This window comes from Paramisgurnus dabryanus, chromosome 16 (assembly GCF_030506205.2).
Source record: "Paramisgurnus dabryanus chromosome 16, PD_genome_1.1, whole genome shotgun sequence".
Lineage (NCBI taxonomy): Eukaryota > Metazoa > Chordata > Actinopteri > Cypriniformes > Cobitidae > Paramisgurnus > Paramisgurnus dabryanus.
In genome coordinates, this window is record NC_133352.1 from 4,712,824 (window position 1) to 4,784,912 (window position 72,089).

Below are 72,089 nucleotides of genomic sequence, written 5' to 3' on the forward strand. Positions count from 1 at the left end.
GGTCTTGGCAGGGTCGGCTTTGAGGCCCTCCTTTGTAAATATGTGGCCTACATAACAGACCTGGTCCAGGCGGAACTTGCATTTGAGACGATTCAGCCTGAGGTTTATCTCCCGGGCTCGGTCAAGCACTCGTTTTAGGTTGGTGTCATGTTCAGTAGCATCACGACCTCCTACAATAATGTCGTCCACTATAATAGCACACGGATATCCTGCAAACAGCTGCTCCATTGAGCGCTGGAAAACTTTGCTTGCTGAACTTATGCCGAATGGCATACGAAGGAATCTGTAGCGCCCGAAGGGTGTGCTGAAAGTGGTCAGCATTCATGACTTATCATCGAGAGGTATCTGCCAGAAGGAGCTCTTTGCGTCTAATACAGAAAACACCGTTGCACCTGACATCTGGGTGGCAACTTCCTCAACGCTACGCATTGGATAATGGGGTCTCTTCAGAGCAGTGTTGAGGTCTTTTGGATTAATACACAGTCTGATTTCTTGTTTGTCTTTTTTGTGTGTTGCTACCATAGATGAGACCCAGTCTGTAGGGTCTGAAACTGTGGTTATGAAACCGTTATTCTGCATGTCGTCGAGCTCGGCTTTGACACGTGTCTGCATTGCCACTGGATTACGGTGTGCTGGACGAACTACTGGTTGTACAGTTGGATCCAGTGTCATAGAGTATATGATAGGAAGTTTCCCTAGCTCGCCACTGAACACATCTTTGTATTGTGCGAGTATCTGTTGGGTGAAATCGGCATTGTTCTCGGTGCTAACATGATGAACGTGGGGGCTCATTGTGACAATACCCATGCGCACACATGCACGAAATCCCAGTAGTGGCACTACGTCTCGGTCCACGAGAAAAAAAGGTAGTGTGTGTTGCTGTCCATCTAAACAGCAAGGCAGTGTGACTATACCAGTAGTTTCTATTTTGCTGCCTCCATAAGCCACTAAGTTGGTGTCTTTGCTGCATTTCACTGGTCGCTCGCCGTCAGCAAGCTTTTGGAAGGCATCTTTTGACATCACGTTGCACTTAGCACCTATATCTACTTTCATTTCAAAGGGCTTGTTATTTATGTGCAGTGTAACAAATCCTTCATCTGTTCTTTCTATTTGAGGAGTGATGGTGTTCACACACTTGTCATTGAGTTCAACACCGTCCACATAAAAAGTGTCATCACAGACGCTGTTTTCTGTCTTTTCCAGTTCCAACTGGTGAACAGATTTTCTATAGTCTTTGTGCTTTGCATAGCTTTTCTTTTCATAGCCTTGGCGGTGTGACATGGACTTACAGCATTTTTTGTAATGATTACATTTTTTACAGTTATGGCATTGCTGGCCAAAGGCAGGACACTTGTCTCTCTGTGCAGTATTGAGGGATCTCCAGACCATGGGAACATCGGTGGTTGAAAGCCGAATACACACTGGAAGGGGTGTGAGATTAGTAGAGGAATGTCTGAGTGAGTTTTGAGCATATTCTGCCCAGGGGGTAATTCGGACAAACTGTGTTGTTCTTGGCTGCAATATCTCAGATAACGGACGATTTCTTGATTCAGACACTCCACCTGTCCATTAGACTGAGGGTTTTCTCCAGAAGTTATACTGACATTAATATCAAGTTGTTTGCAAAAAGCTTCACAAACCTGGGAGGTGAATTGAGTTCCACTGTCAGAGACAATGTCTTCCGGGATACCAAAGTTCCTGAATACGTGGTGAAACATGGCCTCTGCGGTTTCCATGCCGGTAGGTAGTCTTATGAGGGGGGTCAAACGACAAGCCTTCGAGAAACGGTCAATGATGACAAGGATGGTAGCGTAATTGTGTTAGGGAGGAAGATCTGTAATAAAATCTATACTCAGATGTGACCAGGGACGTTGAGGTATGGGCAGAGAGGGCAGTTCCTTGGGGACTTGGACTGGGCACAGACTCGACAAGACTTAAAGTTAGTGACATCATTATTCATAGTGGGCCACCAAAATGACGTTTTTACAAGCGTTAGGATTCTGGAGATACCTGGGTGTTCGGAGCTGAGTGAACCATGGACCCATTGCAGGATACGTGGAGGGATAGAAAGGGGAACATAGGTGTTTTTTTCAGGTGGACATTCTGGTGGTATAGGGTCTTGTTGATATTCTTGTTGGATCTCCTGCATGATATCCCATGAGATAGGGGAGACAATCAGTGATGGTTGGATTATGGACGAGGGAGTGCAATCTGTGGAGGACAGTTCATGATAACAGGAGAGGGCGTCTGCTTTGCCATTCTTGCTACCAGGTCTGTAGGTGATAGAAAAATTAAACCATGTGAAGAATAAAGACCATCTTGCCTGTCGAGCGTTGAGTCATTTTGCTCCCTTGACATACTCCAGGTTTTTGTGATCGGTAAGGATGAGAAAGTGATGCTTGGCGCCTTATAGGCAGTGCCTCCATTCTTCTTCTTCAATCAGCAGCAGTGAGTTTTCATGAAAAGTAAGCACATGGGTACAATTTATTAGAGGGACCATGATGTTGGGAGAGGACAGCCCCTACCCCGGTATCAGAGGCATCTACTTCAAGTACAAACTGTTTTTCAGGATCAGGGTGTTTCAGAATAGGTGCAGTTGTGAAGCATACCTTAAGCCTGTTAAATGCGTCTTCAGCTTGTGGGTTCCAGTTTAATTTCTTGGGTTTGCCTTTAAGTAGAGAAGTGAGTGGGGCTGCAACCATGCTGCAGTTACGGATGAATCGTCTGTAGAAGTTGGCGAATCCTAGGAATCTTTGACAGTAAGAGGTGATGGCCATTCGGTGACTGCCTTGACTTTGGAGTCATCCATTTCGACACCCTGTGAACTTAAATTGTATCCCAGAAAGTTGGTTTTGGTCACATGTAACTCACATTTTTCCCCTTTGATGTAGAGCTGGTGTTACATCCCATGTTGTTATGAGTTTTGTCTCTCTATTTTTCTTTGCTGTAACCGCTTGTGATTACAGATATAATGATTGGATGCCATTTCTGTCCATCATGATTAAGCGCTGATGACGTCTGCCATCCAACCAATCAGGAGTCGGCATTCACCTTAAGAACACGGAAGGGGCAAAGGACGTGAGGGCTTGTCACTTCCTGTGTATGACGGCTCTCATTTGTGGTCGCGCTGCTCATTTTGCTTTCATTTTGCATTATAGTGTATTTTGTATTACTTACCACTCCTGTGCTCTATCTGTTGTGTTAGTTTGAGACCGAATTGAGTTTTGTAATTAACTACCAGTTCGCGTTGTGATTTGATTCTCTCTCTTTACGAGTTGTGACTATAGAGTTTACTCCTTTATCTCACGGTGTCGAGACGAGGTTAGTATATCACGTGATCTACATAAATGCAACATGTAGAACATCTTTGTATAGAAACATCAGGTAAGGAGCGGTTATGCTTATTTGTATTTTTGTTTTGTGAGTGAGCGTAGTTAGTTGGCGTTTACGCCGAAGATTTATTTCCTTGTTTTATTTTCTTTAGACTAGTTTTGGTAGGTAGGAGTTAGTAGGTGTTTTTTGTTTTATTAATTTTTTTGCTTTAAAGCGCCGCTCACGTCTCACACTGTTGAGATTATTTTTCTTTGTATTTCACATTGTATATAGTTTGAGTGTGATCACGATGTACATTGTTCTCTCCGTAAAAACTGAAGGAAACTATTACTGAGCAAATACAACTGAAAACTGAATTATTCACTAAAGTTTTCTAAAAAGTATTTTCTGTTTCTGTTTCATTCATTACTCCACACACACCAAAATCAAGTCCTATTCAAATGTCTTTATTTCTCTGTGTTCGTTACCTAATTCCCTAGACAATTACAACAGCCAAATAGGTAATCGTAACATAATTGGGGACTCATCCTAACACTTTTTGGTTATTGATTAAAGTGTGTGTGTAGATTTGGATTTAAACTTGATTTTGTAATGAGCAGCGTTGACTTTGATGATGGGTAGAATATCTGTTATTTTTTGTGAGGCATATTAATGATAACTGTGATATTAAGCTTACTCATGGCATTAAATTTGCAAAGTTTTTTGGAGAATCCCTCCTTGGAAGTGGTTAATAAGTGTAGAAAAGATGACCTATTTTTAATAGCTACCCACTTCAAGATTCCTATTTTAAAGCAATCCTTAAAAAAACAAGTAAAAAAGGAGCTGATAGATCTGCTTTGCGAATTAGGATTTTTTTTATATGCCTGACGTAGACAATAAGACCGATCCTTCTGGCGAAGGGCACGACGTACTGGAAGCAGGTAAAGGGAAGGTAGAGATGACCACGGCAGAAACGGAGGTTGATTCTGGGGTCGTTTTACCACCTTTTGAACCTTTCTCTTCAGGTACTCCCAGTCCGAGAAGGGATGTACAAACAAAAGTGCGGATCACGACTTCGAATGGAGGCTGAAGAAAGAGCAGAAGCCCGCAGGCTCGAAATTTAAGCCGAGAAGGAGGTTTAGCTGCGGCAGTTGGAGATTGAGGCAGCTAAGATTGCTTCGGTCCCCGCTGTTCAGCTGAGCTCCTTGTTGGTGAGTGGTAATTTGGCCAATTTGGGTTCCGCTACATTTGATGTAGGTAAACATATTGCTTTGGTACCAAATTTTAGAGAAACTGAAGTGGATAGTTATTTTAATGCCTTTGAAAGAATCGCAATTTCTTTGAGTTGGCCTAAAGATGTGTGGTCATTGCTATTACAATGCAAATTAGTTGGGAAAGCTTTAGAAGTATATTCTACCTTATCTTTGGAAGAAATATGACACAGTTAAACAGGCCATATTGAGATCATATGAGCTGGTTCCGGAAGCCTATAGACAGCAGTTTCGCAACCGTAAGAAAAACTCTACTCAAACTTATATGGAATTTGCACGAGATAAGACTATTCTGTTTGATAAATGGTGCACCTCTAATAAAGCTGATGACTTTGTCTCACTTAAGGAACTTATGTTGTTAGAGGATTTTAAGCAATGTCTGCCAGAGAAGAACAGAATGAACAGAAAGTAGCAACACTATCCCAAGCTGCTGTTTTAGCAGATGAGTTTGTACTTACCCATAAAAATGTTTTCCAGTCAATAGGTGCTGAAAAGAGTTTTGTACCAAGATTTCCAGCAAATATTCAACAGTCCAAACAGAATGATGAAAAGCATAAAGAGACTCGTGATTGATTTTATTGCCATAAGAAAGGTCATGTGATCGCTGATTGTCTAACTTTGAAACGTAAACAGAACACTCCAAAAAAAGAGGTGGCGTTTGTTAATTCTGTTTGTCCAAGTTTAATGTCAGAGGTACCTGATCCCAGTTATTTGCCTTTCTTGTTTAAAGGTTTTGTCTCATTAACAGGCAATAAGGAGGACCAAGACACAGGAGCTGCGCAGTCTTTCATAAGTGCTGATGTTTTGCCGTTTTCAGACCTATCCTCTGTGGGATCTAGTAGGTTGGTACAGGGTTTTAGTATGGAGGTTATGAAGGTGCCCATACATCGCATTCATTTTCAGTCTGAATTGATTACAGATTTTGTGGAGGTAGGAGTACGACCTGTATTACCTGTGAAAGGGGTGGCTTTCATTTTAGGCAATGATTTAGCGGGTGGGAAAATAATACCTTCACTAGAAGTTATGGATACTCCATTAACTCAGCTTAGGACAGATGAATTATTTCAGAAATACCACAGTACATTTCCTGCTTGTGCTGTGACACGTGCCCAAGCCAAGAAAGGGAATGATATATCTATAGCTGACTCTTTCTTATGTACAGATGGTGAATTGGAAGAGGTTGCAGTGACAGAGTATGAAGACAGTAAGGAAACTAAGGAATTGGTAGTGAGTAATCCGTTGTTGTCAGTAATAACCCGAGAAAAGCTCATCGAAGCCCAAACCGATGATCCTTCATTAGCAAAGTGTTTTAAATTGACTGAGAATGATGAATCTAGTAATGTTTCATTCCTTATCAAAGATGGTCTACTTATGCGCAGATGGCGTAAGAGTAATTCTGCAGAGAATGAGTGGAACATAATTTATCAAGTGGTAGTTCCTACTATCTTTCGTCAGCAGGTTCTGTCACTAGCACATGATCACATTTTGTCAGGGCATTTGGGGATAACCAAAACCTATAACCGTATCCTTCAACATTTTTTTTGGCATGGACTTAAGCGTGATGTGATACGACACTGTAAAACTTGTCATGTCTGTCAGTATGTAGTTAAACCTAACCAGGTGATTCCTCCAGCTCCTTTGATCCTAATTCCTGTAGTGGGGGAGCCTTTCGAGCATGTCGTAGTGGATTGTGTAGGGCCATTGCCGAAAGCTAAGTCTGGTAACCAGTTTTTACTCACAATAATGTGTGCTGCTACGAGGTTTCCAGAGGCTATCCCACTGCATAAAATTACAGCTAAAGTACAGCTAAAGTAGTCATAAAGGTATGTAAAGTAGTTAATTAAGTTTTTCACTACGTTTGGTTTACCAAAGGTCATACAGACGGACCAAGGATCCAATTTTCTATCTAAACTGTGCTCGCAAGTTTTTAAAACTCTGAACATTACCCATCGTATATCTAGTGCTTACGATCCTGAAAGTCAAGGAATGTTGGAAAGGTTCCATCAAACCTTAAAAAACATGTTGAGAAAGTACTGTTTTGACTCGCGATAAATGAGTGGGATGAGGGGGTGCCATTACTTTTATTTGCAATTCGAGAAACAGTGCAGGAACCCCTCAAATTCAGTCCATCAGAGTTGGTCTTCGGGCACACAGTGAGGGGACCTTTGAAAGTGCTGAAAGAGAGAATCTTAGGCATTGAGACTAGGGAGAAAACCAAAGTGTTATAGTACGTAAGTAAGTTTTGTGAAAGGCTACATGAATCTTGTACTTTGGCTCGAGAAGCTTTGTCTAAAGTTCAAGGGGAAATGAAAGCACGTTACGATAAAAGCACTGTGCGTAGATCTTTTGCGGTAGGTAATCAAGTCTTAGTCTTACTCCCAGTTCTTGGATCTGCCTTATCCGCACGATTTTCAGGGCCATATAAGATACTGGAGAAGAAGACTGATACAGATTATGTTGTGAACACTCCTGACAGAAAGCGACAAAAACGACTCTGTCACATTAACATGTTGAAAACTTACTATGTTAGGGAAGCAGCAGAATCTCTTATTACAGAGAATAAACGTGATCCTATCTCACCAGTAGGGGTTGTCTGTGAGTTGAGTCCAACTACTGAGTCAGTGAGTGTGGATCTGGATGAATTATGGGATTCTGATACACCATTGTTGTCTGCCAAGTTGTCAAATTCTGAAACTCTTGCAAATTTGTCAAATATCTTAGGTCATCTGGACGATAATCAAAAGCAAGAGATGGTTGAACTATTTAAAAATTTCCTTCTATTACAGGTGACGTTCCTACATTAACAAATGTACTGCAGCATGATATTATAGTCTGTAATGCTCAGCCTGTTAAACAACACCCATATAGAGTGAACACCATTAAGAGGGATATTATGAAGCAGGAGACTCAATACTTGTTGGAGAAGGGGTTGGCTAAGCCAAGTAGTAGTCCTTGGATTTCTCCATGTTTATTAGTACAGAAACCAGACGGCTCGATGCGTTTCTGTACAGATTATCGACGTGTTAATGCGGTTACGATACCTGATTGTTTTCCCATGCCAAGGATGGAAGATTGTGTCGATAGTGTAGGTTCAGCCAAATTTGTGAGTAAACTTGACTTACTTAAAGGGTACTGGCAAGTTCCTTTAACCGCTAGGGCCTCTGAGATTTCAGCTTTTGTGACCCCAGATTGTTTTTTACAATATAACGTGATGGCATTTGGTTTGAGAAACGCTGCTGCTACTTTTCAAAGATTGGTCAATATTGTACTTGCTGATGTTCCCAACTGTAATGCCTATCTTGACGATCTGATTGTGTAATCGCAGAGTTGGTCCGAACATGTATTCTTATTGGAGACTGTCTTTCAACGACTGGAAAAAGCATTCCTGACATTGAACCTTTCCAAATGTGAGATTGGTAAAGCAACTGTGACCTATTTAGGTAAACAAGTTGGACAGGGAGAAGTACGCCCGTTACTAGCAAAAATAACCGCTATTAGTGAATTCCCTGTGCCAAAGACCAGACGTGAGTTGTGTAGGTTTTTGGGCATGGCCGGATATTATCGGTGCTTTTGCCGGAACTTTTCTTCTGTGGCAGTTCCTCTAACAGCTCTACTTAGTCCTTCTAAATCTTTTGTTTGGTCACCTGAATGCCAGATAGCTTTCAACAACATTAAAGCTTTGTTGTGTAGTGAACCTGTGTTGTCTGCCCCAAATTTTGACCACACCTTTTAAGTTGGAAGTTGATGCTAGTGAGGTAGGAGCCGGCGCAGTACTTTTACAGGAAGATTGTGATGGAATTGACCACCCAGTTTGCTACTTTTCTAAAAAGTTTAGTAAGTGTCAATGTAACTTTTCAACAATAGAAAAGGAGGCTTTGGCATTATTATTAGCTCTCCAACATTTTGAGGTATATGTTGGGTCTTCTATTCTTCCTGTTGTTGTCTTCACCGACCATAACCCACTAACATTCATTTCACGTACTGTATGTTTAACCAGAATCAGAGGTTAATGAGATGGTCCCTAATTTTTCAGAGCTACAACCTTGGGATCAAGTATAAAAGAGGTGTGGATAATATTGTGGCAGACGCCCTGTCTCGAGCGTAAAGACTGGTATGTTTACTTTGCTTTGTTTCTTAAAAAAACATGTATTTTTTTCTTAAGGGTGAGGGTGTTACATCCCATGTTGTTATGAGTTTTGTCTCTCTATTTTTCTTTGCTGTAACCGCTTGTGATTACAGATATAATGATTGGATGCCATTTCTGTCCATCATGATTAAGCGCTGATGACGTCTGCCATCCAACCAATCAGGAGTCGGCATTCACCTTAAGAACACGGAAGGGGCAAAGGACGTGAGGGCTTGTCACTTCCTGTGTGTGACGGCTCTCATTTGTGGTCGCGCTGCTCATTTTGCTTTCATTTTGCATTATAGTGTATTTTGTATTACTTACCACTCCTGTGCTCTATCTGTTGTGTTAGTTTGAGACCGAATTGAGTTTTGTTAACTCAATTAACTACCAGTTCGCGTTGTGATTTGATTCTCTCTCTTTACGAGTTGTGACTATAGAGTTTACTCCTTTATCTCACGGTGTCGAGACGAGGTTAGTATATCACGTGATCTACATAAATGCAACATGTAGAACATCTTTGTATAGAAACATCAGGTAAGGAGCGGTTATGCTTATTTGTATTTTTGTTTTGTGAGTGAGCGTAGTTAGTTGGCGTGTACGCCGAAGATTTATTTCCTTCTTTTATTTTCTTTAGACTAGTTTTGGTAGGTAGGAGTTAGTAGGTGTTTTTGTTTTATTAATTTCTTTGCTTTAAAGCGCCGCTCACGTCTCACACTGTTCAGTTTATTTTTCCTTGTATTTCACATTGTATATAGTTTGAGTGTGATCTCGATGTACATTGTTCTCTCCGTAAAAACGGAAGCAAAATATTACTGAGCAAATACAACTGAAAACTGAATTCTTCACTAAAGTTTTCTAAAAAGTATTTTCTGTTTCTGTTTCATTCATTACTCCACACACACCAAAATCAAGTCCTATTCAAATGTCTTTATTTCTCTGTGTTCGTTACCTAATTCCCTAGACAATTACAACAGCCAAATAGGTAATCGTAACAGCTGGTTTTGGAGGAGACGAGAAAGAACTTCTTTGATATGATTGACATGGTCCTCCATATGTTGGAATAAATCAAGATATCATCAATGTAAGCTATTACACATTTATGAAGAAGGTCCCTGAACAACTTATTTATGAAAGATTGGAATATAGCTGGTGAGTTGGATTAGAGCCCGAAGCCATTTGTTTTGAGAATAATGTCAGGCTGATCAAGTTATTGGCTGGCTAGCCAGCTCAGCCAAAACCTAAATGGCCAAACTTTTCATAGCTGCAAATGGCTGAAGCTGCCACTACATGTCTACAGATGTCTATGTTATACTGATTAACCAGTGGTGGATGAAGTACACAATTCATGTACTTGAATAAAAGTAAAGATACCCAGAGTAAAATATTACTCAAGTTAAAGTAGAAGTACTTGCTTAAAAATTTTACTTGAGTAAAACTATAAAAGTATTTTCCTCAAAATGTACTTAAGTACAAAAGTACTGTGATTTACAGAGGTGTAAAGTACTTGAGTAATTTAACTTGATTACTGTACTTAAGTATTATTTTTTGGGATTTTTACTTTACTTGAGTACAATTTAAAATCAGTACTTTTACTTTTACTTAATTACATTTTTTAAGAAAAAAAGTACTTTTTACTCCTTACAATTTTATTTACAGTCAAAAAGTACTTATTTTTTAAAAATCACTTTATTCTATTTTCCCTTACTCTTACCAAACCAATTGAATTGTGCTGACGGCCAGTTTAACACTCTGGGGTCGACGCTTTATTTTTCAATCACTCCGCAAAGAGACTTAAATTACTCTGCTGATTTTTGACATACAGATATGATTTATACATCATTTAAAACGTTGAAGTGTCTAGTTTTTTTCTGTCCACTCCCAATAAAAACAGAATGTTGTGCATTATGCTTGGAATGTCTCCTTTTAAATGATGTAAGTGATATTGAAAACAGATATTGTCATTCGGTGTAAACTCTATGAGAAGGAGGAAAAGTACCATATTTCTCCAGTTACCTCATTATCTGTAATGAGATGAGATCGCCACACCCCCGCACCATTGAAGTGAACAAGCAGACCCAGCTAACACAAATACGTAACTGTTACGTAACGTCGACGTAATATGATGACCAAACTTACGTCGTGGCGACGAACTGAGTTACGTCGTGGCGACTGGAAAAGTGAAATTCCTGGATCCGTCGCCTGCACGTAACTTCGCAACGTAATCTGTCTGTCGTGGGCACGTCGTGACAACGTAATGGATTGAAAGTTTTATGTTGGTAACCAGATAGTAATTTAAATCTTTTATTTAATATTATTTGGGCGGACATCTGCAGTAGGCTACAACTAATTTAACTTGTCCTTATTTGCCCATAACTAAAAGACTTACCATAACAATGACCAACCCCGAGATGGAATACTTCAATTTATTGAACATGGACATTACATTACAAACATTTAAAAAAACGTATGTTGAAATAAACATTTAAATGCATTCTCCATATAATTTAAAATGTAATTTCTGAATTGTGCAGGCGTAGTTTTGTCAGACGGAGAAAGTGAGAGAGTGTCCTCTTCATGTTCCGGTTGCCAGGATAACGCTGCTCTAACCTTCACCAGTCCAAAACACCAAACATGTCGTACAAAACTTTAAAATAAAAACAATAAAATAAATAAAGGCTAAATAACATCTACACGTTTTCATAAATATCGTTTTATTTGTTGAATTTGTGAAGTAGTGTCTTACCTGAAAAAACGAAATTTCCTGTCAGACAAACATCATGTCAGTGCAGCATAAAACGCGGTTTATACTGTCGGGCGAGATTCTGTGAGCCTTAATAAGTATGTTAAAATGTTGTTTATAACTCTTAAGCAACTATAATAAGTTCTTGTGAAATTTAAACGGGTCTCAGTTCAGAGAAACGACCGGTCCTGACTCCTGTCACGCCGTTCTGCTGTGCACGCGGTCGCGCGTTCTGGTCAAGTTCAGCTGGCTGGGAGGCGCGTGCTGTTTCATGTTTCCCATGTAAATGGCAGTTCGTGTCTATTTAATCTATTTTGACTTATTTAAGGGATACTTTGAGACTGAAAAGTTTTAATAAGCTAACCTAAATAGAAAAGGAAATGAATGTTTATATAATTGTAAAGGTAATGAAATTACCTCCCTGGGACGTAACAGTTACGTTGCCAGTAAGTTATGAAATGTATACCAAAATAGTACGAATTTATTACGTAACTGGGACGTACTTGGTTATCTTGCGACATAAGGAGTCCGTACTGGCGACGTGGTGATTTGGTACTGTAATGGTAATGAAATTACCTCCCTGGGACGTAACAGTTACGTTGCCAGTAAGTCATGAAATTACCAAAATATTACCAATTTATTACGTAACTGGGACGTACTTGGTTATCTTACAACGTAAGGAGTCCGTACTGGCAACGTGGTGATTTGGTTCTGTAATGGTAATGAAATTACCTCCCTAGGACGTAACAGTTACGTTGCCAGCTGGTAAGTCATGAAATTACCAAAAATGACCAATAAATTACGTAACTAGTACGTCGTGTGTTAGCTGGGGAAATATCCATATGCATGACTCGTGCCTCCTGCGGTCAATGGATATGCAATCCACAATTCAGTCTCTCCATTCCTTGTATTTCCATCCGATTGCACCAAACATGACATCTAAATCCTTATTTACTTGCGTATGTGTGTCAGTATCTCCAGACCCGAGTGTTGTCTTTGTTCTTCCGTCAAACAGTTCACACGATTGGAACTCACATACACAAACACGCGAGTCAGGAAACTCGACGCGCTTTTTGGTATTCTTATAAAATACGCGATTGCAAACAGTACAATCCTTATTTAGTTGCGTCTTAGCGCATATCTCCGCACAGCAAGTTTATTAAACACAGGATCACTCGCGTGTGCACACGTTCACTGCATTCATGATCAACACGTGAGGTAATGGCGGCGGCTGTAAACAAACATTGATAGGTTTATCACGTGTCCCTTGTTGTGTTTCTACTATGGCCCTGTCCCAAATGGCACACTCCGGACTTGTGGTTTTTTTATTTTTTATTTTTTTATTATGATAAACATATTTATAAAACATAGGTGAAAACAATAATGCAACATTGAAGAGAAATAAAACAGAAAGCCAATGAAAAGACAAAAAAAATCCAGGGGTTCAAAGAAAGCTAATCAAAACAAGATTATATAAAAACATCAAAAAGTGTGCATACATTTAGAGTTTTTATAGCCTTTTTGTTACTAGATAATGATAATAATTTAGTGTAAATTGAGACATCTTCTTTAAAGAGACAAAAAAGGCGGGGAATGTTCATAGTCTTGCATTTGTGTATAAAATACTTTGCAAGCAAAATAATTAAATTACATAGATAGTAAGTATTTTCAAATTGCTTCTCAAAACTTGTCACACCACGGTCTGTCCAGCAGAGGGAGACAGATAACACAAGGCCTTCCACCACTTACCTCTGATCATGATCACCTTATTGATTTCACCTGTGCCTGTTAGTAATTGTGAGTTTATAAAAGACCAAGCTTTTGTGTTTGTCTTTGCTCAGTCTTGAAATCCTTTTGTTTGATGTAAACTCTGGTCTAAGATTTATTGAGAGACTTTTGCCCAGATACTTTGTGATCTACTTGTTTGGAAACTCTTTGTTATTGGAATACTTACCTGTTTACCAGTTGTGAGGAACTACTTAATTTTGTTACCTTTTGAGAACTGTATTTTGAGTTTGTGTTTCAAGATTTACCACAAGTAAAGACTGTCTATTCCCTTCAAGTCCTGCCTCCTGTGAGTCTCTGCAACTTGGGTTCATACTGTTCCCATAGGCTAGTGGTTAGTGTTGTTGAACCTTCAATGACACATCTTGGGTTCAAGGCCCACCGCTGACAGCAAGACTGAGCCAATAAAAGATGGACCCAGCGGAGACTGAGCAGATTCATGGAGCCATTTCCAAACAAGGAGCCTTGCTTGGGACACATGAGGCTCAGCTTCAGAGGCTGACAGATGCTGTGCATCAAATTGCTGAGACATTACAACAACTTCGAGTACACTTGCCTCAAGAACCTGTCACTTTACCTACTTCCTGGGAACCTAATATCCCAGCCCCCCAGCGTTATGATGGTAAGCCTGGAACCTGCAAGGGTTTCCTGACTCAAGTTTCCCTCATCTTTGAACTTCCACTTTTGCTTCTGATAAAGCCAAGATTGCCTACATAATTTCTTTGTTGAGTGATCGTGCCCTGGATTGGGCTTCAGCTCTTTGGAGACAACAGTCCCCCATCTGCTCGGATGTGAAAGTGTTCACTGACACTCTTCAACAAGTCTTTGACCATCCAGTCACTGGCCGTGAAGCGGCAAGAAGGTTATTAGATCTACATCAGGGACATCATGCTGTGGCTGACTATGCAATTGAATTTCGTACCCTAGCATCTGAGAGCAAGTGGGATTCTGAGACTCTTCTTTCAACCTTCTATCGTGGTCTTTCAGAGGAGGTAAAGGATGAACTAGCCAGTAGAGATTGGGGTTCAAGTTTGGAGGATCTTATAACCTTGGCTATCCGCATCGACAACCGTGTTCGTGAGAGAAGAAGGGAACGTCACACTCCTCAAGTTATGCCTATGTTATCACACCCAAACGCTCAGGAATCTTCATCTCTCAGCCAGGCAACAGAGGAGGAACCTATGCAACTAGGAGGGACTCGTCTATCACCTAAGGAGCGAGAAAGACGCATGAGAGAAGGCCGTTGTTTCTACTGTGGAGTTTCTGGTCATATGCGCTCCTCATGTCCTCAACTAGCTTTAAAAAACAAAGCTCGCTAGGGGGTGAGGGGACCTTAGCGAGTGGAACTGCCCAGATTGACTCTCCTCACTCCCGTTTACTGTTGTCCGCTGCCCTTACTTGGTGGGATACCAAAGAGAGGGTAATTTCGTTGAAGGCATTTGTGGATTCAGTTGCAGCAGATAACTTTTTGGATATTGACTTGGCAAAGAAAATGTGTATTCCCTATGAGACTTGCCCTTCTTCCTGGAAAGTAGAAGCCTTGGATGGCAGGCCAATTGGATCTGGAATAATCAGCTTTAAAACTGTTCCACTGCGTCTAACCATTGAATCTAACCACCACGAACTAATCTCTTTTTATCTTATTGAGTCCTCTAGAGAACCCCTGATCCTTGGTTATCCTTGGCTCCGGCTTCATAACCCCCAGTTTTCGTGGGCCTCAGGAACTCTTCTCAACTGGGGGGTTCCATGTAAAGACTCTTGCACCTCTACTGCTTTGGCCATACCTGAGAGCAAGGGGATCCTTGCTGCGGTTGAAGAGGTGAGTGACTATGTTTTGAATAATCCACTAGACCTGACTCTCATGCCGCCTGAATATCATGATTTGAAGGAAGTAGCAAGCAAACAACAAGCTACCAAGCTACCACCTCATAGGCGCTACGACTGTGCAATTGACCTTCTTCCTGGCACATTCCCTCCTAGAGGTCATTTATTTTCCCTCTCGGCCCCAGAAACTAAGGCAATGAGTGAATATGTTAAGGATGCTTTCAAGACTGGTTTCATTCGACCCTCAGTTTCACCAGCTAGCGCTGGCTTTTTCGTGGCTAAGAAAGATGGTGGCCTTAGGCCATGCATAGATTACCGGGGACTCAATAAGATAACTGTTAAGAATCGTTACCCCCTTCCTCTCATGGCATCTGCTTTTGAACTGCTTCAGAAAGCTAAAATCTTTTCAAAATTAGACCTGCGGAATGCATATAACTTGATACGTGTAAGGGAGGGAGACGAGTGGAAGACAGCCTTCAGTACCCCAACTGGCCACTGGGAATACCAAGTCATGCCCTTTGGATTAGCAAATGCTCCAGCTGTATTTCAGGCCTTCATCAATGATGTCTTAAGGGAGATGTTGAACCGTTTTGTGTTTGTATATTTGGATGACATTCTAATCTTCTCCAATTCTCTACAGGAACATGTTTACCATGTCAGACAAGTTCTAAAGAAGCTGCTTGAGAACCACCTTTTCGTAAAACTTGAAAAGTGTGAGTTTCATGTGTCCCAAGTCTCCTTTCTAGGTTATGTTATCTCCCAAAAAGGCATCCAGATGGAACCAAGGAAGGTATCTGCCATTACTGACTGGCCCCAGCCTAAAACCCTCAAGCAGGTACAAAGGTTCCTTGGCTTTGCTAATTTTTATAGGAAGTTTATCCGAAACTTTAGCACAATTGCAGCTCCTATATGTGCACTCACTAAAGGCTCACCCACTCACATTCACTGGACAACTGAGGCTATGAGTTCATTTCACAGACTAAAGAGGCTATTCTCTTCCGCCCCAATCTTAGTACACCCAGACCCTGAAATACCATTTATTGTAGAGGTGGATGCGTCTGAAGTGGGCGTAGGAGCAGTGCTCTCCCAGAGATCTGTTGCTGATAATAGGGTTCATCCATGTTCCTTCTTTTCCAGAAGATTGTCTGCAGCTGAGAGAAATTATGATGTGGGAAACCGAGAGCTCCTAGCCGTCAAACTTGCACTGGAGGAGTGGCGCCACTGGCTTGAGGGGTCTAAGCACCCTTTTGTTGTATGGACAGATCACAAGAACCTGTCCTACCTACAGCAAGCAAAGCGACTTAACCCCCGCCAGGCAAGATGGTCTCTCTTTTTTACCCGTTTCAATTTTGTGATCTCCTATAAACCTGGATCAAAGAATGTTAAGGCTGACGCCTTGTCACGTCAGTATGATTGTTCCCAGATTGACCGTCCCCCTGAGTTTGTCATCCCCAGAGACCACATTCTTGCACCTGTTTGCCGGTCCATTGAGGATACAGTACGAGAGGCACTTCACGGTACACAGATTCCTGATGATGTTCCAACAGGTTGTTTGTTTGTTCCCAAGGAAACTAGGTCTGAGGTCCTGCAGTGGGGGCATGCCTCTGCCCTCGCTGGACATTCAGGAGCAGAGAGTACATTGGACTTTATTCAGCGACGTTTTTGGTGGCCAGAAATATCAAAAGAGGTCCGATCTTTTGTTCAAGCCTGTCCGGTCTGTGCACAACAAAAATCATCTAACCAGCGACCTTCCAGTCTTCTACACCCATTACCCATCCCAAAACGCCCCTGGTCCCATATATCCATGGATTTTATCACCGGTTTGCCAGTGTCAGAAGGTAACACTGTTGTTTTAGTGGTGGTGGATCGCTTCTCTAAGGCAGCACACTTCATTCCTTTACCTAAACTTCCCTCTGCTAAAGAGACAGCACTCATAGTCCTTCAGAATGTCGTAAGGATCCATGGAATTCCAGTGGACATTGTTAGTGACCGTGGTCCCCAGTTTATGTCTCGTTATTGGAAAGCATTCTGGTCACTATTTGGCTCTTCTGTTAGTCTTTCATCAGGTTTCCACCCCCAATCTAATGGCCAGACCGAACGAGTAAACCAGCAACTGGAGAAGTACCTTCGCTGCTTCACATCCCATCAACCATCCTCCTGGAGTCGGTTCCTGGTCTGGGCAGAACTGGCACACAATACATTGCGCAGCTCCTCCACTGGTTTATCTCCATTTAAGTGTCAATTCGGTTTTGAACCACCATTGTTCTTCAGCCAAGAAACGGAGGTAGGAGTCCCTAGTGCTGAAAAGTTTGTCAAGCGGTGTAAAAGGACATGGGATAGGGCTTATCTAGCCTTGAAGCATGCTTCAACCCTGTATAAGAGTCACGCAGACAAGAAAAGGAGGGCTGCTCCCCACTACCGAATTGGACAAAGGGTCTGGTTGTCAGCTAAAGATTTGCCCTTAAAAGTGGAATCTAAAAAACTTGCACCAAGATTTGTTGGCCCATTCAGAATTGTCAGACGAATCAACCCAGTCACATTCCAGCTTGCCCTACCCAGATCAATGAGAGTAAGACCTACCTTTCATGTGTCTCAATTGAAACCCCTAATAACCTCTCCTTTGTCTCCTCCAGTGCCTGCTCCTCCCCCCCTCGCATCATAGAAGGTGGGCCCACATATACAGTGAGGAGGTTGTTAGATTCAAGACGTCGTGGTCGTGGTTTTCAATACCTTGTTGATTGGGAGGGATATGGGCCTGAAGAGCGCACTTGGATACCAGCCCGACACATCTTGGACTCAGATCTGATCCAAACTTTTCATCACCTGCATCCAGACCGTCCTGGGCCGTCAGGAGCCGGCCGTAAAAGGGGAGGCCCTGTCACACCACGGTCTGTACAGCAGAGGGAGACTGATAACACAAGGCCTTCCACCACTTACCTCTGATCATGATCACCTTATTGATTTCACCTGTGCCTGTTAGTAATTGTGAGTTTATAAAAGACCAAGCTTTTGTGTTTGTCTTTGCTCAGTCTTGAAATCCTTTTGTTTGATGTAAACTCTGGTCTAAGATTTATTGAGAGACTTTTGCCCAGATACTTTGTGATCTACTTGTTTGGAAACTCTTTGTTATTGGAATACTTACCTGTTTACCAGTTGTGAGGAACTACTTAATTTTGTTACCTTTTGAGAACTGTATTTTGAGTTTGTGTTTCAAGATTTACCACAAGTAAAGACTGTCTATTCCCTTCAAGTCCTGCCTCCTGTGAGTCTCTGCAACTTGGGTTCATACTGTTCCCATAGTCTAGTGGTTAGTGTTGTTGAACCTTCAATGACACATCTCGGGTTCAAGGCCCACTGCTGACAAAACTAACAAAACCAAACAAGACATCTTTAAAGCACAACTCAAAATCATTATATATGTGATGAGCAATGAATTTGCAAATGTCTAACCACAGTTTTTTTATAAGGTTACACTGCCAAAATAGATGTATGAGAGTTTCTGGTTGTGAATTACAGAATGTGCAGTTTGTATCTATATTTAGTTTGAATTTTGACACAATAAAGGTCTTTACAGGATAATACTGGTGAAGAACCTTAAAAGAAATCTTTTTGACCTTATTCGTCAATAAATACTTATTAGGAAGAGTCCATACCTTCTTCCACAAAATATTTTTCACTAATCTATTCCATTTTATGACAGCGTGAGGAGTGGAAACATAGTCATTAAGATAAAGAGAGCGAACATTTCTGTTATTTTTCATTGAGGAGTTAAAATATATTCTACCTACAAAAGTGTCAGTCAGGTCTGGAATAGGTATTACGGAACTTGTCAAATTACTATTGTTGCCCTTAAATAACATAACAACACCACTAGGGATAGCACCAAAAACAATGGCATACTGTTTTGGAGTAACAGGAATATTATAACAAGAGAGAAATCCTTGATAAGTAAATAACCATCTTGATTAAATAATTGACTGACCCGATTGATACCATTCTTGAACCAATTTTCAAAAAAAAAAAATGGATTTATGCTTATAACAGATATCCTTATTGTTCCATATGAAGTAATTGGTCGGAGAAAAATTGTGCTTGTAGATCATAGACCATGCTAATAAAGCTTGTTTATGAAAATTAGAAAGAGCAGCAGGGATTTTTTCAATGCTGAAATTGCAGAGTAAAAGAAAATTCAAACCACCCAATTGAGAAAAAACATGCTCGAGTATAATATTCCAAATACTGTATGGTTTTTTCAAGTAATTCCGGACCCAATTAATTTTGAAGGTGTTATTCAAAGTTGCAAAATCAACATAATTAAGTCCACCATTATTGTAGCTGTTGGATAAAACTGACCTTTTTATATAATGTGGCTTATTTTTCCATACAAAATTACACATTAATTGATCAACCTTTTACATATTGTTTTGTCAAGGTCTAATGAAATAGCTGCATAAGTCAGACGAGAAATGCCTTCAGCCTTAGAAAGCAGAATCCTTCCTTTCAAAGTTAAGTCTCTCTGAAGCCACTGATTAAATTTCTTTTTTGTTTTCTCTATGATTGGCAAGAAGTTTAGATCACATCTAAGTTTTGAATTTTTGGAGATCACAATTCCAAGGTAAGTAACTGTCTCTTTAACTGGAATGTTGCATATACTGGAAACAAGGCATTGCTTGATTGGCATTAAGTCACATTTGAGGACATTAAGATGGAGCCCAGAAGCATTAGAAAATGTTTTGATAATATTAAGAGCCAGGGGAATCTGATTTGAATTTTTAAGGAAAAGGGTAGTATCGTCAGCTAACTGACTAATGATGATCTCTTTACCCAAGATACTAACGCCTTGCAGAGCACTATTTTTGATGTAGGTGGCTAATAATTGAGTAGTCAATATGAACAAATATGGCGAAATGGGGCATCCCTGGCGTATTCCCCGATGTAGTTCAAATCTCGGGGAGGTACCATGTTTGAGCTTAATAGAGGAATTACCATGGGCATATAGAGTTTTAATCGCTTTGATGAAGAGGTCTCCAAAGCCAAATTTTTCCAAAGTTTTAAATATAAAGCCATGCTCGATAGAATCAAAGGCTTTGTAAAAGTCCAGAAAAAGCATATATCCATCATCCTTAACTAACTCTGAATAATCCAATAGATCAAAGACCAGCCGAATATTGTTCGAGATGTGCCGATTTTTTTAAAAGCCTGATTGTGTCTCATCGATAATGTCCTCTAAAGTTGTTTTTAAACGTTTTGAAAAGATTGTAGCAATAATTTTATAATCATAATTTAAAAGACTAATCGGGCGCTGTTCGATAGCAGGACTGAAAAAGGTTCTTCTCTATGTAAGGTGAAGTTTTAAATTAGCTTTCCTTTATGGGGTGTCGGTTAGAACACACTGAATTCCATTAGTTTCATGCAATAGGGTTTAATTTGTCATTCTTTAGTATTTCACAACACAGCAGTGCACAGAGTTACAGGTCACAAGCGTGTATAGGAGTTTAATGTGTGTTTATGTGTGGTCTACAAAGGAAAGAAATAAAGATATATATTAACAAATGTTTCTTAAATATGCACAGACATTACTTCACAACAGTTGTAAATCTCTCAATAAAACCTCTAAATGAGAATAATTTACAGAAATGAACTTACAGGCATTAAAACTATTACTCAATACTACCACCTGTTGGTCAGAAACGCCAAAACACTGAAACCGAAACTTATTTCTGAGGTAAATTAAACGAACTGAATATAAACCAGACATATTGCTTAGATAAAGATCAAATGGCAAGCATTTACATTATTAATGTGATAATCACACATATATACATACAAATCAAACGATGCTTACCAGAGATATGCAATAATGACTAATAATAATGAATAATAAGTAATACTGAACATAATTGGCACATTTAAATATTGTCAAAAGCCCGCGACAAACAGCTTAAATAACAACAAATACTTATATTTCAGATACAGAATAACATTGAATGAATACTTTACAAACCCCTGAACTAACATTGATTATCTACTGAAAAGACAGATAACTTACTTTGCGTATTCACGCACACTTTGCACACATACAGTCCCGCTCGCATCTGCTGCTGAATAAATCTCCCTGACGACCACTAATGGAAAAGTGCGCATGCGCACAGAACGCAGCCTTTCTAACAGGTGCCAATTGTCAAGGAATAGTAAATCTTTTTTAGGCTTAGGGATAAGTGTTATTAAGCTTTGAGTTAGAGGAGAGGGAAGAGAACCCAAATTAATACTTTCATAAATAACTTCTAATAAAAATGGGGCTAAATCTTTAGCAAATGTTTGATAAAACTCACAGGTAAGGCCGTCTACACCTGGAGATTTATTAACCTTCAAATATTTGATTGCTTCAAGAACCTCAGCTAATGCAATAGGACGATCACAAAAATCTTTATCTTGATCGCTAATGCATTTAGTGTTATTGACCGAGCACATAAAAGATGAAACACTGTTATAACAAAAATGGCTGCTATAAAGATTTCTATAAAATTCTGAACAGTGTTTGGCTATTTCTTTCGGATCATCAGAGATAAAGTTATTGATTTTTAACTGATGAATGTTGTTTGTAGTCATAGCTTTTTCCAGCCTAAACAAGTAAGCCGAGTTTTGTTCACCTTCTTCAAGCCAACGTCTTCTGGATCTTACAAAAGCACCTCCAGCTTTAATTTTATAAAGCTCATCCAATTTTTGCTGACATTCAAAAAGAGTTCTGTTTTCTTCCAAAGAAAGGCTATCAGGGCATCTAGAAGAAAGGTATGTTATAGTAGAAATAACATCCTCTTCTTGAGCTCTTTTTAATTTGGCAACTTTACTGCAGTAATTTCTGAAAAACTTGCCCAGTTCAAATTTGAGTAACTCCCAATGTTTACCACAAATCCGTTCTGTTTTGGCTATATGTTTAAATAACAATTAATTAATTTCTTTACCTCAAGAATTACAATCTCATGTTTTAATACTGAACTGTTAAGTTTCCAGTAAGAGTTACAAAATTTAGTAGAGGACACTGGACGTAAATCAATATTAATTTGGATTGCTTTGTGATCAGTTAATGGGGTAGCTAAAATATCTGTACTTATATTATCTTTAAGTGTTTGAGACACCAACCAAAAGTCAATTCTTGATTGCTTCGACCTTGAATTATTACACCAGGTAAAAACTGTTTCATGAGGGTGTTTAACTCTCCAGACATCGATTAGATCAAATTTTTGCATTAGCAGCTTTAGCTTTACATTTAAATTAGAATTGTGACCTGGAGGCCATCTATCAACCAGGTTATCTAATGTGATATTAAAATCAACACCTAAAAGTATATGTGCATTAGGAAACTTGGATAACCAGTGAACAATTTTTTCTTCTATCTTGTCTAAAAAAGTATCATTTTGTATCTTTGTATTATACCCGTAAATATTTATGATAATGAAATCATATACTGAATTTGAGCAACATGACACACAAAATGTCCATTACAATCGAAGTCTGTATGGGGAAGTTTACCAGTAAATACGTTTTTAAGTGTACAAACACCTGCAGACCGTTGAGAAGCATGAGAACAAAAAATGTCATTCCCCCATTGGGATTTCCAAAAAGGCACATCCTCAGAAATACTGTGAGTCTCTTGAAGAAAACAAAAATCTGTCTTCCGCTGTTTGGCAAATAAAAAAATTGCTTTCCGCTTTAAATTGTTTCTAAGTCCCCTGGCATTAAGTGAAGTTATAGATAAAGACATCAGAACAGCAAAAAAGTCAATATCAAGAACAATAAGTCACTTGAACGAAAAAAAGAGCTCAGAAACAGCTACTCGATGAGCTGAGAGCACAACGTCATATCAACACCGAACGCATAATCATAAACGGACAGAATACAGACGTAATATCAAAAAAAATATCTGGTCCAGAACAGGATGAATGTTCATCATTTTTAAATTGGACTTAACTAACGTGTAAACAGAATCTGCGTTTAGTTCAGAAAATTCAGCCTGTTGGGAAGATCTCTTTTTTATCAACAAAGGCACGGCCAGCTACAAAGTAGGCAATTTTTCCGGCTTTTCGTGCTTGCTCTACTAGTGGCCATAACTTCATCCTGCTTTCTCTGTCGGTCTTACACAGATCCTCTCTGAAGCGCAAACCGTTTTCCCGTAGATAAGTCGAATTTTGGCTGCAGCCCAAACTGCAGCTCTGTGTATCCGCGAAGAGAACTGAATGATCACCCCGCGAGTAGAATTTGTTCTCTTCGCACCAACACGATGCACAGTGTCAATCACATCTGGAAGGCGATCAGCGTGCTCTGGCAGTAATCTCTGACAAACACGAATCACTTCTTTCCTCACATTTTTCTCATCCACATTTTCTGGCATGCCGTGTAATTTCAAATTCCAGCGCCTAGAGTAGCGTTCCAGCTCAGAGATGCGTGATTCCAGTGTGGTAATTCAAGTACTCTCCTCCAACAACGATGATTCGACTTGTGACATTTTGGTCTTTACCTCATTTACTTCAGCACACACAGAATTCAGCTGTTCTTTCAATCCGGCAATGTGAGAAGTATTGACCGCAACCATCGACTCCAGCTTATCAGATCTCATGTTTATGAGTTCAGACAATTTCGTGACAATATCGTCAGCGGACTCATCACGGCCTTTCTTTAAAGGAGGTTTCACAGGAGTATTAGGAAGCGAGGGGAAATCTTCTTCTGTCATCATAGAAAATTCAATTTTCTCTTCAGGCCTAGAGTAAGTGTGACAACTGTCGACAAGGACATTGCGAACTGCAGAGCAAGCTGATGTCTCCATGTCAGCGGCTGTTTCTTTCTTCTTCGTCGCAGAATTCTTTCTTTTCTTATCTGTTGACATATTTCTTGAAAATAAACAAACTATAGTGCATAAGAAGTACTTAACGTCTCAACGAAGCAGGAATTAATATCAAAAGGTCCGTTTAAATGCTTAATATCAACTTTGTTGACTGACGTTAGAACTCAGCACGTCTGTTCACGGCGCCATCTTGTCTGCCCCCCACTCCGGACTTGTGGTCCTCCTCAGAGTCCACACTCTGATGACATCATAGAGTGCAGACTTTAGGGACCCTTGATGCGAGGCAGAGGGCGCACCGAAGTCGTATTTTGGGACAGACTTGAGCGTCACGCCGGAAATAGTTAGAGAGGTGCTTTTGTTGTGGTTTCGGATACGCGTTGCAATGGACTCTATGAACGGCGGTGCTTGACGTATTTCCGGTGAAATCTCAGGATGCTGGACTACTTCCGCCAGTTATAGAGCTCAATGATATTCAGGAATGTTGGTTGCCAAAATAGCCAAAATAACACTGCAAATTTTGTTGATGCTTGTTTAATTTACATAGAAATAACTTATACTTCACATTTAATGCCATAATGACATTTGAACATATGAAAGTATATTTTTATATACGGGAGAACCGAACTTCTAGCCACCACTGGTGTGTGTCATAGTGTTTACAGCATTAGACTCAAGCATGACAACTTCTACACTGCTACCCTGTATCTGCATTAACACTAGTTTTAGATAGAAATTGCACTGATAACAGTGATATTCATCTGTTGTTGATATACTTATGAATTTTGTATAATTGTTATCATCAGTACTAGTGAAGATAACATCTGTGGTTATACAAGCAAAATGTTAGAACAGTAAAAAACGTGTATTTTGCGCATTTATGTATGCTTTATTAATAACAAATGCAAAAGACAAATAGAAAATTCATATCAATGACAACAAGAATAACTTAAGAGAAAAATAAAACACACACACAACAAACTAAATACACGGAGTATTAAAAAAAACAAACAGCACAAGAAATAAACAAATAATGGAATAGATTTCTTAAATGGACTTTACCATAGTCAACAGTTCTTTTTGCGTTGTTATTTATATCTTATAAAGTTCCAAGATATAACTAAAAAATATCCAAGTAAAAATGTTTTGACAATCGACGTGAATATACAAAAAAAAAAGGTATTAAACGTCACATTTAATATCAGTCCTGCTGCAGTTCGTGTTGCTTTTTCCTCATATAGCAGTGAGATTTCATTTACGTCTTTTAATTTACCTGACACTTTAACCCTTAAGAGTTCCTAGGGACATTTTGTGCCATTTTGATTTTGATTTTTAAACCATCTTGACTGTGATGATTGAATATTGCCCAAACTTGCCAAAGGTTAATCATTTTTGATACATTTTAGAATTTTGGTTTCAGTTTTTTAAATTAGCTTAAAATGGCAAAGCTACGCAAAAACCGACTAATGTGTTCCTAAGGACAAAAACTGCCCCATTGAAAACCATTATAACTACCATTTTTGACCCCCCATTTATCTTAACATAAACTAATACATACCTTTATGTCAATATATCATTTTAAACTACTGGCCTTGAAGTTTTAATTTTTATACTTGTCCACCAGGTGGCGCTACTTTTTACCATTTCATGCATTCATCAAAATGTCACAATTTTTGCTGTTTTCTGCGGACCGCATAGCTGCTGAAAAGATAAACCTTTAATGTTGAAAATTGGTGTGTGTGTAAAAAAAGTGTGTCTGAGGGATAAGGGGGTGTTGGTGATGTCGGGGTGGGGTCGGTGTTGAGTGGGGCAGGGGGGCATATTCAACATATCCAAATTCTTCTCTCTTTGAAGGCCACATTCTGCGTTATAAACTAATTCAGTAATAAAAACGATAAGAGGCAAGAACCGAAACAAAATCAATCTTCATTTTGTTTCTCGCTCATGTTGTTTATGCAAGTACACTGCTATAAGTATGAACAGTATAGCAGAAGTAGTGAAAATGGCAAGGCATTACAGCACACATAAGGCTCTAGAAATAATCATGCACTTCAAGAGCGAGGATGGCTCTTCATCTTCCTCCGAGGATTCTGAGGTCGACACGGAGGCCTCAGAGGTGGAAGTAGACCAGCTGGAGTCTAATTCATTAGAGGGATCTTCAGAAGACTTGTCAGAAGGTGAGAGCAGAGAGGAGATGGATGAAGGGGCGACAGGATGGACGTCAAATATTGAAAAATCTTCTGGTCTCCCACAAACATGGAGACGCTCCGCTACTTCCCAGCAGCCAGAGATTTGATCCCAGGGCTCACACAGGCCACTGCCCAAATCAGTGCCCTGACTTGAAGGTTTTCATTGATGCTGATGCATGAAATCCTGCAGCATATTGGGGCCATGACAAATCTACATGGGAGACAGTCATAGACTGGAGAGATCTTGAGACAGAGAAACTGCAGGCTTATGTGGGCCTGCTCATTCTGACCGGTGTTTACAGATAAAAAATGAATCAGCCCTCAGTCTCTGGAGTGAGAAATCAGGACAGGTCACTATCTGGGCTACGATGTCCCACAAAAGGTTTCACGACATCAGCCGAACACTGTGGTTCGATTAATGTTAACATATTGGCATTTAAAGGGTTAAATTTTCCACAAATTTAATTAATATTTGACATATATGTTTCAGGAAGAAGTAGTGTTAAAACATTTAATAGTTTTAAGTGGAAAAAATTATTGATATATGATATTTTTAGAGCAGTTTTGGGGAAGGTGTCATTTTGGCCTTAGGATCATTTTGGCCTTAGGAAGTGTGAGTTTTGTATAAAATCTGACCCTGTTCAAAAAATAACAATGCATCAAAATCAATGTTGCTACCAATCTTTGACCCATCCTAGGGTCTAATAATAATTATAATCAAATGGTGGTTCAAATGTTTTTTGGGGGAAAATATTTAGTTTATTTGTTTTTTTCTGTTAAAAAACATGGGTTAATGTAAACAAACTGGCATGTAAAGGGTAAAAATTTCCACAAATTGAATTAATATTTCATATGTATGTTTCAGGCAGAAGTTGTTCTAAAAGACTGAATCGTTTAAAGTGGAAAAAAATATTGACATATGATATTTTTAGAGCAGTTTTGTGAAGGTGTCATTTTGTGGCCTTAGGAACACTTAAGGAAGTTTTTTATAAAATCTGACCTTGTTAAAAAAATAACAATGCATGAAAATCAATGTTGCTACCAATCTTTGACCCATCCTAGGGTATAATAATAATAATAATCACATGGTGGTTCAAATGTGTTTTTTGGAAAATATTTAGTTTTTTTGTTTTTTTTCTGTAAAAAAAACATGGGCTAATGTAAGCAAACATGCATATAAAGGGTTAAAATTTCCACAAATTTTATTAATATTTGATATCTATGTTTCAGGCAGAAGTAGTTCTAAAAGACTGCATTGTTTAAAATGAACAACAATATTGACGTATGATATTTTTAGAGCAATTTTTGGGAAGGTGTCATTTTGTGGCCTTAGGAACACTTAAGGAAGTTTTTTATAAAATCTGACCTTGTTCAAAAAATAACAATGCATGAAAATCAATGTTGCTACCAATCTTTGACCCATCCTAGGGTATAATAATAATAATAATCACATGGTGGTTCAAATGTGTTTTTTGGAAAATATTTAGTTTTTTTGTTTTTTCTGTTAAAAAAAACATGGGCTAATGTAAACAAACAGGCATATAAAGGGTTAAAATTTCCACAAATTTAATCAATATTTGATATGTATGTTTCAGGCAGAAGTAGTTCTAAAAGACTGCATCGTTTAAAATGAAAAAAAATATTGACGTATGATATTTTTAGAGCAATTTTTGGGAAGGTGTCATTTTGTGGCCTTAGGAACACTTAAGGAAGTTTTTTATAAAATCTGACCTTGTTCAAAAAATAACAATGCATGAAAATCAATGTTGCTACCAATCTTTGACCCATCTCAGGGTATAATAATAATAATAATAATCACATGGTGGTTCAAATGTGTTTTTTGGAAAATATTTAGTTTTTTTGTTTTTTTCTGTTAAAAAAAACATGGGCTAATGTAAACAAACAGGCATATAAATGGTTAAAATTTCCACAAATGTAATCAATATTTGATATCTATGTTTCAGGAAGAAGTAGTTCTAAAAGACTGCATCGTTTAAAATGAAAAAAAAATATTGACTTATGATATTTTTAGAGCAGTTTTGTGAAGGTGTCATTTTGTGGCCTTAGGAACACTTAAGGAAGTTTTTTAAAGGAACTCTTGAGGGTTAAGATAACATTACAAAGACATTAATCCTGAATCATAAAAACAGCACAAAGCTCTGCTAGTATGATGAACATATCATAATGATTACAGAGATAAGACGACTTGTAACCTTTCTCGAGTTTGCACATCTGGACAATTCTTCACACATCACAGGTTGTAAATTTGGGTAAATCCAGCAAACAACGAGTACATTTAGCGATTCTGCCGTCACTCCGCTTTAAATCTCCCGTACCGGAAACTGAAGAGCAGCCTTGAGTCAAACGCGGAAGTTAAGCATGCATAGAGTCCATTCTGGTGGGAGAAATATGTTGCCTGTAGTTAGGGGTCAAGCCCAGAATGGGCGAGACCCCTATTGGGATTGTTAGTTTTCTTATTATTATTATTATCTATTATTCTTCTTCTTCCGCCATTGCGTCTATGGCAGCCCATAGAACCGTACGTAGGAAAGTTATGAAATTTGGCACACTCAAAGAGGACATTCCAAATAGTCAAGACACCAAATTTGGAGTGTCTATGTCAAACCCAATAGCGCCACCAACAGTCCAAATTTTCACTTACATTTTTGGTTATAACTGCTGACCCGTACGTCATAGAAACGCAATTCTTGTTTCTTCTGATTCCTTGGCTCATGCCGATTCGATTGCACCATATGACGTCATTTCGGTTATGCTATTTATTTTGATATTTTGAATTGTTTATAAAACCTACTTTTTCGAACTTGTCCTAGAGCTTTTGTCCAATTTGCGTAAAGAAGTGTGTAGGTGTGTAGCATCTAGAGACACTCATTGCAAAAAGTTATGGAATTCGTGTCGATTCGCCAATCCGTTTCCGTATACCGCGTCAACGAATTTTACGTAGATTGCGTAAAAACGGATTTGAGGCTGTATCTTCGCCAAAGTTAAACGTATTCACACGACACTTGGTTGTTTTGATGGCAGTCATGACCTGAGGGTTCGTGCCCAGTTTCGTCACAGCGCCACCTAGTGTTCACGAGATTTGAAAAATGGCTATTTTTGCTTATAACTACTGCAAACTTGAGTCTAAAATTATACAAGTGCTATTGTTAGATTCCTTGAGGCATGCCGAGTCAAACGATACCAAATGGTTTTCAGTCGGCCATTTTGGGGGTCGGCCATTTTGATTTTTAACTTTTTTTGTCGGAAAGTTATGAATTTTGGCACACTCAAAGAGGACATTCCAAATAGTCCCCACACCAAATTTGGAGTGTCTTTGTCAAACCCTATAGCGCCACCAACAGTCCAAATTTTCACTTGCATTTTTGGTTATAACTGCTGACCCATACGTCATAGAAACGCAATTCTTGTTTCATCTGATTCCTTGGCTCATGCCAATTTGATTTCACCATATGACGTCATTTCGGTTATGCTAATTATTTTGATATTTTGAATTGTTTGTAAAACCTACTTTTTCGAACTTGTCCTAGAGCTTTTGTCCAATTTGCGTAAAGAATGGGTGTTTAGCATCTAGAGACACTCATGGCAAAAAGTTATGGAATTCGTGTCTATTCGCCGATCCGTTTCCGTATACCGCGTCATAACATTTTACGTAGAGCGCGAACAAACGGATTTGAGGCTGTATCTTTGCCAAAGTAGTTTTGATGGCAGTCATGACATGAGGGTGCGTGCACAGTTTCGTCACAGTGCCACATAGTGTTCACGAGATTTGAAAAATTGCTATTTTTGCTTATATCTAATGCTAGCTTGATATTAAAATTATGGATTTGTGGCTATATCTTCGCAAAAGTTTTGCACATTAATGTATGCATTGCCAGTGGTTCTGTGGTTAGTGTAGGTTGTCTACAAATCGGAAGGTTGGTGGTTCAAACCCCAGCTCCACCTTACCAAGTGTTGAGGTGTCCATGAGTGAGACATCTAACCCCAACTGTTATATGTCATGAACTGAGGGTGCATGGAACGGTTTGTCACAAGGCCACCTAGTGGTCACGAGATTTGAAAAGTGACGGTTTTTGTTTTTATACTGCAAAATTGAATCTAAAATCATGAAATTGCTATTGTTAGATTCCTTGAGGCATGCCGAGTCAAACGATACCAAAATGTTTTCGGATGGCCATTTTCAATTACAAAGCATACCAACTTTTTCAAACTCCTCCTACAGCGTTCATTTGATTGGCTTGGATTTGGTACACACAATCTAGACTCTAGACAAAAAGTCATAAAAAGATTTTGATAGACCAATCAGTTATTGTATAGCGCATCAACAAATATTATGGCAAGCACGCCGGAATGGATTTGAGGCTATATCTTTGCAAAAGTTTTGCATATTAATGTGCGTGTTTCCAGTGGTTCAGTGGTTAGTGTAGGATGTCTACAAATCGGAAGGTTGGTGGTTCAAACCCCAGCTCCACCTGACCAAGTGTTGAGGTATCATTGAGAACCCCAACTGCTCCTGATGAGCTGGATGGCTCTCGCATGGCTGACAGTGTATGAATAGGTGAATGTTTCACAACTTGTAAATGTCATGTACTGAGGGTGCATGAAATGTTTTGTCACAGAGCCACCTATTTCATCAGCATTTTTTTGAAAGCCCTTGTAAACTTTTCAGTGCCCCCTAGTGGTTAAGAGTTTTGAGGCTTTATCTCCAGATCGCTTTATTGTGTGTACACCATATTTGGTGGGTGTCATCACAATTATGACCTGAGGCACCATCAATTGTTTTGGTGCAGTGCCCCCAGTGGTCAAGTCATTTGAGGCTATATCTCAACATTGCTTAATCATATGTATATAAAATTTGGTGGGTGTCATCACAATCATGACCCGCGGCACCATCTATTGTTTCGGTGCAGCACCACCAAGATAAAGAAGATTTGAAAAATTGCAATTTTTGCCTTAATCTACTGAAAACTTAGATTTAAAATCAAGACAGTCATTATTGATACTTCATTCTGTGCCCTTTTTGGCTTGACCCCGGCATCGCTGCTTTGCAGCTATATTTGTTTTTACTTTTGTGCTTGCAGAATGGCTATCCATGCAGCCATATCGCCGTCGTCAGCTCCAACGTCGCAAAAGAGAGTGTTTTTTATTCGTTTATTCAAATGCTGGTGGCACACACAGAGCAAGAGGTAGACTAGGAAATATAATTATTGGTTACGTTAAATTTGTCAGAACTCACGAGTGCATTAAGTTGCTTATTTATTTATTGATTGATTGATTTTGCTTTACAGGTCAGCCGACTGTTTCGATATACGGGGTTAAATCGGTCCATGCCTGTGCTCCGAATTTATTTCGATGCCGAAAGAGATATGCGGCCAGACTTCTGTCTAAACAGAAAGTCAGTCAGCAGTCTTATTCAGATTCTTATGGACATGAACATGCATGACCATGGATGGGGAAAACACTTGGAAGTACTTATTTTTCTTTACTGGCTTGCACACGCACTGTCTTACAGAGTTACGGGGCGGACCTTTTCTATTCCCAAATCAACCATGTGCAGAGTTGTGCATAAAATCGCCAGGGAAATAAAGAATGCAGTGGCAGCAGGCTGGGTTATTTGTTATCCTCGTCCAGAACAACTTCATACCATTGGCCTTGGATTTGCGCAACTGGCACGGCGGTGGGAGCAATTGATGGATGCCACATAAGAATTAAACCACCTGGCCGAAATAAAGAGGAATACTTCAATTACAAACAGTATTATAGCATCCAAATGCAGGCAGTGTGTGACTCAGGTCGATTTCTTAAAATTTTTGTGGGCTACCCTGGATCTGTTCATGACACTCGTGTTTTTAAGAACAGTCCACTTTATTACAATGCTGAATATCCCCCAGCTGGTTACTTTCTTCTAGGTGACGGTGGGTATCCAAGTATTGATAGGCCAATCCGAGTTGTTACACCATATAAGCTGCCCTTACAAGGACCAGTGGAGGAAAGGTTCAATCGATGCCATTCACGAGGCCGAATAGTAATCGAGCGAGCTTTTGGGATGATGAAAGCAAGGTGGAGGAGAACATTGTTCTCTGCTTTAGAGGTAAAAGTCGGCTTCTGTACGCACGTGGTAATCGCATGTGCATTCCTGCATAATGTGTGTTTAACAAATGGTGATGTGCTTGAGCCGGACGATGCACAGGATGCTGAACCCCCCTGCCCACCACCACCACCTGATGCAGCGGACCCCGTTGATAGGTCTGCAGTCCAGTTCAGGGATAGACTGGCAGCACGGGTTTCTGCTCCTCTTGGTGTGCAGCATCCACTGATGGAACATGATTACACACTGTGATGTTAATGAATTTTGAAATTCGTTCCTGCCCCATTTACTGCACTTTTATTGTTAGCTCGTTTTATTTATAAGACTTAACGTATATGAACTTAATTTTGTGTTGTACTTGAGCATTTGATGTTATGCACTTAAAAAAAATAACAAAACAAACTCAGTATTACACTGCCTGACCTTATTTGTAAATTTACAAGTACTGTTTTGTTTTGGGGTTTGTTTACTTCGGAGTGATAATGCTGTAACATCTGGCTGGACGTCAACTAGAGGTCCTTTCAGTCTGGGTCGTTAACGGTTTCATGCTGTGACCCTAGATTGAGTTTTGTCACCAGGTCTGCTCGGACACTTTCATCAGAAGATCCTAATCTCCTGATAACACACATTTCCAGACCTATTGACTGTCTCTGGCTGTTTTATTGTCCCAATCTAAGCAAATTAACACCTCAAAGCAAACTTCAAACCGTGAGCAGAGACGAAGCAGCCATGACACAAAAATGATTCTGTCTAAGATATCAGCTAAGACCAAAATAAATTGGTTTAAATTGTATATATTATATATCCTTGTATTGCATGTTTGTATCTGTAATGAACCATTTTCTTGTAACACTATAGGGATGCTTTGTTCATTTTAGCATGTCTCATAATTCACATTCATGAGATTACTATTTGATGTGTGTTTCAAACCATACCTTGTTTACACTTTTAATAATCCCCTTTTCCTTTCCTGATCAATGATGTGCATCATCTGACCATGACTGATATCAAACTTGTTAAATATTAATCAAAATTATTATTTAACAAAAACTTTAGCATAGTCCATCTATGCAAATGAGTCTGGTAAAACAAAGACAAAGTTTTCCTACTCTATCAACACCCTTTTGGATTGGTCATCTGAACTTCAAGGGGTTGGTCTAAACTCAGGTTAAGAGGCCTGCACCCCAATTCATCAACGCTCATCAGCACACAGTTGGCCTACAGTTCTTCTCCCAGCTCAGCTCCCAGCTCAGCTTCCTGCTGTGGGACCCCTATCCTTCTATTTTCACGGGCACCCTGACACTTGGACAAACTTTAACAAATTGGACAAATTAATCGCCACAGATCAACCAGACCGACGGACTAACCCAAAAAGGAACAACTCCTACGGACACCTCCAAGGACTCCGTCACGTGACCACAAACTCAGGAACTCTCTTCCTCGCATACGCGCCCATACAGCTGGACGTACACACGTGCCTCACAAAAGCCAAACGCAAGTATCGCTTGTTCATTCGCTGTAAAAAGTTATTGCCCCTTTTAATTAAGGTGATTCTTAGAGTTCTGATGATTTGTGCAGAAGTTAAGTCTATAGTGATATTGCCCTTCCTTTACTCTCTCTCTCTCTTAATTTTCCATTCTTTCTCTTTCATATATGTTTCTTGTTTGTTGTTTGTATGTATAGTTAGTCTTGTATGTTTTTGTAGTGTAACGTAGTTTAATAAACCGGTTTTGCATTTCACAATTGAATTGTTTCTGTGTTCAATGCTCATGAAATAAATGTCACTTAATCTGCCGTTAAGATCTTAAAGCTACATGCTTAAACATACTTTATAGCAGTAAGAATGTTATTTTCTAAAGGCCACAGAATTAACTTCTTAAATGAACAATTATGAGTATTTGCTGGACAAATACATTAATTAATTGTTATTATTATTCTGCTAAATCAGTTTAAAATCTTAATAATTTGTATAATTAATTAGTTAATTGTACTTATTATTCCATTTGAGCTAAATATGGGAATTTCCCCAAATTCCCTTAAATTCCCGTAGTGTTTCGGTTGGAGGTTTATGGTGTTTTAAATAACGCCGTTCTCCTCCTCACGCTGAATCGCTACATATTAATGGTGGAGAAAGCGCGGGCAGATTTAAACATTATTTCTGAGCAAAAACAGTTAACAGGTCAAATGTGTTTTGCATTGTGTGAATGAAAAGAACTATCAGCTATAACTGTGTTCGTTCTTATATTGGTATGAATGAAAATGTAATTTCCTGTATCATTTTCAGGACATAACAGACTCGCGCCCCTGTTATGTATAGTTAACTGCAGTCTTTAAGGTAACCGCATTACCGTCTGATTCCGCCTAACAAAGAGTATAATTCCTTTATTTAGAGCGAAGCGGTGGTCGAGTGAGTACTCCCATCTGATAAGGCCTTTTTGTTATCTCCAGGAAATTATTTACAATTAGAGAAGCTGTCTATTGCATTTTTCCATTTTATTCACGTACGTGGATTTTTAAAATTGTAAGACTTTTCAATTTTAAAGGAGATAAACCTTGATCAAGTAACTTATGTCAACGTAGAAGAAAGCCCGTTAGACTTTTATTTATTGTGTGTCCCGGTAACGTAAGCCAAAACTGGCACCGGACGAACACAGCTCAAATTACATCCGTTGTCTTAGCAACGCAGCGGTCGCCGATGTAATTATTGTATGGAAGCGAATCTTTGTCAGTTTAAAGCGTACTACCTAGTTCTAACACTAGATGTCAGTCTTGAGTGTCTAACACTTCTCCTTCTCTCTCACTTTACGCCTGACTTCCGCTTTCTTTGTTTGTTGGGCGAAATATCGCCATCTGGTGGGGAAAGCTTGTTTGGTCCTCTCATAAACTCTTTTGGGAGTGTATGACAGGAGTCAAACTGGGATTTTTGATCTCACTTTGATAACTAGGTTATTCTACTACTTTGTAGTTTTATTTCCTACATATTGAATGTTATGGTCTTAAATTATAAATAATAATTAATATTGCTATGCCTTTATTAAGTTATTATTTCTTTATTTTATTTTTATTTTATTTTGATTTATTTTATTTCATTTTTGCTGTTCTCTCCCGCTCCCTACTTTCCTATTTTCTTTTCTATTGTAGAGATTGTATTTTAATTAAGTTTAAATTTAAATTTAATGCAGTTTGATTTATTTTAAATTTTAATTGAATTAATTCTTTACTGTGAATAGAATCTAGCCCCATAAGTCCCATTCTCAGTGAATTCATTTATGTTTTAACTGGTGCAATAGGATAAGCCCCCTGTCCCTCGCAAGTTGGGCCTAGCCCAGCCACTCTAGCTAAGCCACTCCCCTAGCTCGCATGACTTCATAGTGCCCTCTCCCTGTAAGGCCCTGTCATTAAATCTAGGGTAGAGAACCTGCTAAGCTAAAACAGGGATCCCCTTCTCATCCCTATTTTCCTCTCACATCCTTTTCATTTCTCAGCCTTCTGACTTTGTCTGTTTGGCTGTCTTATTTTCTTTTCAGTTTATTTTTATTTGAATCTCTTTTATTTTTATCCATTTTATTTTATTTGTTTTATTTTCAGCAATTTATCTTTCTCACCTTCTATTTGCTTTTTATTTTATTTTATCATTATAATTAATTAACTTTAATTATTTTGATCTTATTTTTATTTTTGGGCTGAAAGACCATATCTGCACAAACCATGAGAAAATGTATTAGTAATGCGACCGATTAACCAAATGTCTGAAGCGACCAATAGGTTAAAACACATCGTCCATTCACTAAACTTTTTCCCTTTTTACCCACACTAATTATCTGCGCCGCCGAAGCAAGGCCCCGATAATAGTTTTTATTTGTGCCACTAGCTGATCACGTCAGTTAGACCCACATAGACCATATTTTTATTTATTTATTTTAGCTCGTTAAAATTCTGCGGACTTGTATTGGCTCTTTGTGTTTTGTCACCCACCAGTGCACCAACGTGTCCAGATCACCCAGCCCTGCCAACCACTGTGAGCAGCTGGAGGCATGGCTCAACGATCCGACATCTGACCTCCTGCCCAATGTCGCCAACGATCTGCAGCGTCGAGACCGAGAGCAACGGGATGGCAACCTGGACGAGATCATAGCCCGTGATTCAACGCAGAGCTAAAGCCACAAGGAGATGGCAAGGATCACAGGTGCCATCGCTCACAACATCATCATCCAGCTAAAGTGGGACGAAAGGAACGTCACCCACCTGGAACAGGATGCAGCAACGCTAAAGCTTCAAGCAAAGGAAGCCTGGAGGAATCAGGAGGACGCGCAGACTCGTCTAGATCGGCTGACACAGGAATCCAAGGATCGGCAGCAGCTGATTGAGGAGGAACACAAGAGGATAAAGAATGAGGCGGGACAACTTCACAAGGCCATCTCACAACTCCACACAGACACCGAGCACAGAGAGCAGCAGGAAAAGACCGCCAAAGAGGAGCTGGGAAAGCTCCTGCAGGCCAAAAGTCTTCTGGTAAGAGCCAAGGCAGAACAGAAAAAACGTGATGCCAAGTCCAAGGCCTACGAAAACCACCTGCAAGCTGCTCAAGCTGAAATTCAAGTTCTTGTTCAGCAACATCACCAACCTAAGGACGAACGTGATTCCGTCCAAAAAGAACTTTTATATGGTTTCAGAATGCAAGCTGAACCATTGAGAGAGAAAGCATAATTCTCCTCTCATCCAATCAGTGTCTCTGCACTCCCCCACCAAAGTTTCCTGCTGAAAAGGAGGGGGGGTGAGAGCCCACTGTTAAGAACTTTGCCAGCCAGCGTCCACAACCCTTTCACAAGAACACAAAAGGGGTGGGGCCAACACCTTTCCCAACACTGTCTAAAGACACATGGCGTGGCCCAAAGACCTTGACAAGCTGGCTAGAAACAGTCCAACATTTAGTCCAAACACTGCAGGTGTCCATGACATCCACGCTTACCTGCAAAACATTGACTTTTATGTGCACACGCTGTCGAATGTAACCACGAGAGACCAGCTGTATCTGCTATGGATTACTTCCAGCCATTAGGTGAGGAGCTTCCTGGACCGGCAGTCAGAAAGTGTCAAGTTGGATTATAAGCAGCTGCAAATGGCCTTGATAGAAGAGTTTTCAGATCCAGAATCACGATGAGGACTAATAGCTGCAATGGACTTAAAACAAAGCAGAAATGAAACTCCACAGGCCTATAACTACAACTGACTTTCAGTCTACTCCAGCTCACAAAACGAGCCAAGAATGGAGGAAACATCAAGATCCTCCCCCTGCAAAGTTTTGTTTTACCGTAATGCAACACTTAGGATTTATGGCCTACCCTCACCTGACAGCTGCAGAACTTCGTCCATAAAGCCTACGGTAAGCAAAAGCCACCTCTGAAAAGACTGTCCTCCTTTCTTTCTCTGAAAATTACCCCAAAACGGCCACTGGAGGGCGAACAACAGCGCCACAGTGAAGGACATTTCATCAGAGAGCCAAGAGGACAGCGTCCACGGAAACCATCCTGCACCTGTCAGAATGAGAAGTCCAAACAGTCAACAGATGGACCAGGTTCGACACACAGTGAACAAAGCTAAGTCTGAACTGTCACAAAAGCAAAGCGACACATACACATCTGAGTCAGCAGAGATTTTGAAAATAGTGAAGATGTCAAATCCAAAAGGAGGCCTCACAAGGAGAACCGCGAGGATGAACCGAACTATTTATCACTAGCAGCAGCACTGGAATACAGCAAGAACTTTCCAGAAAACCCTCCTGCAAGCAACACTTAAATCTCTGCCACTCATCACGTTACCATCGATCCAGTCATCGCAAAAATCAGAGACTTTGGCACACAAACTGTATTTCAAACATAAACCAGTCAGATTCAGCAGGTACCAGAAAAGTGCTGTGTTGGACATCTGTTTCCCTACAGAATCACTGAAGACCAGCCTTAACTGCCTTCCAGTTACCACACAAAACCTGGTACTAAGGCCCTGGGAAACCTGAATGAGAGAGGAGTAGCTAAAAGACTCTATTTAGCAACCACCGTGAAACACAAGGTCAGATTGGAAACCCTCGCCAACACTGGAGCTGATCTAATGCTGATGTCATTCCAGCTTTTCACAAGACTCCAGAACAAAGATGAAGCACAAGATCTGACCCTCAACCCACAAAGGTGTATGCTGAATATGCAGTCTCACAGCCAAAATCCAACAGGTGCTTTCCATCCACCTGATCATCAGTCCTATGAGACTTCTGCATCCTGTGTAAATCTCACCAGTGGACACATATCCTCTTTTCATTGGCAAAGACTTTTTTAGATAGTTTTGAGCCTTTAACAGACTTTAAAAAGTAAAAATTTGGGCTCAGGTAAGAGAACTTCTACCTTTTCACTCAGAAAATCATCTGAAGTACATTGCCAAGTCACAAAGTTATGGATTACCCAGCAGCCAGTCGCGAGAACATCGTCTCAGACCAAAAGTTCAAGTTCACTGTTGTGCACATTACAAACAACCCACCCACCCGCCCAACTGTGATTGCACTGACCTGCGGCCAACACACGCCCACCACCACAGTGCCCATCACATAGCCACTTACACTGGCTCCACATATCTCAAACAGTGACATAGCTGCATTACATGCCTCCGACACCACCATACAAGCTATGTCAACCACCTCTCAGACCCCTCCACCTGCCCTATCATGAACTCTGACCTCATTGCTACACCAGCCTTTAAATGTCTTAATGACATGGAACACCTGCTGCATATACAACACAACATCCTCTTATATGTCCCTGACGACCGCACTTCACCTAAGCTTGTGGTTCTTCATTGACATAGGGGGGTCCTACAGATGTATGCGCATGACACAGCATGTGCCAGACACCAAGTTGCAAGAGCCACGTACAAACCACTGAAACAGGTGGCATACTGGCCCTGGATGCAGCAGGACTTAGCAGAATGCATCAAAGGATGCCTGGTTTGCTGCTAACTACAATCGGCTAACCCAAACCACAGAGCACCACTGCAAAGAACAGGTGCTAATTTTGGTCAGACTTTAAGACTTTTAGGCTGGGTAAACTGCTACCCAGGTCGACGAGGGGCAACAAACATTTACTCATGGTCATTTGCCAATTCACACAGTGGGTTGAGCCTCCCAGCACCCAATGACACTGTTCAAAACACAGCACCTCTACACATGATCCACATCTTCGCCAGGTTCGAACTGCCACTGAGAGTCAACTCAGATAGAGGTACCCATTTCACCGCTGAAATTATTAAAGATGTGTGGAAACCCCTAGGCGCACACGCCCAACTCCACATCAGCATCATCCCTCCTCATCGAACCAAGCAGACTGTGGCTAGCATGTCAAAGAAATGTGTCTCAGCAAATCAGATGGACTGGGATCGAAAACTCCCCTTTAGTGTTATGGCTATCAGATCGACCCCAAATTATTTTACTGGTATGTCTCCCTTCAAACCATTGACGGGATGGCAGATGACACTGCCAGTACACCTGTTGTACCAACCTTGAGATTCCAATCTCATCACAGCCAACACCACTCACCAGAATCCCAATGAACTTCACAGGCATCTGGGACCCTTCGCTTCCGCCCGGGAACAGCTACAGAAGATGGCTGAGGGCTAGAAGGCATACTACGACTGGAAGTCATCATGAGAGGAACTGGACGTGGATGACGATGTTTGGTACAACAGCTTTGCACAGCCACTTCACACAACTCACCAGTGACTGTCAAAGGAAGTTCTGCCACGCTGGACAGGACCCCATCAGATTGTGGACAAAATCTCTGCTGTTGCATACCAGACCAGGATGAACAGGGAGCAGAAAGAAACAATCTTCAGATGGGTCCATCATAACACAACCAACACACTAAACATTGAGGCATAACAGAAAAGGGGGGACTAGTTCCAACTAGACCAAATCGCCTCTTTACTGCCTCACCACCAAACAAGCAGCTGCATCTTGCATCAAACCCGCGCAGGTGCAGCCGCACTAAAGACATTCACTATCTCAGCCCAAACATTCCTTCTCCTCGGGACAACACTGATGACATCTGTGGGCTGCAGCCCATGAAGATCGACTCCCAGTGTTCAGCTTCGGTTAAACCACTAGCCGATGCCACTAACGCTCGTAGGTGACTGATGGCTGTTCAACACCCCAGCCTACACAAACACGTTAACCTACAAACCACCCACATCAGTCTGCACAACCAGACAAAGTGGGTTCAAACTCCAAAGGATGTGATTCTCCACATTGATGACCTGGCACTTGATCACCTTCCCAGTGAGTAGTACCACTTCAAACTGGAAATCTCAACTTTCTTCAGGGACCACCACTTCATCGTAAACCCTGAACTGGAAATCAGGATTGCGTAAGGGAGGACCCAAACTAATTGATGTCACAGACTTCAACACTGTCCTCCAGAGACTCGCTCGGATGCCCGCTACAGACAGCCTTTGTGTTGTCTGATCTTGGACCGCCACTGACACGGTACTGTGCCTCTCCGCAGGAATAGGATACGTCCTTACTCTCAGCCTAGCCTTCATCCCATAACGAAGATTTAACGGGATGCAAGAGTTCAGTGAACAGGTGCACAGCTGTCCTCCTGTTGGACATTCAAATGGAACCGTGGAAGGCAGCACACCCAGGCAGAGCCAGAGCCCAATCTCATTCAAATCACCCTTTGCCTGTTTGACAGAACGCTGCAGACAATTAAGATACACCTGCCATCCAGACTTCATGACCTGCCTGATCATCGCCCGCCAAAGTCTCCCTGGACTTTAACGGTCGTGAAGGGGGGAATATGTAACATCTGGCTGGACGTCAACTAGAGGTCCTTTCAGTCTGGGTCGTTAACGGTTTCATGCTGTGACCCTAGATTGAGTTTTGTCACCAGGTCTGCTCGGACACTTTCATCAGAAGATCCTAATCTCCTGATAACACACATTTCCAGACCTATTGACTGTCTCTGGCTGTTTTATTGTCCCAATCTAAGCAAATTAACACCTCAAAGCAAACTTCAAACCGTGAGCAGAGACGAAGCAGCCATGACACAAAAATGATTCTGTCTAAGATATCAGCTAAGACCAAAATAAATTGGTTTAAATTGTATATATTATATATCCTTGTATTGCATGTTTGTATCTGTAATGAACCATTTTCTTGTAACACTATAGGGATGCTTTGTTCATTTTAGCATGTCTCATAATTCACATTCATGAGATTACTATTTGATGTGTGTTTCAAACCATACCTTGTTTACACTTTTAATAATCCCCTTTTCCTTTCCTGATCAATGATGTGCATCATCTGACCATGACTGATATCAAACTTGTTAAATATTAATCAAAATTATTATTTAACAAAAACTTTAGCATAGTCCATCTATGCAAATGAGTCTGGTAAAACAAAGACAAAGTTTTCCTACTCTATCAACACCCTTTTGGATTGGTCATCTGAACTTCAAGGGGTTGGTCTAAACTCAGGTTAAGAGGCCTGCACCCCAATTCATCAACGCTCATCAGCACACAGTTGGCCTACAGTTCTCGACGACACGCCGTTCCCGGCGTGGAGCTGAGCTCCCAGCTCAGCTCCCAGCTCAGCTTCCTGCTGTGGGACCCCTATCCTTCTATTTTCACGGGCACCCTGACACTTGGACAAACTTTAACAAATTGGACAAATTAATCGCCACAGATCAACCAGACCGACGGACTAACCCAAAAAGGAACAACTCCTACGGACACCTCCAAGGACTCCGTCACGTGACCACAAACTCAGGAACTCTCTTCCTCGCATACGCGCCCATACAGCTGGACGTACACACGTGCCTCACAAAAGCCAAACGCAAGTATCGCTTGTTCATTCGCTGTAAAAAGTTATTGCCCCTTTTAATTAAGGTGATTCTTAGAGTTCTGATGATTTGTGCAGAAGTTAAGTCTATAGTGATATTGCCCTTCCTTTACTCTCTCTCTCTCTTAATTTTCCATTCTTTCTCTTTCATATATGTTTCTTGTTTGTTGTTTGTATGTATAGTTAGTCTTGTATGTTTTTGTAGTGTAACGTAGTTTAATAAACCGGTTTTGCATTTCACAATTGAATTGTTTCTGTGTTCAATGCTCATGAAATAAATGTCACTTAATCTGCCGTTAAGATCTTAAAGCTACATGCTTAAAAATACTTTATAGCAGTAAGAATGTTATTTTCTAAAGGCCACAGAATTAACTTCTTAAATGAACAATTATGAGTATTTGCTGGACAAATACATTAATTAATTGTTATTATTATTCTGCTAAATCAGTTTAAAATCTTAATAATTTGTATAATTAATTAGTTAATTGTACTTATTATTCCATTTGAGCTAAATATGGGAATTTCCCCAAATTCCCTTAAATTCCCGTAGTGTTTCGGTTGGAGGTTTATGGTGTTTTAAATAACGCCGTTCTCCTCCTCCCGCTGAATCGCTACAATGCTGCTGAAAAAAATTATTACCTCAGTTTGTATTGGACTTTAAAAACTGTTCACTGTACTGCACTGTACTGAAACTACAAAACATTGTTTTAGCAGGTGACACTGACTGATCAACAGATACTGTTTGTGCTACATTTATTTTACTATTTTGTTACCTTCAGGTGCAGTTTGGTGAAATCCTTTTGTTCTTCATAACAAAGTAAACTGTATAAACATTAATTTGTACTTATGTTACATACAAAAACTTTACTAATAAAGTGTATGTGGATTATATATTTTTTGTAAATTGTAAGACTTTTCAATAAATTTGTTTATTCAGTACCCTTTAGTGTTTATTTTTCATCTACATATCTTTTCATAGTGATTGGTGTATTACTTTAAGGGGCGGTTTCCCGGACAGGGATTAGACTAGTCCTAGACTAAAATAAATGTAAGAGCTGTCCAAACGGAAAACAACTTGCACTGACATATCTTAAAATACATCAGTGCCCTTTGTTTTGCCTCAAAATGCACACATGTAATGTTTTTAGTAATGCATGTTTGTTAAAATTAGTTATATTTCCTAATTAAACTAAGGCCTAGTCGTGGCTTAAGCTAATCCCTGTCCGGGAAACCACCCCTAAGTGTTATAAACTTACATTTTTACTCTTGTATTATCTTCATTGTGAAAATTTAAAGCAACTTCTTAATAAAATACTTATGTAAGGTATACACAAAGCCATTTCGAAGTATCAAGAACATTTATTAACTATATACACGTGTAAAAATATAAACACAAAACAGTAGAACAGCTGAATGAAAAATAACTTACAAAATGCAACATGAGGCTCTACCAAAATTCATTCCTGCAAAATGTGAAACAGGTGTGATATACATGTTGCTCAACTTATGTTTTTGTAACATGATCGACCAGTTTAGTTAAAACACTAAGCATCTGATCCATCTGCCTCTCTGCCCTCTGAAACCGCTCTTCCTCTTTGGCATCTGCCTCCATCTGACGCTGGGCTTGTTTCTCTGCCATTTCCTTAATGAGTTCCAGAGAACTCAAATCACTTTGCCTCTTTCTTTTTTTGGGCTTTTCCCCTTCCCTCACTTGCCCTGTTTGATGGCCTGGGAATTTCCTCTGCTGTTGAGGACGCTACACTGTCATGCGCCCCTGATGGCCATGGTCTGGCAACATCCTGCTCCTCTGTTTCAGCAGGACTACAGGCAGGGTGCACATCATCAGCAGCTATGGCACCAGAGGGACCTGACATGACTGCTGGTGAAAGCTGTGCACTGGGACCAGAAGAAAAGGTAGCCACAGGCATTACACTTGGTCTTTGGCCAATAGCTACATGCATGGCCTCAAAAAAAGGCCATGGTGCTGCAGTCACCTCCCCTTCATTGGTTCCAGATCCTGTCTTGGGCAGGCACAAATCCTACAACAGTATTATAAAAAATTAACATATATACAGTTGTATGAATTACAGCCTGCACTGGCTTATTTGGTGTAAAATGTATAATAGAATACTATTTGTAGGGACTGTATTTAAAATACTTTGAATTTTCTTTTAAGGTTTTCCCATTTTTTTTTTAGCTTGCTGTGGAGTGAGTCGCCCTCGCCCCCATGTCCTTAATGATCCCCCTAACAGACAGAACCTCGATGAATATAAACAGTTCAGTATATTAATTCCCAAAGCCAAGAGTACATTCTACACTTACTCAAACCCTTGAGCAGATGAATTCCTCATCCCTGTGAACACCTTATCCATCTCCATGCGCAGCCGAATAAACAGAAATGTCATATCATCTGTCCCTTGAATAGAATAGAAACATTTTTTCTCACTTTATGTAACAAAAAATTATTTTTACATTCTGTAAATTCCTATTTTAAGAGATTTATGCCATCATACCATTAAGCACAAACATCATCACATATTACAGTTTATAGCCTTCACTGTTACATTTGAACTTAAAATCCTACAAATTAAACAATGACAATGTGTGAGTGTTTGTAAGATTTTTTGGCACTTTGAAATGTTAATTTTATGCTCATTTATTGCTTGTATATCTTTATACAACTGTAATGCTCTCGTATTATTCAGCATGCTATTATTCTAATACAGTGTAACAACATGTTGGCCATAAGACTCAATTGTACAAACGATGGAATAGGGTTATTGACGTGTTACGTTACACAGTTACAAACTGTACATGTTACTTACACTTAAATATTTTCTGCTCTGACATGCTTGCTTGCTCATCAGCGTCAACTCCTCCCATCCGTCGTATGATTGGTCGTTCGCAAGGACTTCTGGGTTGGTAAAGTGCGCGAAGCCTGCTGCAGTGCGGGCTTCGCCGAAGACCGCATCAAGGGGGCAAAGGGGGCGCTGATGAGCACACTTCGAAGCGCAAAAATGACAGATGGGACACCCTACGGACTCGTAGACTAAGCGAGCACGCGCAATTTAAGGCCACGAGACCGAAAGTCCACATGAAGTGCGCCATTTGGGACAGGGCCTATAATGATTACAAAAACACAAATAAGAGTCCAGACAACGATAGGCAGTTGTTCTTTTGAGCTTTTTACTGCACAAAAGTAAACCTCTCACTGGCCAACAATCGCTTTCACAATCCAACCTGAAATGTTGAAATCGCTTTGAAAAATGCTTTCTGAGCTGGAAATGCCTTTAAACGACATTTCTCATCATAAGAATGCTCCTGAAGGCATTTTAGGCCGAATTGGGCACTTTTGCATGAAATGTTGAAATCGCTTGAAAATGCTTTTCTGAGCTGGAAATGCCTTTAAACGACATTTCTCATCATAAGAATGCTCCTGACTGCATTTTAGGCCGAATAGGGCACTTTTGCATGAAAAGTCACAATCCAACCTGAAATGTTGAAATCGCTTGAAAAATGCTTTTCTGAGCTGGAAATGCCTTTAAACTACATTTCTCATCATAAGAATGCTCCTGAAGGCATTTTAGGCCGAATTGGGCACTTTTGCATGAAAAGTCACAATCCAACCTGAAATGTTGAAATCGCTTGAAAAATGCTTTTCTGAGCTGGAAATGCCTTTAAACGACATTTCTCACCATAAGAATTGCTCCTGAAGGCATTTTAGGCCTAATTGGACACTCTGTGACGGACTTTTCATAGAAATCATATTCAGAGCGATCTTTAAAACAGACACGGACATGCAGCAGTTTGCCATAGGGCAATACTTCCGGGTTTAAAAAGTTGCGGAAGGGCATTTCCATCTCAGAAAAGCATTTTTCAAAGGGATTTCAACATTTCAGGTTGGATTGTGACTTTTCATGCAAAAGTGCCCAATTCGGCCTAAAATGCCTTCAGGAGCATTCTTATAGCGAGAAATGTCGTGTAGCCTCTTATGGAACGGCTGAAATTCCACAAGGGGGCGCATTTGTTCCTCAGACGTTGCACAATAAACATGACATCCGAATATATTCATTATAAATCATGAATGAAAAGTGAGATTCGAACGAATGTCTGTTAGTGAACTTATTGTATACACTATTTATATCGTAATTCGGTCAGAAACGTCAAGATTGTGAGATGAACAAATCGTTTTGGATTAAAAGGCTTGGATATTCCATTTCCTTGGACATTTGGGGATTTATGAACAATTTGTTTTGGACAATTTCACCGAAGCGGATAAATGAAAGATTTTGAAGGTAAGTAAATATCCTAAATCGGCGCCGCCCGGTTCAGGTAACTAACAACTAGATTACAGTTTTATGACTGCTAAAAATCATATTATGCTTTCTGTGTGCGCTTATTAAAATACCGAAAGTCTAAGCTTTACAACGATGTGCCGCATGACCGTATATTTTGAAGATTTAATGCTTCAAAGTTACAATGTCGTAATGCAGCCTCACGTGCAAGGGAGGGGGTGTGCCGTGTACGGCACAGTGTTCCTTATCAGGTTAAAGGCATTTCCAGCTCAGAAAAGCATTTTTCAAGCGATTTCAGGTTGGATTGTGACTTTTCATGCAAAAGTGCCCAATTCGGCCTAAAATGCTTTCAGGAGCATTCTTATGATGAGAAATGTCGTTTAAAGGCATTTCCAGCTCAGAAAAGCATTTTTCAAGCGATTTCAGGTTGGATTGTGACTTTTCATGCAAAAGTGCCCAATTCGGCCTAAAATGCCTTCAGGTGCATTCTTATGATGAGAAATGTCGTTTAAATGCATTTCCAGCTCAGAAAAGCATTTTTCAAGCGATTTCAACATTTCATGCAAAAGTGCCCAATTCGGCCTAAAATGCCTTCAGGAGCATTCTTATGATGAGAAATGTCGTTTAAAGCATTTCTAGCTCAGAAAAGCATTTTTCAAGCGATTTCAACATTTCAGGTTGGATTGTGACTTTTCATGCAAAAGTGCCCAATTCGTCGTAAAATGCCTTCAGGAGCATTCTTATGATGAGAAATGTCGTTTAAAGGCATTTCCAGCTCAGAAAAGCATTTTTCAAGCGATTTCAACATTTCATGCAAAAGTGCCCAATTCGGCCTAAAATGCCTTCAGGAGCATTCTTATGATGAGAAATGTCGTTTAAAGGCATTTCCAGCCCAGAAAAGCATTTTTCAAGCGATTTCAACATTTCAGGTTGGATTGTGACTTTTCATGCAAAAGTGTCCAATTCGGCCTAAAATGCCTTCAGGAGCATTCTTATGGTGAGAAATGTCGTTTAAAGGCATTTCCAGCTCAGAAAAGCATTTTTCAAGCGATTTCAACATTTCAGGTTGGATTGTGACTTTTCATGCAAAAGTGCCCAATTCGGCCTAAAATGCCTTCAGGAGCATTCTTATGATGAGAAATGTCTTTTCTGAGCTGGAAATGCCTTTAAAAGCATTTTTCAAGAGATTTCAACATTTCATGCAAAAGTGCCCAATTCGGCCTAAAATGCCTCCAGGAGCATTCTTATGATGAGAAATGTCGTTTAAAGGCATTTCCAGCTCAGAAAAGCATTTTTCAAAGCGATTTCAACATTTCAGGTTGGATTGTGACTTTTCATGCAAAAGTGCCCAATTCGGCCTAAAATGCCTTCAGGAGCATTCTTATGATGAGAAATGTCGTTTAAAGGCATTTCAAGCTCAGAAAAGCATTTTTCAAGCGATTTCAGGTTGGATTGTGACTTTTCATGCAAAAGTGCCCAATTCGGCCTAAAATGCCTTCAGGTGCATTCTTATGATGAGAAATGTCGTTTAAAGGCATTTCCAGCTCAGAAAAGCATTTTTCAAAGCGATTTCAACATTTCAGGTTGGATTGTGACTTTTCATGCAAAAGTGCCCAATTCGGCCTAAAATGCCTTCAGGAGCATTCTTATGACGAGAAATGTCGTATAAAGGCATTTCCAGCTCAGAAAAGCATTTTTCAAGCGATTTCAGGTTGGATTGTGACTTTTCATGCAAAAGTGCCCAATTCGGCCTAAAATGCCTTCAGGTGCATTCTTATGATGAGAAATGTCGTTTAAAGGCATTTCCAGCTCAGAAAAGCATTTTTCAAGCGATTTCAACATTTCATGCAAAAGTGACCAATTCAGCCTAAAATGCCTTCAGGAGCATTCTTATGATGAGAAATGTCGTTTAAAGGCATTTCCAGCTCAGAAAAGCATTTTTCAAGCGATTTCAACATTTCAGGTTGGATTGTGACTTTTCATGCAAAAGTGCCCAATTCGTCCTAAAATGCCTTCAGGAGCAATCTTATGATGAGAAATGTCGTTTAAAGGCATTTCCAGCTCAGAAAAGCATTTTTCAAGCGATTTCAACATTTCATGCAAAAGTGCCCAATTCGGCCTAAAATGCCTTCAGGAGCATTCTTATGATGAGAAATGTCGTTTAAAGGCATTTCCAGCTCAGAAAAGCATTTTTCAAGCGATTTCAACATTTCAGGTTGGATTGTGACTTTTCATGCAAAAGTGTCCAATTCGGCCTAAAATGCCTTCAGGAGCATTCTTATGGGGAGAAATGTCGTTTAAAGGCATTTCCAGCTCAGAAAAGCATTTTTCAAGCGATTTCAACATTTCATGCAAAAGTGCCCAATTCGGCCTAAAATGCCTTCAGGAGCATTCTTATGATGAGAAATGTCGTTTAAAAGGCATTTCCAGCTCAGAAAAGCATTTTTCAAGCGATTTCAACATTTCAGGTTGGATTGTGACTTTTCATGCAAAAGTGTCCAATTCGGCCTAAAATGCCTTCAGGAGCATTCTTATGGGGAGAAATGTCGTTTAAAGGCATTTCCAGCTCAGAAAAGCATTTTTCAAGCGATTTCAACATTTCAGGTTGGATTGTGACTTTTCATGCAAAAGTGCCCAATTCGGCCTAAAATGCCTTCAGGAGCATTCTTATGATGAGAAATGTCGTTTAAAGGCATTTCCAGCTCAGAAAAGCATTTTTCAAGCGATTTCAACATCTCAGGTTGGATTGTGACTTTTCATGCAAAAGTGTCCAATTCGGCCTAAAATGCCTTCAGGAGCATTCTTATGATGAGAAATGTCGTTTAAAGGCATTTCCAGCTCAGAAAAGCATTTTCAAGCGATTTCAACATTTCAGGTTGGATTTTGACTTTTCATGCAAAAGTGCCCAATTCGGCCTAAAATGCCTCCAGGAGCATTCTTATGATGAGAAATGTCATTTAAAGGCATTTCCAGCTCAGAAAAGCATTTTTCAAAGCGATTTCAACATTTCAGGTTGGATTGTGACATTTCATGCAAAAGTGCCCAAATCGGCCTAAAATGCCTTCAGGAGCATTCATATGGTGAGAAATGTCGTTTAAAGGCATTTCCAGCTCAGAAAAGCATTTTCAAGCGATTTCAACATTTCAGGTTGGATTTTGACTTTTCAAGCAAAAGTGCCCAAATCGGCCTAAAATGCCTTCAGGAGCATTCTTATGATGAGAAATGTCGTTTAAAGCCATTTCCAGCTCAGAAAAGCATTTTTCAAAGCGATTTCAACATTTCAGGTTGGATTGTGACTTTTCATGCAAAAGTGCCCAATTCGGCCTAAAATGCCTACAGGAGTATTCTTATGATGAGAAATGTCGTTTAAAGCCATTTCCAGCTCAGAAAAGCATTTTTCAAGCGATTTCAACATTTCAGGTTGGCTTGTGACTTTTCATGCAAAGTGCCCAATTCGGCCTAAATGCCTTCAGGAACATTCTTATGATGAGAAATGTCGTTTAAAGGCATTTCCAGCTCAGAAAAGCATTTTTCAAGTGATTTCAACATTTCAGGTTGGATTGTGACTTTTCATGCAAAAGTGCCCAATTCGGCCTAAAATGTCTTCAGGAGCATTCTTATGATGAGAAATGTCGTTTAAAGGCACTTCCAGCTCAGAAAAGCATTTTTCAAGCGATTTCAACATTTCAGGTTGGATTGTGACTTTTCATCCAAAAGTGCCCAATTCGGCCTAAAATGCCTTCAGGAGCATTCTTATGATGAGAAATGTCGTTTAAAGGCATTTCCAGCTCAGAAAAGCATTTTTCAAGCGATTTCAACATTTCAGGTTGGATTGTGACTTTTCATGCAAAGTGCCCAATTCGGCCAAAAATGCCTTCAGGAGCATTCTAATGATGAGAAATGTCGTTTAAAGGCATTTCCAGCTCAGAAAAGCATTTTTCAAGCGATTTTAACATTTCAGGTTGGATTGTGACTTTTCATGCAAAAGTGCCCAATTCGGCCTAAAATGCCTTCAGGAGCATTCTTATGATGCGAAATGTCGTTTATAGGCATTTCCAGCTCAGAAAAGCATTTTTCAAAGCGATTTCAACATTTAAGGTTGGATTGTGACTTTTCATGCAAAGTGCCCAATTCGGCCTAAAATGCCATCAGGAGCATTCTTATGATGAGAAATGTCGTTTAAAGGCATTTCCAGCTCAGAAATGCATTTTTCAAGCAATTTCAACATTTCAGGTTGGATTGTGACTTTTCATGCAAGTGCCCAATTCGGCCTAAAATGCCTTCAGGAGCATTCTTATGATGAGAAATGTCTTTTCTGAGCTGGAAATGCCTTTAACTCTTTCCCCGCCATTGACGAGATATCTCGTCAATTAAGAGAAAACGCTTCCTCGCCAATGACGAGATTTTCCGTATTTCCGCAATACCGCTATTATCCACCAGGTGGCGCCCTTCCGCAACTTTTTAAAACCGGAAGTATTGCCCTATGGCAAGCTGCTGCATGTCCGTGTCTGTTTTAAAGATCGCTCTGAATGGGATTTCTATGAAAAGTCCGTCATAAAAATGGAATTATCTCTGCTTTTTGCTCAAAATATGGTGTTTTTGCAAAAACCTACCCATATTCAAAAGCTGATTGCAAAAGAACCACTAAAGGTAGGATGAAACGTTTTTTTTTTGTTTGAAAGCAGAGGGTCTGTTCTTTCATTTGGTATATTGTATGTTTATATATTTAAAGAAGAACATTTTCTGGAAGGCATTAAACTTTGGTGAAAATCATGAAAAACGCTGGCGCTGACTGGCAACTTTTTTTTTTAAAACGCTGGCGGTGAAAGAGTTTAAAGCATTTTTCAAGCGATTTCAACATTTCATGCAAAAGTGCCCAATTCGGCCTAAAATGCCTCCAGGAGCATTCTTATGATGAGAAATGTCATTTAAAGGCATTTCCAGCTCAGAAAAGCATTTTTCAAAGCGATTTCAACATTTCAGGTTGGATTGTGACATTTCATGCAAAAGTGCCCAATTCGGCCTAAAATGCCTTCAGGAGCATTCTTATGGTGAGAAATGTCGTTTAAAGGCATTTCCAGCTCAGAAAAGCATTTTCACGCGATTTCAACATTTCAGGTTGGATTGTGACTTTTCATGCAAAAGTGCACAATTCGGCCTAAAATGCTTTCAGGAGCATTCTTATGATGAGAAATGTCGTTTAAAGGCACTTCCAGCTCAGAAAAGCATTTTTCAAGCGATTTCAACATTTCAGGTTGGATTGTGACTTTTCATGCAAAAGTGCCCAATTCGGCCTAAAATGCCTTCAGGAGCATTCTTATGATGAGAAATTTCGTTTAAAGGCATTTCCAGCTCAGAAAAGCATTTTTCAAGCGATTTCAACATTTCAGGTTGGATTGTGACTTTTCATGCAAAAGTGCCCAATTCGGCCTAAAATGCCTTCAGGAGCATTCTTATGGTGAGAAATGTCGTTTAAAGGCATTTCCAGCTCAGAAAAGCATTTTAAAGCGATTTCAACATTTCAGGTTGGATTATGACTTTTCATGCAAAAGTGCCCAATTCGGCCTAAAATGCCTTCAGGAGCATTCTTATGGTGAGAAATGTCGTTTAAAAGGCATTTCCAGCTCAGAAAAGCATTTTTCAAGCGATTTCAACATTTCAGGTTGGATTGTGACTTTTCATGCAAAAGTGCCCAATTCGGCCTAAAATGCCTTCAGGAGCATTCTTATGATGAGAAATGTGGTTTAAAGGCATTTCCAGCTCAGAAAAGCATTTTTCAAGCGATTTCAACATTTCAGGTTGGATTGTGACTTTTCATGCAAAAGTGCCCAATTCGGCCTAAAATGCCTTCAGGAGCATTCTTATGATGAGAAATGTCGTTTAAAGCCATTTCCAGCTCAGAAAAGCATTTTTCAAGCGATTTCAACATTTCAGGTTGGATTGTGACTTTTCATGCAAAAGTGCCCAATTCGGCCTAAAATGCCTTCAGGAGCATTCTTATGATGAGAAATGTCGTTTAAAGGCATTTCCAGCTCAGAAAAGCATTTTCAAGCGATTTCAACATTTCAGGTTGGATTTTGACTTTTCATGCAAAAGTGCCCAATTCGGCCTAAAATGCCTTCAGGAGCCTTCTTATGGTGAGAAATGTCGTTTAAAGGCATTTCCAGCTCAGAAAAGCATTTTTCAAGCGATTTCAACATTTCAGGTTGGATTGTGACTTTTCATGCAAAAGTGCCCAATTCGGCCTAAAATGCCTTCAGGGGCATTCTTATGATGAGAAATGTTGTTTAAAGGCATTTCCAGCTCAGAAAAGCATTTTTCAAAGCGATTTCAACATTTCAGGTTGGATTGTGACTTTTCATGCAAAAGTGCCCAATTCGGCCTTAAATGCCTTCAGGAGCATTCTTATGATGAGAAATGTCGTTTAAAGGCATTCCAGCTCAGAAAAGCATTTTTAAGCGATTTCAACATTTCAGGTTGGATTGTGACATTTCATGCAAAAGTGCCCAATTCGGCCTAAAATGCCTTCAGGAGCATTCTTATGGTGAGAAATGTCGTTTAAAGGCATTTCCAGCTCAGAAAAGCATTTTCAAGCGATTTCAACATTTCAAGTTGGATTTTGACTTTTCAAGCAAAAGTGCCCAAATCGGCCTAAAATGCCTTCAGGAGCATTCTTATGATGAGAAATGTCGTTTAAAAGCCATTTCCAGCTCAGAAAAGCATTTTTCAAGCGATTTCAACATTTCAGGTTGGATTGTGACTTTTCATTCAAATATGCCCAATGCGGCCTAAAATGCCTTCAGGAGCATTCTTATGATGAGAAATGTCGTTTAAAGGCATTTCCAGCTCAGAAAAGCATTTTTCAAGCGATTTCAACATTTCATGCAAAAGTGCCCAATTCGGCCTAAAATGCCTTCAGGGGCATTCTTATGATGAGAAATGTCGTTTAAAGGCATTTCCAGCTCAGAAAAGCATTTTTCAAGCGATTTCAACATTTCAGGTTGGATTCTGACATTTCATGCAAAAGTGCCCAATTCGGCCTAAACTGCCTTCAGGAGCATTCTTATGGTGAGAAATGTCGTTTAAAGGCATTTCCAGCTCAGAAAAGCATTTTCAAGCGATTTCAACATTTCAGGTTGGATTTTGACTTTTCAAGCAAAAGTGCCCAAATCGGCCTAAAATGCCTTCAGGAGCATTCTTATGATGAGAAATGTCGTTTAAAGCCATTTCTAGCTCAGAAAAGCATTTTTCAAAGCGATTTCAACATTTCAGGTTGGATTGTGACTTTTCATGCAAAAGTGCCCAATTCGGCCTAAAATGCCTTCAGGAGCATTCTTATGATGAGAAATGTCGTTTAAAGGCATTTCCAGCTCAGAAAAGCATTTTTCAAGCGATTTCAGGTTGGATTGTGACTTTTCATGCAAAAGTGCCCAATTCGGCCTAAAATGCCTTCAGGTGCATTCTTATGATGAGAAATGTCGTTTAAAGGCATTTCCAGCTCAGAAAAGCATTTTTCAAGCGATTTCAACATTTCATGCAAAAGTGCCCAATTCGGCCTAAAATGCCTTCAGGAGCATTCTTATGGTGAGAAATGTCGTTTAAAGGCATTTCCAGCTCAGAAAAGCATTTTCAAGCGATTTCAACATTTCAGGTTGGATTTTGACTTTTCAAGCAAAAGTGCCCAAATCGGCCTAAAATGCCTTCAGGAGCATTCTTATGATGAGAAATGTCGTTTAAAGCCATTTCCAGCTCAGAAAAGCATTTTTCAAAGCGATTTCAACATTTCAGGTTGGATTGTGACTTTTCATGCAAAAGTGCCCAATTCGGCCTAAAATGCCTACAGGAGTATTCTTATGATGAGAAATGTCGTTTAAAGGCATTTCCAGCTCAGAAAAGCATTTTTCAAGCGATTTCAACATTTCAGGTTGGCTTGTGACTTTTCATGCAAAGTGCCCAATTCGGCCTAAATGCCTTCAGGAGCATTCTTATGATGAGAAATGTCGTTTAAAGTCATTTCCAGCTCAGAAAAGCATTTTTCAAGTGATTTCAACATTTCAGGTTGGATTGTGACTTTTCATGCAAAAGTGTCCAATTCGGCCTAAAATGTCTTCAGGAGCATTCTTATGATGAGAAATGTCGTTTAAAGGCACTTCCAGCTCAGAAAAGCATTTTTCAAGCGATTTCAACATTTCAGGTTGGATTGTGACTATTCATGCAAAAGTGCCCAATTCGGCCTAAAATGCCTTCAGGAGCATTCTTATGATGAGAAATGTCGTTTAAAGGCATTTCCAGCTCAGAAAAGACATTTCTCATCATAAGAATGCTCCTGAAGGCATTTTAGGCCGAATTGGGCACTTGCATGAAAAGTCACAATCCAACCTGAAATGTTGAAATTGCTTGAAAAATGCATTTCTGAGCTGGAAATGCCTTTAAACGACATTTCTAATCATAAGAATGCTCCTGATGGCATTTTAGGCTGAATTGGGCACTTTGCATGAAAAGTCACAATCCAACCTAAAATGTTGAAATCGCTTTGAAAAATGCTTTTCTGAGCTGGAAATGCCTATAAACGACATTTCTCATCATAAGAATGCTCCTGAAGGCATTTTAGGCCGAATTGGGCACTTTTGCATGAAAAGTCACAATCCAACCTGAAATGTTAAAATCGCTTGAAAAATGCTTTTCTGAGCTGGAAATGCCTTTAAACGACATTTCTCATCATTAGAATGCTCCTGAAGGCATTTTAGGCCGAATTGGGCACTTTTGTATGAAAAGTCACAATCCAACCTGAAATGTTGAAATCTCGTCAATTAAGAGAAAACGCTTCCCCGCCAATGACGAGATTTTCCGTATTTCCGCAATACCGCTATTATCCACCAGGTGGCGCCCTTCCGCAACTTTTTAAAACCGGAAGAATTGCCCTATGGCAAGCTGCTGCATGTCCGTGTCTGTTTTAAAGATCGCTCTGAATGGGATTTCTATGAAAAGTCCGTCATAAAAATGGAATTATCTCTGCTTTTTGCTCAAAATATGGTGGTTTTGCAAAAACCTACCCATATTCAAAAGCTGATTGCAAAAGAACCACTAAAGGTAGGATGAAACGGTTTTTTTTTGTTTGAAAGCAGAGGGTCTGTTCTTTCATTTGGTATATTGTATGTTTATATATTTAAAGAAGAACATTTTCTGGAAGGCATTAAACTTTGGTGAAAATCATGAAAAACGCTGGCGCTGACTGGCAACTTTTTTTAAAAAACGCTGGCGGTGAAAGAATTAAAAGCATTTTTCAAGCGATTTCAACATTTCATGCAAAAGTGCCCAATTCGGCCTAAAATGCCTCCAGGAGCATTCTTATGATGAGAAATGTCATTTAAAGGCATTTCCAGCTCAGAAAAGCATTTTTCAAAGCGATTTCAACATTTCAGGTTGGATTGTGACATTTCATGCAAAAGTGCCCAATTCGGCCTAAAATGCCTTCAGGAGCATTCTTATGGTGAGAAATGTCGTTTAAAGGCATTTCCAGCTCAGAAAAGCATTTTCAAGCGATTTCAACATTTCAGGTTGGATTGTGAGTTTTCATGCAAAAGTGCACAATTCGGCCTAAAATGCTTTCAGGAGCATTCTTATGATGAGAAATGTCGTTTAAAGGCACTTCCAGCTCAGAAAAGCATTTTTCAAGCGATTTCAACATTTCAGGTTGGATTGTGACTTTTCATGCAAAAGTGCCCAATTCGGCCTAAAATGCCTTCAGGAGCATTCTTATGATGAGAAATTTCGTTTAAAGGCATTTCCAGCTCAGAAAAGCATTTTTCAAGCGATTTCAACATTTCAGGTTGGATTGTGACTTTTCATGCAAAAGTGCCCAATTCGGCCTAAAATGCTTTCAGGAGCATTCTTATGATGAGAAATGTCGTTTAAAGGCATTTCCAGCTCAGAAAAGCATTTTTCAAGCGATTTCAACATTTCAGGTTGGATTGTGACTTTTCATGCAAAAGTGCCCAATTCGGCCTAAAATGCCTTCAGGAGCATTCTTATGGTGAGAAATGTCGTTTAAAGGCATTTCCAGCTCAGAAAAGCATTTTTCAAGCGATTTCAACATTTCAGGTTGGATTGTGACTTTTCATGCAAAAGTGCCCAATTCGGCCTAAAATGCCTTCAGGAGCATTCTTATGATGAGAAATGTCGTTTAAAGGCATTTCCAGCTCAGAAAAGCATTTTTCAAGCGATTTCAACATTTCAGGTTGGATTGTGACTTTTCATGCAAAAGTGCCCAATTCGGCCTAAAATGCCTTCAGGAGCATTCCTATGATGAGAAATGTCGTTTAAAGTCATTTCCAGCTCAGAAAAGCATTTTTCAAGCGATTTCAACATTTCATGCAAAAGTGCCCAATTCGGCCTAAAATGCCTTCAGGGGCATTCTTATGATGAGAAATGTCGTTTAAAGGCATTTCCAGCTCAGAAAAGCATTTTTCAAAGCGATTTCAACATTTCAGGTGGATTGTGAATTTTCATGCAAAAGTGCCCAATTCGGCCTAAAAATGCCTTCAGGAGCATTCTTATGATGAGAAATGTCGTTTAAAGGCATTTCCAGCTCAGAAAAGCATTTTTCAAGCAATTTCAACATTTCAGGTTGGATTGTGACTTTTCATGCAAAAGTGCCCAATTCGGCCTAAAAATGCCTTCAGGAGCATTCTTATGGTGAGAAATGTCGTTTTAAAGGCATTTCCAGCTCAGAAAAGCATTTTCAAGCGATTTTCAACATTTCAGGTTGGATTTTGACTTTTCAAGCAAAAGTGCCCCAATCGGCCTAAAATGCCTTCAGGAGCATTCTTATGATGAGAAATGTCGTTTAAAGCCATTTCCAGCTCAGAAAAGCATTTTTCAAGAGATTTCAACATTTCAGGTTGGATTGTGACTTTTCATGCAAATGTGCCCAATTCGGCCTAAAATGCCTTCAGGAGCATTCTTATGATGAGAAATGTGGTTTAAAGGCATTTCCAGCTCAGAAAAGCATTTTTCAGCGATTTCAACATTTCAGGTTGGATTGTGACTTTTCATGCAAAAGTGCCCAATTCGGCCTAAAATGCCTTCAGGAGCATTCTTATGATGAGAAATGTCGTTTAAGGCATTTCCAGCCTCAGAAAGCATTTTCAAGCGATTTCAACATTTCAGGTTGGATTTTGCTTTTCATGCAAAAGTGCCCAATTCGGCCTAAAATGCCTTCAGGAGCCTTCTTATGGTGAGAAATGTCGTTTAAAGGCATTTCCAGCTCAGAAAAGCATTTTTCAAGCAATTTCAACATTTCAGGTTGGATTGTGACTTTTCATGCAAAAGTGCCCAATTCGGCCTAAAATGCCTTCAGGAGCATTTTTATGATGAGAAATGTCGTTTAAAGGCATTTCCAGCTCAGAAAAGCATTTTTCAAAGCGATTTCAACATTTCAGGTTGGATTGTGACTTTTCATGCAAAAGTGCCCAATTCGGCCTAAAATGCCTTCAGGAGCATTCTTATGATGAGAAATGTCGTTTAAAAGGCATTTCCAGCTCAGAAAAGCATTTTCAAGCGATTTCAAACATTTCAGGTTGGATTTTGACTTTTCATGCAAAAGTGCCCAATTCGGCCTAAAAATGCCTTCAGGAGCCTTCTTATGGTGAGAAACGTCGTTTAAAAGGCATTTCCAGCTCAGAAAAGCATTTTTCAAGCGATTTCAACATTTCAGGTTGGATTGTGACTTTTCATGCAAAAGTGTCCAATTAGGCCTAAAATGCCTTCAGGAGCATTCTTATGGTGAGAAATGTCGTTTAAAGGCATTTCCAGCTCAGAAAAGCATTTTTCAAGCGATTTCAACATTTCAGGTTGGATTGTGACTTTTCATGCAAAAGTGCCCAATTCGGCCTAAAAATGTCTTCAGGAGAATTCTTATTGTGAGAAATGTCGTTTAAAGGCATTTCCAGCTCAGAAAAGCATTTTTCAAGCGATTTCAACATTTCAGGTTGGATTTTGACTTTTCATGCAAAAGTGGCCCAATTCGGCCTAAAATGCCTTCAGGAGCATTCTTATGATGAGAAATGTCGTTTAAAGGCATTTCCAGCTCAGAAAAGGCATTTTTCAAGCGATTCAACATTTCAGGTTGGATTGTGGACATTTCATGCAAAAGTGCCCAAATTCGGCCTAAATGCCCTTCAGGGAGCATTCTTATGGTGAGAAATGTCGTTTTAAGGCATTTCCAGCTCAGAAAAGCATTTTTCAAGCGATTTCAACATTTCAGGTTGGATTGTGACTTTTCATGCAAAAGTGCCCAATTCGGCCTAAAAATGTCTTCAGGAGCATTCTTATGATGAGACATTTCGTTTAAAGGCATTTCCAGCTCAGAAAAGCATTTTTCAAGCGATTTCAACATTTCAGGTTGGATTGTGACTTTTCATGCAAAAGTGCCCAATTCGGCCTAAAATGCTTTCAGGAGCATTCTTATGATGGAAATGTCGTTTAAAGGCATTTCCAGCTCAGAAAAGCATTTTTCAAGCGATTTCAACATTTCAGGTTGGATTGTGACTTTTCATGCAAAAGTGCCCAATTCGGCCTAAATGCTTCAGGAGCATTCTTATGATGAGAAAGTCGTTTAAGGCGTTTCCAGCTCAGAAAAAGCATTTTTCAAGCGATTTCAGTTGATTGTGACTTTTTTTTATGCAAAAAGTGCCCAATTCGGCCTAAAATGCCTTCAGGTGCATTCTTATGATGAGAAATGTCGTTTAAAGGCATTTCCAGCTCAGAAAAGCATTTTTCAAAGCGATTTCAACATTTCAGGTTGGATTGTGACTTTTCATTGCAAAAGTGCCCAATTCGGCCTAAAATGCCTTCAGGAGCATTCTTATGACGAGAAATGTCGTATAAAGGCATTTCAGCTCAGAAAAGCATTTTCAAGCGATTTCAGGTTGGATTGTGACTTTTCATGCAAAAGTGCCCAATTCGGCCTAAAATGCCTTCAGGTGCATTCTTATGATGAGAAATGTCGTTTAAAGGCATTTCCAGCTCAGAAAAGCATTTTTCAAGCGATTTCAATATTTCATGCAAAAGTGACCAATTCAGCCTAAAATGCCTTCAGGAGCATTCTTATGATGAGAAATGTCGTTTAAAGGCATTTCCAGCTCAGAAAAGCATTTTTCAAGCAATTTCAACATTTCAGGTTGGATTGTGACTTTTCATGCAAAAGTGCCCAATTCGTCCTAAAATGCCTTCAGGAGCAATCTTATGATGAGAAATGTCGTTTAAAGGCATTTCCAGCTCAGAAAAGCATTTTTCAAGCGATTTCAACATTTCATGCAAAAGTGCCCAATTCGGCCTAAAATGCCTTCAGGAGCATTCTTATGATGAGAAATGTCGTTTAAAGGCATTTCCAGCTCAGAAAAGCATTTTTCAAGCGATTTCAACATTTCAGGTTGGATTGTGACTTTTCATGCAAAAGTGTCCAATTCGGCCTAAAATGCCTTCAGGAGCATTCTTATGGGGAGAAATGTCGTTTAAAGGCATTTCCAGCTCAGAAAAGCATTTCCCTTTCAGTCGGTCACTACGACGTCACGTCGTGACCGACGAATTGGGAACCGCTCCGCGGTGGCAAATCTACTTCGAGAAGCTATTAAAAAGGCCAATGAAATTGGCATGCAGATTATTTGCACCTGCTGCGCTGCCCAGCCGCGCGGGTATATAATGAGAGGCAGGTGCAGTAATCAAATCAGCTTTTCGCTTCGAAGCCGGCAGCATTCTGCTCTTGAGAAGCAATCCTTTCTGGGACCTCTGTGTGTGTCGAAGTTGGTAGGACAGACAGCACCTCAGCGGAGACTCGCATTTGTTCCACCTCTTTAATTTCTATTTTTTGATTTTATTTGAGTGTGTCGTTGCCTCTCCCCTGCGTGCTTCATCAACTCACGCATTACATCTAAAGAGTGAATTCCCTAAAAGAGCAACACGAGCTTGAACTTGTGCCTTTGTAAAGGCAGCCGTTCTCTCGTGTCACAGGTCGGGTGGCGTCCTTTTCAGGATGACATTCCGACCGTGTGCATCGTCCGGATGCGGGCTGTACATGAATCCTCGTGACGGCCACGATCGTTGCCTCTCATGCTTGGGGCTTGAGCATGCGGAGGCAGCGTTTCGCGACAGTACATGTCAGGTTTGTCTGAACATGACTGTGGTGGATCTGCGCAGTCGGGTGGCGTACCTCTGGGACCGCCGCCCCCCTTCCAAGCCATCCGGCGCTAAGAAGGCGGCCGTGATGCTTGCGAAGGACGACTTGCGCATCACGGTGCTGAATAAGTCCACCGACGGTGGCAGTGAAGTTCAGCACCCTGATCCACAGCCGGAGGTGCCAATGGAAACCGGGAGCGCGTGTTCTACGTTGCCCTCGGGGACTGCTGGCACCACACGGGATTCTGTTTCGTCCGCAGCATCGGAGGGGGGGCCGTCTCTCTCGGACGTTGAGTCTGACCCTCTGCCTCCTTCGGGACGGTTAGGGGGCACTGCGCTCGACCCCCGAGATGACGGCCATGCTCGCTCGGGCGGCGGGTACGGTCGGAGTGGAGTGGCGTCAACCATCTCCACCCGAGCCATCCCGCCTAGATGATTGGTACTTCGGGTCTGCTAGAACAGAGCAGACCCAGCCACCAGTGCCTTTCTTTCCCGAGGTTCATGAGGAACTGACACGGTCGTGGAAAAATCCTTTTTCCTCCCGGAAGCGGCCGTATCAGCCCTCACCCCTCACCACCCTCGACGGCGGGGCCGCTAGAGGGTACACCGATCTCCCCCCGGTTGAGCGTCCCGTCGCGATGCAACTGTGTCCGGCCGGGTCCTCTTCCCATTGGCGAGATCGGCCGACCCTCCCCTCGCGGGCATGTAGGTACTCCTCTGCACTAACAGGATGTGCCTACCGTGCTTGTGGGGAAGCGGCCTCTGCCATCCATGCCATGGCATTACTTCAGGTACACCAGGCTAAGGCACTGCGTGACCTGGACGAGGGTGGTCACGATTCGGCCGCATTTAAAGAGCTCCGTGCGGCTACTGACTTGGCGCTCAGAGCCACTAAGGTCACCGCACGGGCGGTCGGACGTGCGATGTCCACTTTGGTGGTCCAGGACCGCCATCTCTGGCTGTGCCTGGCCGACATGCGGGAGCAGGACCGTATTAAGCTCCTAGATGCTCCGGTGTCCCAGGCCGGCCTGTTCGGCGAGAGGGTGGAAAACTTTGCACAGGTGGTTTCCACCGCTCAGAAACAGACTGAGGCCATTGCGAAGATCCTGCCGCGTCGGAAACGTCCATCTGCCCCTTCGCCTCAGTCTGCCTCTCGCCGAGGGCGTCCTGCGGCGGCCGCCCCCGTTCCTCCTCGGGGCACTTCTTCTAGGAAGCGAGGAACCGGTCGCCAGCAGCCCGCCCCGCCCGCTCAGCAGCCTGCCAAGAGAGGTGGAAAACGTAAGGCTAAACGACCCTGAGACGGGCGACCTGGAGATGGGGGGGATCGCTCTACGGGAGATGGTGAAGGCACCACTCCCCCCACCGGAGGAGGGCCGGGTGGGGAATCCTTGGTTTCAGTTTTTTTCTGTTCCGCCGGCTTTTCAGCCGGCACCCACAAAACCATAAAAAGAGCGAATTCCTCTTCCTTCTCCAGGTCTTCAGAGGAGCGTGAGAGCTACGGACGGGCACAAAGCCCTATGTCCTCCTCCTCCTCTTTCGCCACCGGGTGTGTCACGACGGGTGAGTCTTCTACATCGAGATCTCCCCAGCTCTGCCCCCCATCAGGGGAAAAAGGTGAGTGGCACACCTCACAACACCTCCGTTGCTGTTATCACAGAGAGCGCAGCAACCGTTACATCCGCTCCCCTCGCCGCGGGTACTCCGATCGTGCCGTTAATTCCCCTCGCTCGGTATCTGGGGGCGTGGGAAGCGCTTCCCAGCCCGTCGAGATGGCTTTTACGCACGATTCGTCTCGGCTACGCGATTCAATTCGCCCGGCGCCCTCCCAAATTTGCGGGCATTCGGTTTACCACGGTGAAAAACGCCGACGCGCATGTTCTCCGTGCCGAGATCGCTGTTCTTTTGGCGAAAGATGCGATCGAACCGATCCCTCCAGCCGAGATGAAATCTGGGTATTACAACCCTTATTTCATTGTACCCAAGAAAAGCGGCGGGTTGCGACCGATCCTGGACCTGCGTTTACTGAATCGAGCGCTTCACAAATTGCCATTCAAAATGTTGACGCACAAGAGCATATTTCAATGCATTCGTCCAAACGATTGGTTCGCAGCCATCGATCTGAAGGACGCGTACTTTCATGTCTCGATACTTCCTCGACACAGGCCGTTTCTCCGCTTCGCGTTCGAGGGGCGGGCATATCAGTACAAGGTCTTACCGTTCGGGCTTTCTCTCTCTCCCCGTGTATTCACGAAAGTAGTCGAGGGGGCATTAAAACCCCTGAGAGAGAACGGTGTGCGCATTCTAGCGTATCTCGACGATTGGTTAATAATAGCCCAGTCCCGTCAGATGCTTTGCGATCACACGGACCGTGTGTTAAAACACGTCGCCCGTCTCGGTCTTCAGGTCAACTGGGAAAAGAGCAAACTTTGCCCCACGCAGAGGATCTCTTTTCTCGGTATGGAACTGGATTCGGTCAATTTAACCGCACGTCTAACAGAAGCGCGTGTGCAATCCATTCTGACTTGTCTAAATTCATTCAATGGCAAGAGCGCGGTCCCTCTGAAACAATTTCAGAAGCTCCTGGGTCATATGGCGGCAGCAGCGGCCGTGACACCGCTCGGGCTGCTCCATATGAGACCGCTTCAGCATTGGCTTCACGACCGAATCCCGAGGAGAGCGTGGCTCACCGGCGCGCACCGCGTAACGATCACACCGACGTGCCGTCTCCATTTCACTCCGTGGTTAGACCCGTCATTCCTCAGAGCAGGGGTATCATTAAAACAGGTCTCCAGGCATGCCATTGTGTACACGGATGCCTCCAACACGGGGTGGGGAGCCACGTACGACGGGCATGCAGTTTCGGGTGTCTGGACGACATTCCAGAGACGCTGGCATATAAATTGCCTCGAGTTGTTGGCTGTGCATCTCGCTCTCATTCGTTTCAGCAACGAGCTTCGAGACAAGGATGTATTAATTCGCACCGACAACATTGCGACTGTTGCGTATATCAATCGCCAAGGCGGTTTGCGCTCTCGTCACCTGTCGCATCTCGCCCGTCATCTCCTCCTTTGGAGTCAGAAGAATCTGAGGTCTCTTCGTGCCATTCACATCCCAGGGTCGCTCAATACAGCGGCAGATGCGCTCTCACGAGCGGCGCGTCCTGGCGAATGGCGGCTCCACCCCCAGACGGTTCAGCTAATTTGGAAACGTTTCGGCAAAGCACAGGTAGATCTGTTTGCCTCCCCAGAAACGACACATTGTCGCCTGTTCTATTCACTGAACGAGGGAACTCTCGGGGTGGATGCACTGGCACACAGCTGGCCGCGGGGTTTACGCAAATACGCCTTCCCCCCAGTGAGCCTCATTGCGCAAACACTGTGCAAAGTCAGGGAGGACGAGGAGCGCATTCTCTTAGTCGCGCCGTATTGGGCAACCAGGAATTGGTTTCCAGAACTCGCGCTCCTCGCGACAGCCCCTCCCTGGAAGATTCCCCTGAAGAAGGACCTTCTTTCTCAAGAAGGGGGCACATTATGGCACCCGCGTCCCGATCTATGGAACCTTCATGTGTGGTCGCTGGACGGGACGCGGAGGTTCTAAATGATTTACCGCAAGCGGTATCTAACACTATTTTTGCGGCGCGAGCGCAGTCTACTAGACAGGCTTATAAGCTTAAATGGAACCTGTTCGTTGTTTGGTGTGCTTCACAGTCAGAGGACCCCCGAGAATGCTCTATTAGAATCGTGCTTTCGTATCTTCAGCATCGTCTGGAGAAGAGGCTGTCACCTTCTACCATTAAAGTAGATATCGCGGCAATATCCGCGCACCACTCGCCGATAAACGGTAAATCTGTGGGTCAGCACGATCTAGTTATTAAATTCCTAAGAGGTGCACGAAGGCTGAATCCTTCTCGCCCGCCCTCTATTCCTCCGTGGGACTTGTCCATGGTGCTGAAAACACTCCAGCTTGCCCCATTCGAGCCTCTGCATTCTGTGAGTATCAAATTTCTCACAATGAAAACTTTAACTCTTCTTGCACTGGCTTCGGTTAAACGGATAGGGGATCTTCATGCATTCTTGGTCAACGATTCGTGCCTTCAGTTCGGGCCCGCTAATATCAGTGTAACATTGAGACCCAGGCCCGGCTACGTGCCCAAAGTTCCCACCACTCCTTTTAAGGATCAAGTGGTGAACTTACAAGCTCTGCCCCAGGAGGAAGCAGACCCAGCCATGGCTTTGTTATGCCCTGTGCGCGCTTTGCGTGTATATGTGGACCGAACTCAAAGCTTTAGAACCTCAGAGCAGCTCTTTGTCTGTTACGGTGGTCAGCAGAAAGGGAAGGCTGTCACTAAGCAGAGGATGTCTCATTGGATTGTAGACACTATCGCCCTCGCGTATGAAAAGCAGGGTGTCCCTTGCCCCTTTAATTTGAGAGCCCACTCTACTAGAAGTGTGGCATCATCTTGGGCATTTGCTCGTGGTTCCTCGCTAGCAGATATTTGTAGAGCGGCTGGCTGGGCGACACCTAACACGTTCACCAGATTTTACAGTGTTCGTATTGAGCCGGTATCCTCTCGTGTTCTCTCCTCAAACCGGTAGAAACACTCAGAGTCGGCTCCTGTGTCGGCTTGCAGCCTCCGTTTTGGTGCTGAACGACTGCGCCAATATGGAAGGCCATAAGGTCAAAACGTCACAAAATAAGGTTTTGCCTTTCCTCCATCGCCTTTTCAGTCGATGTTGCGGAGCATCGGCTGTCAGCCTCTCATTAGCTGTATTCCTGAAAACCTGTGTTTGGCTAGGCCCCCGTATAGCGCCCCCGTGAGGTGTCCTATGCGCGTATTTCCGTGGAGCTAATCTGCCACGTTGTCCCTTGCAGATCCCGCTCTGCTCTCTCTCTAGTATAAATATAGTTATGAGAGTCACGTCATAGACCTATGGGCTATTTTTCGCCACCCATTCGTACAATCTCCTCTGGGTTGGCTCCGCAGCGTCTCCTAGTTCCGCCCAGGCTGGATTCGCTTCCCAGTTTGCCTAGTTCACTATCGTGGGTTTAGGAACAAGTAGTGACCGGCCTTCTGCTGTAAGCCCAGGTTCCGCCTCTCGTAAAGTGAAGTCGGAAGGTTTTACGCAGGCACTGGAAGGGTCAGCTCCAGTGGCGCTTTGGTAGGGATTCCCAATTCGTCGGTCACGACGTGACGTCGTAGTGACCGACTGAAAGGGAACGTCTCGGTTACGTATGTAACCCTCGTTCCCTGAAGGAAGGGAACGGAGACGTCACGTCCCGTCGCCACAGTTGCTGTTCCACTGCTGAGTCGGCCGGCCCCTTTATTTTGCCGGCTTCTCAGCGAAAAAAGCTGATTTGATTACTGCACCTGCCTCTCATTATATACCCGCGCGGCTGGGCAGCGCAGCAGGTGCAAATAATCTGCATGCCAATTTCATTGGCCTTTTTAATAGCTTCTCGAAGTAGATTTGCCACCGCGGAGCGGTTCCCAATTCGTCGGTCACGACGTGACGTCTCCGTTCCCTTCCTTCAGGGAACGAGGGTTACATACGTAACCGAGACGTTTTCAAGCGATTTCAACATTTCAGGTTGGATTGTGACTTTTCATGCAAAAGTGCCCAATTCGGCCTAAAATGCCTTCAGGAGCATTCTTATGATGAGAAATGTCGTTTAAAGGCATTTCCAGCTCAGAAAAGCATTTTTCAAGCGATTTCAACATTTCAGGTTGGATTGTGACTTTTCATGCAAAAGTGTCCAATTCGGTCTAAAATGCCTTCAGGAGCATTCTTATGGTGAGAAATGTCGTTTAAAGGCATTTCCAGCTCAGAAAAGCATTTTTCAAGCGATTTCAACATTTCAGGTTGGATTGTGACTTTTCATGCAAAAGTGCCCAATTCGGCCTAAAATGCCTCCAGGAGCATTCTTATGATGAGAAATGTCATTTAAAGGCATTTCCAGCTCAGAAAAGCATTTTTCAAAGCGATTTCAACATTTCAGGTTGGATTGTGACATTTCATGCAAAAGTGCCCAATTCGGCCTAAAATGCCTTCAGGAGCATTCTTATGGTGAGAAATGTCGTTTAAAGGCATTTCCAGCTCAGAAAAGCATTTTCAAGCGATTTCAACATTTCAGGTTGGATTGTGACATTTCAAGCAAAAGTGCCCAAATCGGCCTAAAATGCCTTCAGGAGCATTCTTATGGTGAGAAATGTCGTTTAAAGGCATTTCCAGCTCAGAAAAGCATTTTCAAGCGATTTCAACATTTCAAGTTGGATTTTGACTTTTCAAGCAAAAGTGCCCAAATCGGCCTAAAATGCCTTCAGGAGCATTCTTATGATGAGAAATGTCGTTTAAAAGCCATTTCCAGCTCAGAAAAGCATTTTTCAATCGATTTCAACATTTCAGGTTGGATTGTGACTTTTCATTCAAATGTGCCCAATGCGGCCTAAAATGCCTTCAGGAGCATTCTTATGATGAGAAATGTCGTTTAAATGCATTTCCAGCTCAGAAAAGCATTTTTCAAGCGATTTCAACATTTCATGCAAAAGTGCCCAATTCTGCCTAAAATGCCTTCAGGGGCATTCTTATGATGAGAAATGTCGTTTAAAGGCATTTCCAGCTAAGAAAAGCATTTTTCAAGCGATTTCAACATTTCAGGTTGGATTGTGACATTTCATGCAAAAGTGCCCAATTCGGCCTAAAATGCCTTCAGGAGCATTCTTATGGTGAGAAATGTCGTTTAAAGGCATTTCCAGCTCAGAAAAGCATTTTCAAGCGATTTCAACATTTCAGGTTGGATTTTGACTTTTCAAGCAAAAGTGCCCAAATCGGCCTAAAATGCCTTCAGGAGCATTCTTATGATGAGAAATGTCGTTTAAAGCCATTTCCAGCTCAGAAAAGCATTTTTCAAAGCGATTTCAACATTTCAGGTTGGATTGTGACTTTTCATGCAAAAGTGCCCAAATCGGCCTAAAATGCCTTCAGGAGCATTCTTATGATGAGAAATGTCGTTTAAAGTCATTTCCAGCTCAGAAAAGCATTTTTCAAGCGATTTCAACATTTCAGGTTGGATTTTGACTTTTCATGCAAAAGTGCCCAAATCGGCCTAAAATGCCTTCAGGAGCATTCTTATGATGAGAAATGTCGTTTAAAGGCATTTCCAGCTCAGAAAAGCATTTTTCAAGCGATTTCAACATTTCAGGTTGGATTTTGACTTTTCATGCAAAAGTGCCCAAATCGGCCTAAAATGCCTTCAGGAGCATTCTTATGATGAGAAATGTCGTTTAAAGGCATTTCCAGCTCAGAAAAGCATTTTTCAAGCGATTTCAACATTTCAGGTTGGATTTTGACTTTTCATGCAAAAGTGCCCAAATCGGCCAAAAATGCCTTTAGGAGCATTCTTATGATGAGAAATGTCGTTTAAAGGCATTTCCAGCTCAGAAAAGCATTTTTCAAGCGATTTCAACATTTCAGGTTGGATTTTGACTTTTCATGCAAAAGTGCCCAATTCGGCCTAACATGCCTTCAGGAGCATTCTTATGATGAGAAATGTCGTTTAAAGGCATTTCCAGCTCAGAAAAGCATTTTTCAAGCGATTTCAACATTTCAGGTTGGATTTTGACTTTTCATGCAAAAGTGCCCAATTCGGCCTAAAATGCCTTCAGGAGCATTCTTATGATGAGAAATGTCGTTTAAAGGCATTTCCAGCTCAGAAAAGCATTTTTCAAGCGATTTCAACATTTCAGGTTGGATTTTGACTTTTCATGCAAAAGTGCCCAATTCGGCCTAAAATGCCTTCAGGAGCATTCTTATGATGAGAAATGTCGTTTAAAGGCATTTCCAGCTCAGAAAAGCATTTTTCAAGCGATTTCAACATTTCAGGTTGGATTTTGACTTTTCATGCAAAAGTGCCGAAATCGGCCTAAAAAGCCTTCAGGAGCATTCTTATGATGAGAAATGTCGTTTAAAGGCATTTCCAGCTCAGAAAAGCATTTTTCAAGCGATTTCAACATTTCAGGTTGGATTTTGACTTTTCATGCAAAAGTGCCCAAATCGGCCTAAAAAGCCTTCAGGAGCATTCTTATGATGAGAAATGTCGTTTAAAGGCATTTCCAGCTCAGAAAAGCATTTTTCAAGCGATTTCAACATTTCAGGTTGGATTTTGACTTTTCAATGCAAAAGTGCCCAATTCGGCCTAAAATGCCTTCAGGAGCATTCTTATGATGAGAAATGTCGTTTAAAAGGCATTTCCAGCTCAGAAAAGCATTTTTCAAGCGATTTCAACATTTCAGGTTGGATTTTGACTTTTCATGCAAAAGTGCCCAATTCGGCCTAAAATGCCTCCAGGAGCATTCTTATGATGAGAAATGTCATTTAAAGGCATTTCCAGCTCAGAAAAGCATTTTTCAAGCGATTTCAACATTTCAGGTTGGATTTTGACTTTTCATGCAAAAGTGCCCAATTCGGCCTAAAATGCCTTCAGGAGCATTCTTATGATGAGAAATGTCGTTTAAAGGCATTTCCAGCTCAGAAAAGCATTTTTCAAGCGATTTCAACATTTCAGGTTGGATTGTGACTTTTCAGGCAAAAGTGCCCAATTCGGCCTAAAATGCCTTCAGGAGCATTCTTATGATGAGAAATGTCGTTTAAAGGCATTTCCAGCTCAGAAAAGCATTTTTCAAACGATTTCAACATTTCAGGTTGGATTTTGACTTTTCATGCAAAAGTGCCCAAATCGGCCAAAATGCCTTCAGGAGCATTCTTATGATGAGAAATGTCGTTTAAAGCATTTCCAGCTCAGAAAAGCATTTTTCAAGCGATTCTTCAACATTTCAGGTTGGATTTTGACTTTTCATGCAAAAGTGCCCAAATCGGCCTAAAATGCCTTCAGGAGCATTCTTATGATGAGAAATGTCGTTTAAAGGCATTTCCAGCTCAGAAAAGCATTTTTCAAGCGATTTCAACATTTCAGGTTGGATTTTGACTTTTCATGCAAAAGTGCCCAATTCGGCCTAAAATGCCTTCAGGAGCATTCTTATGATGAGAAATGTCGTTTAAAGGCATTTCCAGCTCAGAAAAGCATTTTTCAAGCGATTTCAACATTTCAGGTTGGATTTTGACTTTTCATGCAAAAGTGCCCAAATCGGCCTAAAATGCCTTCAGGAGCATTCTTATGATGAGAAATGTCGTTAAAGGCATTTCCAGCTCAGAAAAGCATTTTTCAAGCGATTTCAACATTTCAGGTGGGATTTTGACTTTTCATGCAAAAGTGCCCAATTCGGCCTAAAATGCCTTCAGGATCATTCTTATGATGAGAAATGTCGTTTAAAGGCATTTCCAGCTCAGAAAAGCATTTTTCAAGCGATTTCAACATTTCAGGTTGTATTTTGACTTTTCATGCAAAAGTGCCCAAATCGGCCTAAAATGCCTTCAGGAGCATTCTTATGATGAGAAATGTCGTTTAAAGGCATTTCCAGCTCAGAAAAGCATTTTTCAAGCGATTTCAACATTTCAGGTTGGATTTTGACTTTTCATGCAAAAGTGCCCAATTCGGCCTAAAATGCCTTCAGGAGCATTCTTATGATGAGAAATGTCGTTTAAAGGCATTTCCAGCTCAGAAAAGCATTTTTCAAGCGATTTCAACATTTCAGGTTGGATTTTGACTTTTCATGCAAAAGTGCCCAATTCGGCCTAAAATGCCTTCAGGATCATTCTTATGATGAGAAATGTCGTTTAAAGGCATTTCCAGCTCAGAAAAGCATTTTTCAAGCGATTTCAACATTTTCAGGTTGGATTTTGACTTTTCATGCAAAAGTGCCCAATTCGGCCTAAAATGCCTTCAGGAGCATTCTTATGATGAGAAATGTCGTTTAAAGGCATTTCCAGCTCAGAAAAGCATTTTTCAAGCGATTTCAACATTTCAGGTTGGATTTTGACTTTTCATGCAAAAGTGCCCAAATCGGCCTAAAAAGCCTTCAGGAGCATTCTTATGATGAGAAATGTCGTTTAAAGGCATTTCCAGCTCAGAAAAGCATTTTTCAAGCGATTTCAACATTTCAGGTTGGATTTTGACTTTTCATGCAAAAGTGCCCAAATCGGCCTAAAATGCCTTCAGGAGCATTCTTATGATGAGAAATGTCGTTTAAAGGCATTTCCAGCTCAGAAAAGCATTTTTCAAGCGATTTCAACATTTCAGGTTGGATTTTGACTTTTCATGCAAAAGTGCCCAAATCGGCCTAAAAAGCCTTCAGGAGCATTCTTATGATGAGAAATGTCGTTTAAAGGCATTTCCATTTCAGAAAAGCATTTTTCAAGCGATTTCAACATTTCAGGTTGGATTTTGACTTTTCATGCAAAAGTGCCCAAATCGGCCTAAAATGCCTTGAGGAGCATTCTTATGATGAGAAATGTCGTTTAAAGGCATTTCCAGCTCAGAAAAGCATTTTTCAAGCGATTTCAACATTTCAGGTTGGATTTTGACTTTTCATGCAAAAGTGCCCAAATCGGCCTAAAATGCCTTCAGGAGCATTCTTATGATGAGAAATGTCGTTTAAAGGCATTTCCAGCTCAGAAAAGCATTTTTCAAGCGATTTCAACATTTCAGGTTGGATTTTGACTTTTCATGCAAAAGTGCCCAATTCGGCCTAAAATGCCTTCAGGAGCATTCTTATGATGAGAAATGTCGTTTAAAAGGCATTTCCAGCTCAGAAAAGCATTTTTCAAGCGATTTCAACATTTCAGGTTGGATTTTGACTTTTCATGCAAAAGTGCCCAATTCGGCCTAAAATGCCTTCAGGATCATTCTTATGATGAGAAATGTCGTTTAAAGGCATTTCCAGCTCAGAAAAGCATTTTTCAAGCGATTTCAACATTTCAGGTTGGATTTTGACTTTTCATGCAAAAGTGCCCAATTCGGCCTAAAATGCCTTCAGGAGCATTCTTATGATGAGAAATGTCGTTTAAAGGCATTTCCAGCTCAGAAAAGCATTTTTCAAGCGATTTCAACATTTCAGGTTGGATTTTGACTTTTCATGCAAAAGTGCCCAAATCGGCCTAAAAAGCCTTCAGGAGCATTCTTATGATGAGAAATGTCGTTTAAAGGCATTTCCAGCTCAGAAAAGCATTTTTCAAGCGATTTCAACATTTCAGGTTGGATTTTGACTTTTCATGCAAAAGTGCCCAAATCGGCCTAAAATGCCTTCAGGAGCATTCTTATGATGAGAAATGTCGTTTAAAGGCATTTCCAGCTCAGAAAAGCATTTTTCAAGCGATTTCAACATTTCAGGTTGGATTTTGACTTTTCATGCAAAAGTGCCCAAATCGGCCTAAAAAGCCTTCAGGAGCATTCTTATGATGAGAAATGTCGTTTAAAGGCATTTCCAGCTCAGAAAAGCATTTTTCAAGCGATTTCAATATTTCAGGTTGGATTTTGACTTTTCATGCAAAAGTGCCCAAATCGGCCTAAAATGCCTTGAGGAGCATTCTTATGATGAGAAATGTCGTTTAAAGGCATTTCCAGCTCAGAAAAGCATTTTTCAAGCGATTTCAA

The 72,089-nt window shown here is 40.9% G+C and overlaps 1 long non-coding RNA gene and 1 pseudogene across 1 annotated transcript; one reads left to right on the plus strand and one right to left on the minus strand.

Moving 5' to 3' along the window:
- The first annotated feature begins 25,941 nt into the window (after nucleotides 1–25,941).
- Nucleotides 25,942–36,350, plus strand: LOC141280915 (uncharacterized; annotated as a pseudogene).
- Nucleotides 36,351–43,486: 7,136 nt separating this feature from the next.
- LOC135765408 (uncharacterized) lies at nucleotides 43,487–45,313 on the minus strand. The gene is made up of 4 exons (XR_010540696.1): nucleotides 44,898–45,313; nucleotides 44,395–44,488; nucleotides 44,231–44,317; nucleotides 43,487–44,111 (listed from the first exon to the last, which is right to left on the minus strand). It is a non-coding gene; the product is annotated as an uncharacterized lncRNA (long non-coding RNA).
- Between the last annotated feature and the right edge of the window lie 26,776 nt (nucleotides 45,314–72,089).